At 35.5% G+C, this 72,089-nt stretch overlaps 1 protein-coding gene across 1 annotated transcript; it reads right to left on the bottom strand.

Annotated features, from left to right (window-relative positions):
• Window positions 1-7,500: 7,500 nt before the first annotated feature.
• Window positions 7,501-46,263, bottom strand: PPP1R3A (protein phosphatase 1 regulatory subunit 3A). Its single transcript, XM_028104834.1, has 4 exons — window positions 45,476-46,263; window positions 12,046-12,104; window positions 11,809-11,933; window positions 7,501-9,897 (listed from the first exon to the last, which is right to left on the bottom strand). Exons 1-4 carry the CDS (start codon window positions 46,261-46,263, stop codon window positions 7,501-7,503), a joined length of 3,369 nt encoding a protein of 1,122 aa, XP_027960635.1.
• Between the last annotated feature and the right edge of the window lie 25,826 nt (window positions 46,264-72,089).

A 72,089-nucleotide genomic window follows, 5' to 3' on the forward strand; every position in this document is an offset into this window, starting at 1 on the left:
TGACTTCTTTCCAATGGTTTTTGACCAGTACATTCTTTAAATAAGTCCCTGCTTTTGTTTTTTAATCACTGCCCTCAGCATCACTGAATTGACAAAAAATGTTTCAGTTCTTTACCTAGGCTAACCAGGTGCTAGTATATCTGAATTATATTCGACAACCCTAAGGACAAGAATTTTGTCTGTAGGTTATAGAGGTATTCATATTGGAAGCTTTCCCTTTTATTCATGTGACACAGAGTGATTTATACCTACTGGCTAGGATATTTTATTGGATTTTTAGGCAGACTTTGTCATTTTTCAGTCAAATCATGTAACTTTTGAAATTGAAAAGAGTACTATTAATAATTAGAGTGAGACATCAGGCAAAAATAAGCACTATACCATTCACATCAAGATGTATCTTCATTGTAGTTATTAAGATTGTAACACTTAATTGTAATGAGGTATTTGGAAGGTCTTATTGTGGTTTCCTTGATGCCTAAAATTATAGTGTTAAAAAGATGGCACATCTCTGAAATTGAAGAAATGAAGTATTTACAGGAACAAACAGTCCTTCCTTTATACCACTTGTTTTCCTAAATCTTACCTCTATTATTAAACTGGTCACAAGATTGCAGTTGTTGGTTTATGTCTCCATCTCCTTTGCTACACTCAGGCTAGGTGAGACATGGGACTGGTGCGTTTCTTGGGGCCTGGAAGGGAATCATTGTATACTTTTTTTTTAATTGAGGTCATCCGAATAAATTGAAAAGAACAGAATAGTTTTAGGAACTTTCTGTTTTTTAGGAGCATTAATAAAGATAGGATTATCTGTGAAAAAGATCATGTGTTACATGTAATGTTTTTATATACAATTTGATACCATGTAGCATGCCAGTATATATCTGTGATTCATATGATAACTTGGTATATCTGGACTGAAGGAGCAACACAATACAATGGTTAAGAGAGAAAATCTACTGGAGTCTGAATCTAGACTTTGCCACTTACTAGCTGTGTGACCTTGGAAAAACTAGATTCTCAGTGCATCCATTTCTATCTGTAAAATGGGAAGGTATGTACTTCTCTCATGGAGTTGTGAACGTAAATGAGTTTTTGCACATAAAGTGCTTAAAACAGTGTCCAATTATTGTAAATGCTTAAGAGTTGGCTATTGCTTTGTTGTAATAACTCTTATTATAATAACTATAACAAGTGTTATTATTATTACTATTATTATTAAAGAATGAACCTCACATGCACAGATCAATAAAGATACAGATGTAGATATTATACTCAAATATCCAGACTAACTGGGTCCTGAGCAAGAATGATTTTTCATTCATGTAATGAAAAATCAACATGTTGCACTTAAATTAAATACTGATTTAAGGATGGGAATAAGACCAAGTAAGCTAAATAACTCACATGGGAGAAGATAATGCATTAAAACTGAAATCTATAGGATTTACCCCAAATATTGAAGACTGTGAAATGAGGGACATTTGTATGAAGGGCATTTATAATCTCTTACCTTTAATTCCTATTTCCCTTTTCAACTTTCAAAGAATAGAAACATATTTAAAATATTTCCACTTATATATGTGAAGGTGGGAAATAAATGATCTTTTCTTTAACCTTTATTCCTTCCTTAGGTAAGAGTCAGAACTTTCTCACTTGAACATGGGGATTTTACATGCGTAATTAAAATGAAAATTGAATTTCCCAAAAATTCATGGATTAATTGGGAAGGGTCATTTGATGTATAAAAAACATGAGATTAATATCATTTTAGAATGTATGTATAAACATGATTTAAATGTGTGATGTTTTCATAAATGCTCCTTGCTAAAAATCTTTTATAAATTGAACATTAAAAGCCTCCTACATAAAACTATTAAAAGTAGATTATGGTTTATTTAAGTGTTTACAAGGAGAATGTCTAACTTCTTAGAGTGATTTTTAAGTACCACCTCCCTGCTGTTTGATATTATGTTTTATAGAGTTTGTCTTTAGGAAATTTTAAATCTGTTTCCACTCAGAACCAAATAAATACATAACATTGATGAATTCTACAATGCAGTAGATGTGTATCTTACTTTAAGTCTTAAGAGACTGATTGCTGATGGTCTCAAGCTATTATGTGACATGATACTACATTTCTAGGCCATATACTGCTTTCCTTTAGACTCTGCTGCAAAAATAGGCATACTTTTATGTTACTGTTTTAATTTCATATCTAATATATAAGATGAGTGTCTTCAAGGAAAGGATAAATCTTTTACATGTTATATCATCTGCATCACTACACATTGTATTAGTAGACTATCTTCACTGCCATTAGTGTTATTTGTCAGATGTTGGAATACCCACGTATGTGTGTGTGCATGTGCCTGTGTGCTTGTGTGAGTGTATTTGTGAATATATATATATATTCATTCATATATTCATGTGAATATATATATACATACTCTTTTATATGTTAATAAGGCAAATGTTTTCTTTTAAAACAAAATCCAGTGACTATTTTTGCTGGTTGTGTTATTTGCTTAACCCAAAAAGTTGACATGCAGAACAGGTGTGAAATTGAGAGATCAGCCATTTTCAAAGGGCATGGCAGCAGTTGAGAAGATTGAGTTTCTTACACTTTATACCTTGTGATGTTTGTTGGTTTTTAAGCTACTGCACTACTTTATCTGAAAGCAGGTCTTGTTCTATCAGTTTTCACATTAGTGAATTAAGGTATACATTATTATTCTTTTAGTATACAATTTTTATATTATTTCCCATGAAATAGAATGAAGGGAATGTTTCCTGTGCTAAGAAGAATTCCTAAATATAGAGAATCAATTTAATTATTAAGAGAAACAGAGAAAAAGGATTGTTTCTCTCTTTCCCACATCCTAAAACCACTGTATTACTCTGTCTTGTTATTCTCTTTGCCCCTTTCGATGTGGTCTTTGGTAGTTTACTAAACCATCCTAACTTTGTTTTGATTAAGTTTACTCATTTTAAAATCAGACCTCAGAGTATCCTGTCTACATTTTAGAAATAGGATAGGAAGGAGACATCACTGCAATTCAATTCCATCCATGAGTACTGAGGATTCCTACAGACTAGACCTTGTGAGGTGATGGGAGGGAAGAAGAAACCATTGTCCCTGTCCTGAACAAGCAGGCAGTCCAGTTAGGACAATTACTCAAAGGCCCCCTGCATGCAGGAAGATGAGTGTCAAAAGAGATCTGAAAACAAAGAGATCCCACAACCTGAACTAGGAGGAGACTTCAAAAGAATAAGGGCTTAAGGTGTATATAGAAAAAATGTGCAGAGTTGGATAAGAAGAGTAAAGATGCCTGAAAGTACCCTAGACAGAGGGGTGTACATGAGCAGCCACAGAGGAACAGGGACAATATGTCTTGCTTGACTGACAGAGGACTTACGGCAGAGAGCAGTGGGAAATAAGGCCTCGTGGTTCAGGTGGGGTGATAAGGATGATGCACTAAACCAAGACCAGTAACTTGATTAGGCATTGAAAGAAATGTGCTGCAATATCAGATTGTGATGGCATCTCAGCCAAATAAAAATGAGTTCTCTGTAATCCACTATTGATTTGCCCATACCACTCTTTATTATCATGAGTATAGAGAATTGGATATATTAGGGGAAAAACTTAGGGAATTTTCCTTAAACTTTCACACAATGTATTGTTTCACGTTGAAAAATGAAAGTGTGGCGCCTGGGTGGCTTAATCAGTTGAGTATCCAACTCTTGATTTCAGCTCAGGTCTTGATCTCCAGGTCATGATTTCAAGCCCCCATGTTGGGCTCCATGCTGGGCGTGGAGCCTACTTAAGTTTAAAAAAAAAATGAAGGTAATATATATGCATTGAACAAATATAGAAATGACACAAAACAAAAATGCTGAACTTTTTAAAGCGTTGTTTGTTTAATAAGTTTTTAGCATACTACAATGATGACATTTCATGAAAACATATGATTGTTCAAAGCTAGGCTAGTGAAAATTTCATTTGCTGTTTAAAGAGGTTCGGATAAAGTTATGGAAATGTATTAGATTAATGACCAAATCTATTTTTAAAAGATGAAAAGTAGATTATGTTGCTATGATTTTTATTATTATCTATTTCTGAAAATAGAAAAGAATAGGCAACTTAATTAAATAAATAGAAGTAACTTTCTTAGCTGTTCTTTTCATACATGTGTACAACTGTGAAGACACAGGAAGAGCATGACCTCCCATATTTCTTTCATACCTTGTTGTAGAATCCAGTTTAACCCTATTCTTCAGTTCCACAAGAACTGGCTGAGACAGGATTCAAAGAATAAAAGACAGTGCTTATTGCATAGTTTGATTTCTGTATTCACTCGGTCAAAAATTTGAAAGAAAGGGCAGAGATCCTGATAACAGGAATCAGTGGATGAACTGGCCCTGGGGATGACAGTCCTCCTGCCTGTGTCTTTACTAGTTCTGCTAGTTTGTTTTTTTGCTTTGTGTGCTTTTTTGATTCATTTATATGCAAAAGTCAGTCTAATACAAAAGGCAACAGGCCTGGTGATACCAAATAACACTCATGACTGAAAAAAATTATCAAGAAAGTGCCATGAATGCTGCTTGAGAAAAATAAGATAGTTCATGTTCCCAAATTTGGTCTGCATATTTTTAAGTTTCCGTTTACACAGCTGACTAGTTTAAGATAACAAGTAAAAGATGATCCTGTTTCTCTCACAAATGGTGACAATCACTATTTCATTATCAAAATATTAGAAATCAGCAGGGAAGCATAACTGCATTAACCCAACGTTCTTGAATATTGGGAGGTGAGTCATTTCACTGATTCATTTCCTTTTATGTGGAAAATCCACTGGGATATTGATGACTTATGCAGATGTGATTTTTTTTAAGATAGTTGATTTTACTACCTTTACTTGCCAATTAATTTTCAGAATTTTGTTTCTAATAGTCAGAAGCCCAGCAAAATAAAAGGTGATAGTTATACCACATTTCTTAGCCAGTATAGGAGGCAGATGTGCAATGTAGTACTCTTTGCTTATTTTCATGCCACCTCTCTCTTTTGTCCCTTAACCCATATTTGGGGGGACACAGTGAAGGCAGCTATACTTATAAAGGTTACCTTGTCATGATAATTCAGTCAAATCTTTATTACAGGGGCTCCCAGTTCTTTCTGAGATCCATTTCTCTTGCTCATCATAATGCTGTGATGAAAATGGGTTGCAAAAATCTACCTCTCCACCTAGCAATAGTTTCCTAAGTTTTTAAGACTTTATCTCAAATTCTTCATAAGAAATGTTTGGAAAGTCAGTTAAATCACCAATTATTTCTTCACTGCATGCAGAGAAATACACAATTAAATATTTTAAATTCTTTGAAACTTCTATTGTCATATTACAAATATGCAATGAGAAGGTTTAGTAAGTTAATGTTACCAAAGTCAAGTAAAAGAGATTAAAAAAATTACATTCTTTTATGTATAAGGGAATAATTATAGTTCAGACACCTGTGTTAATAAGTAATGTAGTTTCTTTACATTAATAAGATATGGCATATTGACCGAAACTCTTAAAGGTAGAATGCAAAAACCAAGCCATTAAGATCTGAAGAAATACTAACCTTAACTCCGCTGTAATTTAGACCTGTCAACAAAATTATCAGGATAGCAATTTTAGAGATAATATTCTAGGTATGGCCTACAGTATTCTACTTGTATTTAATGAAAATGTGCTTTTTCAAGCAATCAAGTATTTGCCCTAACTTCTACTTCAGGATGTTTGTATTTGTTCAACTAAAAAGTTAAAGTCAAGCATTCAATTTCAATGGGACTTGAGACAAGCATACAATTAGGGATTTGGAAATAGTTGTGTACCTAATGAAAATTAGGGAAATCATTTACTACTACATGAAAGTCAGTTTAAATGCTTTGTTCTCATTTTTTATTCCCATAAATGCATGCTTCTTAGAAGTATGGGATGATATATGCAAGTTTTACTCATTGAATTTACCTTTACAGGTAAATAGATGCTCTTTTCTCTCTGAAGATCATGTTACATACTCTATGAAGGAAGTTCCTATGAAAAAGAAATCACCCAAATGGACTCCCACGGTGTTACTCTCTTCCATATTCCTGACCAAATCAAAAGTATCAAACTACATACCTATGCCTCCTCCCTGGAAAGTAGCCATTCAGGGTATCAAAGGAAGTACTGTGCCATAGACCAGAGCACAGGATTTTTGTATCTAGCAATCATTTAATAAATGGTTGTTGAAATCTTATATAAAAATCTTTGCATTCCCAGTATGTGACCAAAATGATTAGTTCCATTATTTCACATACTTAGCCATAGAAAATAACAGTAGCTAAAGTCACTGCTACACTGGATATTCATTTTTCCCTGAGTAGATTGCCAGATCTACTTATTTGCCCACTAAAAACTTGAGTTATCATCTAACAACCTAATGATTATGTAACAACCACCAATGATTATTTCATCTCTATATGCACCTTGGAAAATAATTCATTGTCTTATAACAAAAAATAAAAATTTGTTTGAAGACAAAAAAGTACTACCAAGTAAAATAGTTCATTTGGAAATTTTTTTAATTATTATTATCATTCAATACTTGATGCTTTATAGGTACAAATTCATTCTGAAGCAATGCTTGTGGAACTTTTAATTTTAAAACTTCAACTGAATAATTGACATTAAAATTGTTCAGCTGTGTTATACTTTCTCTTCTTATAAGAGAAAAACATTGCTTATAGATAGGCCCCCCAGAAAATTTTGTAGATTGAGAGATCATCTCCCAATTGTTTCAGTCTTTGTCAGATTTGGCTTATGAGTGCTCTAACTTTGTAGATATAAGGGAGGTAAAAGGTATCTGTGTATAAAGTATTATTCAAGCAAACAAGGTCTTTCTTTAAGTTTATGCATTTCAATATACATGGGTGTTGTTCTTAAAAATATGAAATCAAAGTTGAAAGATTTGATCTATCAAAATATGCTGATAAATGATACAGGGATAAATGCAAATTTCATGGTCAGTACCAAAAGACAAAAAAAAAGTCCTCTGCCATTGTTCATGTTTTATCTAGTTTTTAAAAAACCTCAGAAGGAAAAATACTCTAGGGAAAAAAAAATGAAGCTTTACTGCAAAAGAAATGAATGCAAGAAATGGCACTTTAAGTAGTGAAGAGACATGAAGCATTGCAACTTCATAGCCTGCTAAGGAGCAACAGCTGTACCTAATTTCAACTTGACGTGCTTCAGATCTCATATTCATATAGGTATTTAATGATCCAAACATAATGGTCCTATATAGAATAATTACTTATATGAAGGAGCAAACTTCATACGCATTCCTTTTTAAATGATCCTTCAAGAGAAAAACTGCACTGGCTCTTTGAACAATGAATAGTCTCTTTCACCAATCCAAACGTTTGGGGCTAAAAAGCTTATCTTTTATGAGAAAATAATAATAGTGGTGAGGTTATTTCTTTTTGACAGACTCTTTTTGTCTCCCCCCTTCCCAAGATAGCCAGTACAATGAAAAAAGGTAGAATGCCAGGCCAATCATTAAGTCATATTGGTAGATGGTTACAAGAAATATCACAAACAAAAGGACATACGGTACTTTAGAGTTGGTGTATTTCGAAAGCAGAGATTCGCTGCTCTCAGTTTCACCTTCCTGGGCAGGGAGACTAGCAGAAGCAGAGCTCTCGGATTCCTTGTCACCTGAAGAGCCCAGTGATTGTCCAGAGGCTAATCCTTCATTTTCATGCCTTGCCTCTTCCACGGTCTCAATAGCTTCACTGACGAAAATCATTGGCTGTAGAGATTTTTCCACACCGCGTTCTCCTTGTTGAAAAATCTGGCTTTTAAATCTTTCTCTGCTACTACCTGAGGTCTCTGTTCCTGAACTTTTGGAAACTTCTTCAGGTATAGACCCAAGATGAGGGTGCTTCTCAATACCCTGGATTTCACTTGTTGGATTACAATTATATTCTGATTTAGTAGAAATAGATTGGAGAGTCATGGTAGTAATTATATTCTCTACAGCAATTGCCTGTTCATGAGATGGCACTGAGGTTTTAGCATGGTGATTGGAAACGTGAGAGCCATTCTGAGAAGCTCTGTTAGTGTCTGAGTTTAAAGCAGAATGAATAATAGCATCTCTGTCTATTTTCTTTGATAATTCTTGGACCTGTTTATGATCTCTATTTTCTGGAAATATTTTTTTGTCTTTTTGTATCATTCCCAAATGTAAATCCAGTTCTGAGGCTGCTTTTTGATTGCCTGTAATGACCTGGAAGGATTCATCTACAGATGTGATATTTCCAATGCCACGTTTCTTCCTGTCATGTGTCTTCCCGGGATTGTACATAGATATGGTTTCTTCTTTCTCCATTTCATCTACATGTACATTACAAATACCTAAATGTGATTCCTTTTCAAAATCATTATCATAGATTACACCTCCTGTATCTCGTTGACAAAGGGTATAATGTGAATCATCATTTCCCCCTTCATGTGGATCAAACGCTGTTTCCTGTACCTCGATGGGCTTGTCACTTCGTGCTGTCTCTTGAGGTAGCTTAGCAATTATTGCTTTTTCTCTAGCAGACATGCTTTCTAGAGCACTTTCTGATGTTGTCTTAATTATATAAGCTGTACCTGCTTCTGCTTTCTCAGTAACACCATGATCAGCTAGAGAAGACAGTTCACAGCTCACTGTTTTTTGGCAGGTAAACAATTCTTCCATAGGAGTAGCTTTCAAATTCCTTGTATTATCTCTTTTTCCCCACATGTCTTCACAAGCAGATTGTTCCTTGGTCTGTTCTGTTCTATTTGTCTTACTCTCTCTTGCTTTTCTTTGTCTTTCTAGAACACTCCAACTTTGTTTCTGTTGTGCATTCTTATTCTGATCTTCAGGATTAATCCAATCTGATTTTTCTTCTTCAATTTGGAAAAGACAATCATTCCTCAAAACATTTCCACTTCTTGGTGAACAAACTTGACCGGGCATCCCTTGTAAAGTAGTGCCTTCACTAGTCAAGAGATCACGCTCTGGAGTTGTTAACACAACGTTTTCCCAACTTAGACTTATCCTTGGTGAATGAAACAAATCTGCTGTGATTGCCTGGTTGGGAATTGTGATATCTTTACTCAGCAGAACAGTTAGGTCTCTGTTGCTAGCTTCTGTTCCTTCCATACTGATTTCAGACTGGCCCATCTGCCTTTCTTGGTCGTGTAAGACTGAATGAAAATTTTTGCTTTGTTTTACATTAACACCTAAATGTATTCTTTGCTCCTCCTCCTCAGTCTTACCATTGCCATAATCTTTCTTAGAAGATCCTTTTTCCATTGATTCTTCTGAACGGAAATCCAAATGAAAATCTCTTCTTAAACATTCCCAATCTTTTATTTCAATTTTCTCAGCTCTTCCTTCATGTTTTTTATTAAGGTTGTCTTCGACTAGTTGATCTGAGGAAGGACAGGATATTTGCACTCTGCCTCTCCCTTCTGCTGGATTAGCATTATCATCCAGTACTTCTTTGCTGCCAATATGTAATTGCACTAATTCATCACTACGAGTATCTCCCGATGGTGGCTTGATTTCTTCTATATCTGAAGTAATTTCCTCTGAAGGTTGATGTCTACACTTATTTTCTGCGGAATATTTTTCTTTGCAGTAAAAATCTCCCTTTAAGGAGCTTTCTGCTGATGAACTTGAAGACAAAGGCCTTTTAAATGAGTCAGGGTGTACTTCACCATGGATTTGCTTCTTCTCTAACCCCTCAGCTTTATTTGGAAAATTGACTGGATCTATTGCAAATGTATTCTTTTCATCTCTGGAAGCAGTACTTCTTATTAAGCATTGGTTTATCTTAAGGGATAGAAAACAAAACAAAACAGGTAATGATCAAATGATTTTAAATATACAAAGTGAATTAGATTTCATTAGTGAGGCTAGCAATTAACTGGTAGATTTCCTTGATTCATTTCATTTTTGGATTTTGTATAAATTCTGAAAGCCAGATGTTTTGGGGGGATCCTTTTAGGCTATGACTTGGGAATGAGATTAATAAGAAAACGGACCAAAATTAATCACTCTCCTTCCCAGCTTCCAAATATCACATTGTATTATTCAACTATTCTTGCTTGTCATTGCACTTTCTCCTCACTTAGGTTATACACATTGATAGCTCCATGCTAATCAATTAGAGAGCAGCTTCCTGGGTGCCCCTTGCTGCATTTACACTTGCTGTAGGTGCCCCTATTACAGTTTCTCTTATTAATATGTTTTCTGCAAAGCCTCTGCAAACTATTAATAGCAAAACGTCACTCAAAGAAAAGTGAGGGAGTTAATGTCTCTGCAAATTCTGTTTTAATGACCCTCTGCCAACTGGTACTCAAATGTATTTGAGCTCTTCAGTGATGCCAACTGTCAGGATTTAACAGTGAGATGCCTGTTTTTTTTTTCTCCTTATAACTGACATTTGCATGATCTCAATAATTATATGCAAATCTTACGTTTTCCCCTTCTTCTCACATAAGGCTCATGTTACTTGTCAACTGCACAGCTGTCTTGTAAGCCAATGCCTGTGGGTTCCACAGATTTGGTTGTATTTCCATCTATTATAGAGCTTCATTGTTTTATGCATTAACGTCAGCATGGAGCAAATTAGCATCTAAATTACAGCTCCCTGTTCATTTATTGGATGTACAATCTCAGTAACTTCTAAACAAACTTTTATATTTGAGCCTGCTCATTGTAATGAGGTGTATTGGTGAAGCATGTGATTTTTCAGGGCCCTTTCATTATATTCTGTGGTTTGAAAAAAAATGGTGATGTTAACTTTCAGCTGGTGAGAATTCTCACAATGGGTGACAACTTTGTAGTTTCTTAAAGTTGGAGCAAAAGTAAATTGCATACTTTAGTGATGCAGCTTCCATATCACTATAGAAAAGGTGGAAAATGTGGGGAAAGAGATGAGCTCTATTTCTTTTCTGTTTCAGCACTGACACTTGAAGAGGAAATGCCATTTTAATCTTCAGTGATTATGAATCCATGTATCCTAATGATATGAGCTCCGACCAAACACAGTAAAGGATAAATTGCATTATGTGACTCATTTACTCCCATTTCTTCCTTTGTGATAAAAATGCTATCTAAACCATCCCCCCAAAAATTCCAAATAGATTGAATGTTCACCAAGTGTGAAATTTATGATAACAAATTTAATACTAAATTGTACAGTACTGACTTTGTTTCCTGTTTAAAAAATATAGCACAGGCTATTTTCTCCTCATTTGGTAATTTAATACTTTCCAATGATATAGAACTGTAAGATTCTCACAAAGATGGAAGTAAGTTTTAAAAAAAATGCTGCTAAATGCAAGAATCAGACTTGAAAAGCTGGACAGACTCTAACAACCATCTAGTCCAGCCCTCTCATTTTACAGACGAGTTTATGCTAAGTGTACACTTGTCACAAAGATTAGAAATGCACATCAGGATAGTGCTACCTCTTCTATAATTCCTACAAACTATTACTCAGAGCCGCTGGTGAAGAGATAAAAAATGAATGTCATTAATTTACCACTGCAGAGACCAGAAGCAACATACTGAAATCAAAGTGCCTTGTTGATCAAGCTAGAGATGCAAGGACAGAATAGGCGTGCTTTCACATTTGCAAATTATATTAGTTGAAACTATTGAAAGGCAGGCATTGCAGCATCTTTGAAGCATAAATGGATTCATCGTCTGTAATACCGTGGCAACCAGAACACTTACCATCAACTCTAATTCTTTTTCATTATGATCATCATGTTCCCTGTTTACATCTTTTACAGTTTGATTACTGGTTTCCAAGGCTTCCTTGTCCTCATGAGAACAAACAATTGTTGGGATATAGGTATCTGCAAAGTTAATACAATTGTGTCTGTGTAAGATTGTTATCATTGTAGGCTTTAACAAAAGACACAGATTTTGTTTAAACATTAAATTGAAAAAATCAAATAAAAATATTACCTGTAATCTTTGAATTCTCAAAGTTATTCTCGTCTGATGTTACTAATGATTCTTCTTTACTGTCAAATTGAAAACAAAATGTTATAAATGTTTTCTGAGACTACCTCTTCTAACTATTTTTGTACAGGGGAAAATTCAAACAAATAACAAGCCAAATAAATATTATATAACCTTTCATATTTTCTTGCATTACTTGGTATGCTTTTTAAATAAAATTGATCTCTTAGAATAATTCAATAGTAAATTACTAGTAGTAGAAAAATTTTTAAATAATTTCCGCAATGCCATATTTCTAAATAAGATTGCGTTGCCTATATTTAAAACTTATATAACCAAAGTAAAAATATATGTAAATGTTGATTATTCCATCATTCATGAAGTTAGTCTTTGCAAGTGAGAACATTTTTCTGTTGGTTTAAATGATAAAGTTTTATGAACTGACAGTCCATTTGTGGTTGTGGAAATTGCTTTTTAACGTTCCAATTATTAATTTTTTTTGTGTTCCATTTTATTCAAAATTGTTTCAGTTGGGTGGATATAACATTAACTCTCTCTCTCCAAGAAAGGAGAAAAAAACAAACTTACTAAAAACTGAAAGGCAGCCAAATTTATACTCAGTTCAAAGACTTTATGTGTGTATTGCCACGGGCTAATTTTACAACGAAGACTTCAGATTGCTCATATGAAAGCATGTGTTTTCTTTCTTTAAAATGATTTGGGTTATACTTCCTTTATGATAATTTTCCGCAGAGTGATTAAGGAAGATAAATATATTTTTCTTTCAAAGGTACTCTACTTGTAGGTTTATGTGTGGCATCGTTAGAATTTAGATTTGTCCATGACACTCAGCAAGAAAAATGTTAGTGAAAAATCTCACTTTGTGTATAGTTATATCACAAGTCAATCTATCAGAAATGATTGGCCCAGTTTCCACATTTTCTTGTATTGTCTCAGCTGAATTTTCTTATAATGACTTTTCTCAATGACTTTTTTCTCCAATAAAATGCATCTAGAGAGTTGGCAATTGCTGATAAAGTTGTGTAATGGAGTCTACTCTTCATTGCATGGATAATGTTGATCCAAATCCCAGGAAAGCCAATCTTTTTTCAACAAATCATGAGAAAACTGCAAATTCTTCCATCTGGACTACACAAGAAAGTAATTCAGTTTTGTTTATATTTATATGTTTAATTTAACTTTACCAAAAATATTTGGTATTTTCCAGTGGGTCCATGAGAGAAAATAATGTTTCTACATAAATATAATACCATTGGAAAAATATAGTATTTACATAATTGATACTGAATCTATAAATCTGTATTGTTTAATGAGGCCAATAACTATGCAAAGATTTATTTTTATGGAATCTAACTGCAAGTTGATGCATTTTTCCTTCTCCAAATACATGATATATAGGAGCTTAAAAATATATAAACCATTAAATATCATTTAGTTGTTCCTGCTTCCTCTTTATCTCCATAACAGTGTTGAAAATCTCATTTGTAGAAGGAAAATCATAGCCATTTAAGCTTTCTGTTTCTGACTAACCAAAATGCTATCAATCATTTTGCTAACTTAATTCTCTAAGGTACATCAATTTTTAAAAAATTATTGCATCAAAAAGAAATTAATCTGGCTTTTAACTAAATTGGGGGACAAAAAATTAGGTACTAAACTGTGTATTATTATATTGGTGTCTTATAAAACATGTAAATACATAAATATAGGAGAGAAATCTTAGATTCAGGGATAAATACAAGAAAGAGAAGCTGAAATACATGAAACTTAAATATTATACCAAATATCTATGAAGAAAAACAATAGAAGATGTGTAAGAGTCCTACAAGGAAAAGAATAAAGTTGTATCAGGAAATACTAAAAACCTAGAAAAATTGAGATACATACCATGTTCATTGATAGGAAGAAGATATATTAAAGTATTAATTCTCTCCCAAATTGGTCTAAGATTCAATCCAATTCTAATCAAAGTCCCACAACAGTTTTTGGGGCTCCTGGGTGGCTCAGTCAGTTAAGCATCTGCCTTTGGCTCAAGTCATGATCTTGGGGTCCTAGGATCAAGCCCCACATTAGGAGCCTGCTTCTCCCTCTCCCTCTGCCTCTCCTCCTGCTTGGGCTCTCTTGCTTGCTCTCTTTCTCTCTCTCTCTCTCTCAAATAAATAAATAAATCTTTTAAAAATTCCACAACAGTTTTTTTTTTTTTACAAAATTTGAAAACAGGATCTTAAAGAGAAGACGAAAGACTGAAGGTAGGTAAAATATTTTTGAGAAGTAACTGTGAGGAGAAACCTGCTCTACCTGATTTCAAGAGATCTTATGAAGTTTTAGTTTTTTAAGACAGTTATGGTGGTATGGAGACAGACAGACAAGGATCAAGAGCATAGTGACAGATTTGCACATATCTAGAACTTGGGTATATGGCAAACATGGTATATCATATAGCAGGTAATAAGGGATTGTTCAAAAATGAAGATAGGGAAAATGGCTGCTTCTATGAGAAAAGATGAAGTCAGCACAGCATATATTCAGAAATCAGCTCCAGATGGATTAACATCTGAAATGTCAAAAATCTTGAAATTCTTTTTTTAAAAAGATTTATTTATTATTTTATTTTATTTTATTTTATTTTATTTTATTTTATTTTTCAAATATATACATGCATTTTTATTTTAACATTTGTGGCCAATACTGTGTAAGACCAATGTTTATGACCTTACATTAACTTCTCCAGCAGGACCCATACACAGCAGAAGTGTTTGTACTGCTTTTATTTCTGCTTGTTAGACTAATAGTATCCTAAAATAATGTAGCCATCTGGAATCATACTTATGCAAAATATAAAAAGAATCTAGATGATTTAATTGTATTCTGTATTTCTGTAATTATACAATAAAAAACAGTAAGTGAACTCATGATGTAATTTTCCCAAAACACAGCTTTTATTATAGCATACTCTAAACTAGATATACCTCTCTCTGTAAACATTGTGCATGCTCGTGAAAAGTCTGGTTTCGTAAATAGGTATAATGAACAAATATAAGTAAAACTGTTCAAGAAATTTACCCTTGAAACTTAAATTTACTATTACCACATTTGAAAAATAACACAGAAATGTTCCACTAAGGAATGCTGAAATATAAACAATTTTGAATTTTAAAGTCATTTATTCTTTTAAAATGTATTCCTGTTTTAAACAACAACAAAAAAACTAAGATTTAAATTTGTCTCTATGAATAGCTTAAGCAATCTACTAAATCATACTTAGAACCAACAAAAACATTGGCAGTAATGCAACTAATGTCTAATGAACCCAGAAGTTCGGATAAAATTGGAAATCTGTGTATCCTCTATAACAAAATATTTCCTTAATTCAGAAAAAAAATCTAGCATCTGATTTAAGTATATAAAGCCAAAATATTCTTTTTTGCCAGTGTTCTGTTGAAATGTGAAATTTATACAACCAGTTTGATTAAATTGACCAGTAGAGGTTTATTTTTACTCCTGTATACTTCTGGTATCTGTTTAACAGGTTTTACTTTGATGGAATGACATTTTGAACCATGGAATTGTCATTAAGTTGCAGTTGTCACTGACCTAGTTATCAGAAATACGGTTAGTATCAATTCTTTATTTATTTTAGAGAGAAAGAGAGCACAAGCGGGAGGAGGGGCAGAGGAAAAGGGAGAGAAATCAACAGGCAGACTCCACACTGAGCATAGAGCCCAACGGGGGGGCTCAGTCTCACTACCCTAAGGTCTTGACCTGAGCCAAAACTGAGAGTCGGACACTCAACCGACTGTGCCACCCAGGCACCTCAAAACCTTGAAATTCTTAATAGAAAATACATGTGAATATCTTACAGACTTCAGAGTTGGAAATGTTTTCTTAAATAAGAAAAAAAGTGGCTATAAAAAAAGATTGTCAGTTTAACTATATTGAAATTTAAAACTTGTTCATTAAAAGACAGATTTATAAGAGAAAAATATAAATTACAAACTAGGATAGAATGCATGTGTTACATAAAATCAACACAAAAAAAGCATCAATAATATATAAGAAACTCCTACAAATCAATAAGAAAGGAGGAACATTTTCATAGAATCAGGGGAGAGGGACAGACATTTCACTGAAGAGAAACTTCATATAGCCAGTAAGCACATAAAGGGATAGGCAGTATTGTTAGAGAACAGAGAAATGTCAATCGAGACCACAAGGAGATACTATTTTAATATCCATTTAATTGATAAAAATTGCTATCAAGTACACAAACTTGAAACAATCCAAATACCCACCAACAGAAGAGAGACACAGAACTATGGCATATCATAAAAAGAAATATTACATAGCACTCAAAATTAATAAACCACAAGGACATGCAACAATATGGATAAATCTTAGTAACAACACATTAAATGAATAGTTCCAAAACATTACATCAGAGGATGTTCTTTTTTTATAAGCTAAAAACTGCTAAAATAATTTGAATATATATATATATATATCAATGAAAACAGAATATACTAAAAAGTTATATAAACAAGAAAGCTTGATTTTCAAGATTATGGTTATGTCGGGTGGGGCAAGCTGGGGTAATGGATGAGGAAAGGAAGCTATTAGAATTTGTTGTTTTGAGTGGTAGTTTTGCAGGTGCTTATTACATTATTCAAAATATCTAGTTAAATTCTAATTTCAGATAATTTATTAAGACAAATGAATTGCTCTCTGGCTTAGATTAGAGAATGTCTTTAGATAAAATCCCACTCTGAAATTCAAAGTGCCAGTCATATGACCAGTTACATCTAAAGAGTATAATTAAAACAACTTTAGAAGAATTGAGGATAAAAACAAAGCACCTGATGGTTGATGATAGGGCGTAGAACTATACACAATTGTCATAGAAATGAAAAGCATTATTGAATATTTCGGACCTCCCTTTTGTTACCTGAGCTCTTTTAAGCAAGGAAGTTTCTTATTTCTTTGTATTCCCAGGGGCTAAAACAGTGCCTGACCCATACTAGTGGCATAATAAATGCTGTTGAATAAATGCACAACATCCTTTCTACTCTTCCCTTCTCTTTACCTCTTTGTCTTATAATGCTTAAAGCTTCACCCCTTCCAAAGCTCAGGACAATGTTTTTAATTGTGACTTCAAATAATTAAACAACATTTTAAAATCTTATAAACTTAGAAATTAAAAAGTCAAAAAGATATGTATTTTGTGGAGAAAGTTTATTTCCAGTGCATCTTAAATCATATAATATAGCCTTTTGTATTATTTAATCATAAGAAGGGTCATTCATTCTTCTAGAAGATATTTTGATCATCCACTCTCATAACTTAATAATAAACACTGGGATATCATAACATCTTACTTTTAAGAAGATAAATGTAAGGATGGAAATAGACACATCAACAGGCAATTATTATAATCATTATAATAAGTGATAAGTATTATAAAAATTATGGAATATGAAACATATTCTCTAAGAAAAAAAGGGAGGACAGAAACAAGGAGGTACTCTGTGGGGAAATCATGGAATTTTTTACAAAGGAAGTAACATTTTGAGTCACTGAGTTATTGAGGAAAGTAAGAGTTTGGCAATTAGAGAAGAATGGTATGGTCATTCCAGACAGAGGCAATAACAAGTGGTAAAAGATTTTAGGGTAAGAAAGCACAAAAGACAGAGACACATTCAGAAACAATGAGATGTTCAGATGGTTCAAATTGTACTGGGGGGAAAGAATGCCAAGGAACAGAACTAGAGTTAGTTTGAATAGGTTTTGTTTTGTTTTGTTTTGTTTTGTTTTAGTAAGTTTTTATTTAAATTCCAGTCAGTTAACATACAGTGTAATATTAATTTCAGGTGTACAATTTAGTGATTCAACACTTACAATATCCGGTGCTCATCACAAGTGCCCTCCTTAATCCCCATCACCTATTTAACCCATCCCTCAGCCCACCTCCCCTCTGGTAACCATCAGTTTGTTTTATTTTTATTTATTTTTTATTTTTATTGTTATGTTAATCACCATATATTACATCATTTGTTTTTGATGTAGTGTTCCATGATTCATTGTTTGTTCATAACACCCAGTGCTCCATGCAGAATGTGCCCTCTTTAATACCCATCACCAGGCTAACCCATCCCCCCACCCTCCTCCCCTCTAGAACCCCCAGTTTGTTTTTGAGTAGGTTTTAAAGGGCTTAGCATGCCAAGCAGAGTGGGGCTGAATTCTTTATGCATTTTTTAACCACTGCAGGGGGTGGTGGGGAAAGGGAGTTCAATGGGAGAGAGACATGATCAGATGTCCATTTTAGAACCAATCTCTGGAGGTACATTTAGGGACTTCTCTAAGGAGAACCTGAATGAGCCACAGTGGGGCAGATAGACTAGCCACGAGAGGACTACAATATTTCAGGCACAAATATGACAAGGGTTAAAGGTGATGGCAATGAGGAAAGAGGAGAGGAATCAAATTTGAGTTACAACTTTTGATGTGGCAAAAATATGATTTGTTGATCAATTCCCTGTAGATAGATTTTAAAAATGACTCTCTCTGCCTGACCTTGGTTGCATTCGTGAGATTTAGAAATCTATTTTCCCTCCTAAGACCTAAAGAAGGAAGAGTTAAATCTGGCAGTTAACTGGGGCCCCTGCACTACAAGTCAGGAAGGTGTTGAATTAATCTGCAGTGTGGTTTCTGATCTCTTATGGGCTGGGTGATCTGCTTCTCAGGTACCCATGAGAAGCACCTTCCTCCCAAATCTCACATGCTTGGACAGGGGACCCACAAGTTATGCTTAGGTTTCTGGCTTTTATTCTAGTCCTCCACTGGGGAAAAATAAAATGCCTTCCCATCCACACTGTTCACCTGGGCCATAACATTCTAAGTGGTTATTAGCCACCCTGTAAGTAGTGCCTACTGGTTTTGCTAGACTTGGACATTCTATCTAGATGAATTTCTAAGGAACTAGAGATCAAGCTCATAAAGGAACTTGCATCTCTGTTGTTCAGGAGCCCTGCTACCTGTCCTTCCCTTCTCCCATGGATACTATAGCTCTTGATATAACAACAGTTCCCCAAATCACCTTTTCATATCAGAAGCACCAGATCCGATCTCTGTAAGTTTTAAATTAATAGACCTGCACATGGAGGTGGGGAGGGAATGGAGAATGATAGAGCTGAGAAACTCCCAAGATGATTGTGATGTGAGGCCAGATTTGTAAACCCCGATAAAGATAAAGATGTGATGTGTCTCAGTGCACTGAGTCCATTGGGTCTAGCTATGCAGACTGCCCCTTCCCTCGATGATAGGCAGTGGGGAGAGTCATTTCTCTGCTTTAGTTGGCCCCAAACCTGGTTCCTCTACTCCTTGTTAGTTTGCTATGACTTTGTAGCATGCTTTCCTACTATTTAGAAAACCCTTAAGAGTGGAGAGAAATAAAGGCTAATGCAGAGGTTTCTCGTTTGAGAATTTAAAAGGATGGAGCTAGCATCACCTGAGATAGAGAATTCAGGAGGAGAAACAAGGGTGAAGGAAAGCAATGAGTTTCATTGAGGAAATGTGTTAGGCTTAGAAGACCTTTGGGCTTTTGACCAAATGGGAAGTGAAAATTAGTGTTTATTGAATGAAAAATGCCCAGATTTTATTTTTTTTCTCTCTTATAATATCATTGCACAAAGGCTTGCATCATCTTTACAATTTAAATTTCCCCCCACTTCAAAGAAATGGGACATAACATTGAAATTTTATGTGATGGCCTCAAGTAGATAATAAATATGTTTTGAATATATAAAGAAATTAACGGTTTCCAGTCAATAATGATCAGTAATGATCCATATGAAATATAATAGCCACGTGACCTCGGACATGATACTCAACATCTCTATGCCACAATTTTCTCCAAAATATTGCCTCCTCCTTATACAGGGCAATTATTTAGCACAGTTCTCAATACATGGAAGTGTTTAATAAATTTATCATTATTATCACTATTGTTACTATTATTGTTATTAGTGATGTGTAGTGATGTGTGGTAAACACATTCTACACTACATGGTACCCAAGTGCCATGCTTTTCCTTTCACTTGGAGTTATCTGTAGTTTTTAACGTTTACCCTATATTCTCTCATACTTTTAATTCACAAGCTACTTTCAAGAGTAAAATTTGTAACCCATGATAGCATACTTGCTTAGTTGTTTTTACAATGCCCTTCTCAGAGGACCATCCTCCAAAGAAAAATCACTAGATCTTCAGTAAAAGTAACCTTTTATTGAAAAGTGTCCTCTCCAAATACAGTGTGCAAGGGAATGTTAATCCACACTTTCTTTTATTTATTCAGTGTCAAGTTTTAGGCACCATGTTAATATTACCACACTACTGCAGTTTCTGGGTATGTGGCACTTCTGCTTTTGGAGTTAATTTTAACACTTGAAATGTAGTTGTTTTTGTATAAGTAATGATATGATTTTCCTAAGGTCCTATCATGCCATTGTTCTAAAAAGCTCATATGTCTCTTAAAATATGAGTGAAACCTCTCAGAGACCTGTTCCACACGATCCTCGTCTGATGTGATGGAATTACCCAACCAGTCCGGGTAAATGTTAGGTTTGGGTTGCAGGCAGCAAAAGTGTAACTCTGTTCCAAGAGGAATAAAAAAGTTGGCATAAAAAAGGATCATTTCCAAAGTGGTCATGACTTGTATTTGTGTCTTCCTAACACTGCTGTAAGGTGCTCGGCATTGCTCAGAGAGCACCAAACTTGGAATTCTTGGGCACCACCTTTCACTCTGAGAGAAACAGCTAAAAGGTGCATAAATGTTGAACTCCTCAAGCCGTTCAGCCTGTCTGTCCTCTTTGGTCTCATTTTGTTTCCTCTATCCTCCTTACTTAAAGAAAGAAAGGAAAATAAATGGAGAACTTTTACACTAGAAAAAATAGGCACCTCTTTGAGATTTTTTTTTAAGACACTTAAAAAGAGTACATTAACATTGACATTGGCACTGACAAATGGCTACTTCTAGAAATACTGAAAAGGCTTTCCTGGGATAATACTTACATATTGTATACTATTTATTTTCATAATTTTATGGTGATATTTTCCTAAAAATTCACTTTCTAGTATTCTGACTTTTTTTTTTTTTAGCCACTTCTGAGTTAATGGATGAGGGAACGCAAAAGCTTGTACTTAACGAGAGGTAATGTTGAAAATACATTAACTAGTAAAGCTTAATATCTATCCCTTTGGTGTTACAATACCAGTAGTCTCCTCTTGATCCGGAGTAAAACCAAAAACAGCAGTGAAATATTTGATCAAAAGACAGAATTAAAGAGATAAATTTCTAATTGTGAGCAGAAGTATCTACGGAAAAAAGATTTAAAGACATGATGCAGAAGGAATTTAGATTGAAAAGACAAATTATAGTCAGTTCCTTGATGATAAAGAAAGGACAATAAAATAAACACAGCTCTGCATTATTAACAGGGATTGAAAGAAGCAAGAAATAATCTCAAAGAAAAAAACATCAACATTTTTAAATGGCTTTATATTCCCTTCAATGCTGAATCTGGAGACTAATAACTAATATGGTAAGAAACACAGTTTTTGTGGGCATCACATTCCTTATCTTTGAAGTGAAGGCTCTGGATCAGATTAGGGATATCAAATACAATACCCTCGTGCTGGCCTCTCTCTCTAGCACCCATGGCAAGCACTGATAACAGATCAAGGGATTTCCTTGCTGAGACCAGATTCAAATCCATGAACCTTCTCCACACAGCCAGGCAGCCACTACCCATCAACCCTTTTATTGCTCAAACCGGAATGAACTTGCTCTTCTCAGTTTTGCTATTAAATAATATACCTTCCAGTTTTAGAGTTCTATATTTATATAACTAATAGGAGTATTTATGAATATAATTTTGAAATGTTTTATTTGGAAGTTTCTTAAACTATTTAAAAAAAGTAAAAATGCTAGCAGAATCAGTAGAAATAGATGCTAACTCAAAATTTCAACACAGTCAAAAATAAACTCTTGGTAAAATCTTATGGTCAGCATTATCAGTTCAAATTGATAGAAATCCTACCTGCACAGTTTGTGAGCTAATCTTATATTATTTGTAGTAAAGATTACAGAATCATTTACTTCCATATCATTTTACTTATGTCCATGTAAAACTTTTCAAATAACAGAGCATTACATATATCACAACTGGCTGGATAAACAAATGCGTTGGATAATACCTATCATATAGGCTCATTTATTACTTATAAAATATAATCATAAACCATGGCAAACCACAAGCCCCTTGAGTAAACTCTAGTGAACAGCTCAAGCATTCAAGAAACTAAGCACATGCCACGACATTAGGGACCAGATGGTTTTATTGAGTCATTTTCCTGTTTTCCATAAAGCTGATTTACTACATTCCTAAAAATCTTTTCTATTTCTATTTCTCAATTAGAGCATTGCCCATTGCCTCGGTGCTTGATCTTGAAAGCGTACGGAAAACAATTGTACTATGCCTTCTCAATACAGGAAATTTTAATAACTGAAAAACATACCTTTGTTGAAGAATCCTTTGGTAAGTTTCTTTTCCAAAGTTTCTTCATTTCATAACTTGGTTGCCTACTAAGGATTGCCCATTCAAATCTGCCTTGCCATGTCAAAGTGCTGGGTGCTATTTTTTCTGCTCACCTCACCTCACGGGAATCAGGACAAAAAAAAAAGACTAATGTAGTTCTGTGATTGAATCTGGGCAACATGTGCATTTTGTGGCAACGTGTATTTTCTAAAGAGGTACTACACTGTGAGCATCTAGTGAAGAATGAAGTAGCCTCTTGGAGGTCCATGTGTGAACCAAAAATTGTAGTTGCTTTGGGAGGAGATATAATTATAAGCAGCATCCATGAATTGTAAGTAAAGAAGACTTATAGGTAAACCTGGCTCAAGGGATGACTCTGGCACAACCTGCCAGTTATATTCCATTGAGAGAGAAATGTGAATGTTTTTAAGCAATGACTACTGGAAAAACTAAAGAATACACATCAGAGGGATATCAGAAAAAGTTCTTAAACTTATTGGCCCAAAGGCCTTATTTTACTTGAGTTCTTAAAGGAAGTAGTTGTCACCCATGGAGTAGGTGGGTGACAAGAAACTAGTGATTGTTCAGCTGAGTCCTGCTACTTGCAAAGTCTGACATCCTTCTTCTCCAGAGTCCCCCGCAAAGCGACTGCTAAGAGTTTCATACCATCTCTATCTTCCAAAAATTATCAGAGTATTGTCATGTGTATTTTTCCCTAAGGATACTAAGTTGCAGGCATTCTTTTTTTCATAATGATGTTGATTTATCTGTGGTTGTGTAAAAAGTCACTATCGCAGAGTCATGACTACTGAGCCAGCTACCTGAAATTACAGAAACTCTGATTAAACACGCTTTCTTTGTGGAATCTACATGTAAGTATTGCTAAGCTATTTGGTTTGTTAAATACTGAGCTTTGACATACAAGCTCTTTAGCATTTGTGTGACATATTGTTTTGAAACTGTTTTAAGAAAAAGTAATTTAAAATGTATATTGATATATCCAAATATATGTTTGGAAGAGTTAGGAGGCGGAGTCAACACAAAGGAGCATGAGACTTCCAGACTTTGAAATCAAATCATTCAAGAAGTGACACCTCTCAGAAGGAATTGCCAAATGGAGGGTGACAGGTATGAGGTCAGAGTACCAACCTGTAGCTGCTCACCTGAGCATCTTTGCCCTCAATTTTCTCAAAATAGCAATGTTTACAAGTGGTTGTTTGTTTGTTTGTTTGTTTGTGGGGAACAAAGTGCTAAGAAACTTCTCCAACTTTTCCCCCCAACTTCTACCCATTCCTGTCTCTTGACAAAGGATTTCAAGCATGTGTCAATGCTCTTTCCTTCATCTGAAAAGTAAATCAGGCGAGATGGTGCATAATTCAGTAGAAATACTGGAAGAACAGTTCTTCAGTATTTTTTATAGGAGATCATAGATTTTATGTTTGTAAAAAAGCACCAGATATTTTAAATAGAGTAATTGGGACCAACTTGCCAAAGCAAGTTAGAAAAGTTAAAATTGTGCCTTCCTGAGACTACCTTGAATTATTAAATTTAAAAGTTATAAAGTCATTTTTTAGCTCATTTCTTCATTGCTATGAAATTAATATATGTCTGCTATTTCCTCTTTATTTTTAATATTTTTAATTTTTTATACTATCAGCTACTGCTTTAGTTTTAATGAGTGTTTATGATATGAAATCTGTTCTAATTCATTTCCATGTTCAAGCAATTCAGTTTCACAAACATATTTCCAAACTAGCTATTCTACTTATGCTAATCACAGCATAAATTGATATATCAGGGAAAAGAGAAATATGGTAAATTGGGCTGGATAGTTTATGTTAAAATCCAAATAAGAACCTATTATCCAACTGGATTTGTGTTTAACTGCATTTGAGAAGTTTTCTAGGCAGAGGAGTAAGACTTAAAGCATTATTTCTGAATTTAATGCTTTTGTGAACTTACGTCACACATTAAAATCATCTTAATGCACCTTTTTGTCAATTCTTCACAATAGTGTTACAAAAGGAAGGCAGGAGAGGATACATTTAAAAAGCAAATGAAAAAGAACTCAATGGGAGCCTATTAGGCTACCTGTTGATGAGCATGTAAGAGAGTCATTAATATGTGGCTCATTGACATGATAGGCCATAATGACTCCTCCAGGGACAGTTCAGTCTATTGTGTCAGAGACTAGTTAGGGATTCATTAACACGAAGACTCATGACTTCTTAATATGTAAATTATTAATGCATGCATTGAGGCATCCCTCACAAATGTCCACATTTTGCATTACATGTCTTCTTTGCCACCCTTCACCCACACCTTTTGTGAACTGTTTTCTTTTTTCCATCCTCTGTTGCAGATCTCTTCACAAAAGATTCCGTACTCCTGTAGAATCTACCACTTCACATTCAAAGACCTCCTCCCCTTCAGCCCACCTTTCTGGGATTTAATGCAGGTTCACATATACAAACCCCTTGAACATTTTGAATAAATCAGTAAAAATTTAGCATAAAATCTGATTTGATATATTTCTCCAATGTCAAATTAGTTTTTGGCTGAAGTCAGGGCAATGTGAACAAAGTGGTTGTTTTTAAGAAATGAGACTCTGAAACATTAATAGTATCATTTATACTGAAAGTGGGAGGGGAAAGAGAAAAATAGAGCTGAGAAAAGCCCAAGAAAGAAGACACAAGAAAAAAAAGTTTAATTAAACCAAGTAGGAAGAGTAAGTATTCATACCAATGTAATACATTAAATGAAGAAATGGATTTAAACCACTCAATGGCATACAGCAAGCAATCAATAAGTATTAGCTGTTATTATTATGTTGGCATTTTGCACTCTGCACAAAGATGAAGTTAATATCCACATTTCCTATTGAAACAGCAAGAAAAATGTTATTGAGTGAAAGTTGTTCCATCTATAAATTAACATATCATAACGAGGGAATCAAACATATTCTTTATTCCTACAGCAGAATTAGCTACAGCATTCATGGAGAGGTACTCAGGTATCCTTAGAAGCTTATCCACATTTCATGTATAGAAACTATATTTTAATATACCCTTTCATGTGGGACTTTATGTACTACATATACTCATTTTCTTGCCACTCTATTATTCTAACCTTGTCTAAAACACAATACCTTCTCTGCTAAACTTCAGGAGAAACAGACTCTATTTCTAATTTCCATTAGCCCTCAACTCTGCAGTAGATCTACAGAAGTCTATTTATCATAAAATTCATATCTCCATACAAAATCAGTAACATTTTTTAAAGCTAACAGCTTTATCGAATTATAATATATATGCCATAAAATTCACCCATTTTAAGTGTACAATAATTTTTAGCATATTTAGTGTATTTTCAGAATCGTGCAGCCATCAACAAAAGCTAATCTTAAAACATTTCCAGTACCCCAAAAAGAAACCTCATGTCCCTTAGAATCACTCTTCATTTCTCAACCCCAGCCTTAGAGACACTAATCTTCCTGTCTCTATATATTTGCCCAATTTGGACATTTTATACAAGTGGAATTATGTGTCCTTTCATGTCTGGCTTCTTTCACAGGGCATAATGTTTTGAGGCTCAACAATGTTGTAGATGTATCAGTACTTTCTTTTTATTGCTTAATAGTATTCCATTATATAGATATAACACACTTTGTTTATTCATTCACCAGTTGTTGGGCATTTGGATTTTTCCACCTTTTGGTACTTGTGGATAGTACTTCTATAAACATTTACATTTGTGTGGGCATATGTTTTTGTTTCCCTTGGGTAGAAACCTAGATGTGAAATTGCTGGGCTATGGTAATTCCATATTTCACATATTAAGGAACTGTCATACTATTTTCCTATAAAGTGGCTACACCATTTTATGATCCCACCATTAGTGCATCAAGGTTTTAATTTCTTCAAGTCCTCATCAACATTTATTACCTCTTATTGATCATAATAATTCTAGTGGGTGTGAAGTGATACCTTATTGTGGTTTTGATTTGCATTCCTAATGATGTTGAGTATTGTTTTATGTGCTTATAGAACATTAAAATAGCTTCTTTAGAGAATATCTATTTAGATGCTTAGCTTATTTTAAAATTGAATTTTCTTTTTATTATTGAGTTGTAAGAATTCTTCTAGATATAAGTCACTTACCAGATATATGATTTGTAAATATCTTCTCCACTATGTGGGTTGTCTTTTTTTTTAAGACTTCATTTGTTTATTTGCGAGAAAGAGCGAACACAATGGGGGAGGGGCTGAGGGAGAAGGACAAGCGGACTCCCTGCTGAGCGGGGAGCCCGATGCGGGGCTTGATCCCAGGACCCCGAGATCATGACCTGCACTGAAGTCAGATGCTTAACAGACTGAGCCACCCAGGTGCCCCCTACACAAACTTTGTTTGATTGAATCTCTTTAAATAGGAGACAGTATTTTTAACATAAATAATCTTTATTAATATAATTATCACAAGCAGCTAATTATACTTCACATTCTTCTAATGTTAATTTCAATACTAAATGCTAGAAAACATTCAACAGTTATCGGTCCTACCCAGGTTCTAGACTGAAGTAGATGTAAGCAGATTCAGAAATGCTGCAAATGAATATGTAGATTCAAGGAAAGAAGTCCAACTGATTTAGGAAGCTCACAGTACAAACATTATGCTATTTTCTCTGGAGCCTACAGCTAGAAGAGATAGAATAAGCAGGGAGGAGCTCATCAGTGCCAAGATGACTCTCCCAGTTGAAGGCCTTTAGATCCCTGATTAAATAGAGCAAGGTTTACCAGGAAATCCTAAGTAGATGAAATGAGAAGGGCTTAGTAAGATAAAACTATGGTTGGAGATCAGTACAAGACCAATATGGTACTTGGGAAGGACTAGTTGAGAGCCAGATATGAACCAAAAGGCAAGGAGCCTTTTGACTGAAGATGTTGGGCCACAGACGGGGTTGCAGAAGGAGTCTGGTATAGGAGCCAAATTCTGCTGACAGCTACATTGCCAAAGATGAAGATCTCTGCCACACTCTTAACAAGGCAACAGCAGATTCTGCAGTCAACACTCTGAAGAATACTTCTATCAGGTGGGCTTAAAGGACTCAGTCCTGCTATTGGACATAATGCTAATTCAGAATAATGTTAGACAAAACTCAGGGTGTATTCATTCAACAAATATTTAATATTTGCTAGCCATTATACTAGAAGTTAAACCACGAGCACAAGCCAAGATTAAACAAACTCTGCCTTCATAAAGTTTATAGTCTAAAGAAAGATAAATACAAGCCAGCAGTTTAAAAATCACAATTGTACCATTCACGATTGGGGAAGCATGGGGTTCTACAGAAAAAAATATTAAGAACACTATCCCAAACTCAGTGAAGGCAGTAGCATCTGGCACATATGTGGGCTTGTAAAGAGACGTTAGACTGGAAGGAGGTCAGATCCTGCAATCTGATTGCAAGATCATATTTAAAATCGTGATTTTCTAAATCCTAAAATATACATTTTTTTCAAGAAGGAAAACTGTTTTAAAAGAAAACTCTTAAAAGTTGACTTCATCCTAAATGGCAATTAACTTTATCCTCAATGTTCCTACTCTTGCTTAACCCTCTCACCATACCTACAAAAGCATTATTTCATTTAGATTTACTAATTTTCTTTTTGTTTAAATAGCATTACTCTTTTGGTACGTACTGAGACTAAATGATTTGCAATTTTTTAAGTAATTATAATTCAGAACACCTGTGTTTGGGTCTTTTGTTTACACCAGTTATTCCCAATCCTGGGGCACATCAGGATTACCTGGGGAGATTTTTAAACAATACCTATGCCTGAGCCCTGCCCCAGACCAATTCAGTTAGTCTTTGTCGTGGGGCCTGTGTATGGGTGCCTTATTTTTCCCTTTCCTTTGTGCAGCCAAGCTTGAAAAACACCAGTTTACGCTACTATTCTACACTGGCTTTTACTCTATGAAGGTATGGTTAGTGTGAAATTAAGTTCTTCAGTAAAAATACTCTGCTATTAAGAGTTTCCGTGGGGTGGGGAGAGAAGAGGGTGTACATAATCAAATAGGGTAGCATTAATGTAAATTTTATACAAATTGTACTTTGGCTACTGTTAAGCCTATAAAACAATTAATTTTTATTTATCATGGAGATTACCCACCCATACTTCAGTGCATTTAAATTTACTTTTTTTTTTTTTAACTGAAAAGAAACCTACGTGCTGTTTAGGGTAAAAGACATTCATCATTTCTACTTTAACAGCTATATTGCTCATTATAAAGCTGATAGTGTTTGTAAGAATTTAGACCTGAACTAGTAAAACATTTTCCAGTTGTACTATGTGGCAAATTGTCCAAATAATTATTGCAAATGCAAACACCATAAAGTGTATTGCCAAGGACACTAGTAGGTTAGATCCTATAAAAGAAACAATTAGAATCTTGAGGTAAAAATAATAGAAATGAGATGACAGTTATTGAAAAAGGCAGAACTTGCAATATAATAGTTTAAACATAAGTTTGTGGATAATGCTGATATTTTAATGTGTTTGGAGTTTATCATGTATAAGAGAATGTTTCATGTAAAAATACCACAACCACATATATTCTGGTCTTCTTTTTTCCTGATTTGGCATGTAAGTGAGGGCACTTGCAAGATTGCACTTCCTATCTTTGAGGATCAGCATTTTACAACAGTTTGCTTCATTAATATGTATATAGTGTTGATTTTATGAAAAAAATTTCTTTTTACACATCTCAATTTACATAAGCTTATTCCGTATGTATAATACTATGGTCAGGATATCTATATAAAGTTCCTACTCTTGCTTATTCTGCAGATTGCAGATTGCAGAAATCTATAGTCAGGATAATCAAAATAATGGAAAATAAAAATAATGATAGATACAATTATTTAGTACTTTTTAACTCCAATAACTCAAATGTTGAATTCCTTCTTTGATTAACTGTAGCTCAACTCCATCTTCACTGAAACAAAGATACAACATGGTGCACCAGTGCAAAGGATGGACTTAGAAAGATAGGAATGAGACTCTGGGAAGCCAGAGAGGAGCCTGAGAAAGGAGAAAGGCATCCTAAAGAGGTTTGGTGTCAAAGAGAAACTGTTTCTGTGCCTTTCCTGCATAAGACCCTGTGGCTAGGTAGTGACTGGTATGCCCAAGAATCTACAGGAGGCATATGGAGCATGAGAACCTAATGCAAACATAGGGGAAAGGCCCATCACTTGAAATTGCTTCAAGTATTGCCCTGTGGCTTTGTTCAGCATGGAACCCTGTTCCCCCAGATTTCTTCATGACTGACTCTCTTCACGTCTCTGATCAACTTGTCATTTTCTCAGTGATGTGCAATCTTTACTCCTTCTTCTGTGGTATTGCATTTTATACTCTCAATTGCATTTACCATTTTCTAACATAACTTATTTATTCTTTATGTTAATTACTTATTAATTTTCCCTTCCATTAGACTGTCAGCTAACCAAGGAAAGTAATTGTCATTTTTTCATTAATGTATCTCCAGTGTTTAGAACAGTACCTGGCACATAGTATGTGCTCAATAACAGTTGTTGAATGCATGAAGACCCTTTATTCTTTTCTCCAGTCACTGATGGTTTTTGTTTGTTTATTCTCTATCAGTGCACAAGCTAAAGGACACAGTAAGAACTTTGCTACTGATATCCTGATGATTTTTTTCTTTCAAGTCAACCAAGACACATACTCTCTCAGTCTTGAGGGCACTGGTATTAGAAGGAACCATACTAGTGTAATTTCCATATACCCATCCACAAGGATAAACATTGAGATGCCTGGACTAATCTTTCTCACTAAGTTAAAACATAAATCTTAGATTTTAAAGGAAGAATTTGGATCAACTAATTACAAAAAGAAATTTCCCTGAGCAGGACCAGAGCAGTAAGATGAGTCACCCATGAAATAGGTATAGGAATACCTAAAAATGCATGCCATCATACATATCTGCTTTTTATATTAAAGACCTCTAGCAAAATTAAATAACTAATATTGATAATGAGAAAAGGGTAAAACCTGTATTTAAGGGTGGGAGGGATGGGGTGGCTGGGTGATAGACATTGGGGAGGGTATGTGCTATGGTGAGCACTGTGAATTGTACAAGACTGTTGAATTACAGATCTGTACTTCTGAAACAAATAATGCAACATATGTTAAGAAAAAAAAAGAAGAAGATAGCAGGAGGGGAAGAATGAAGGGGAGTAAGTCAGAGGGGGAGACGAACCATGAGAGATGATGGACTCTGAAAAACAAACAGGGTTCTAGAGGGGAGGGGGATGGGGGGATGGGTTAGCCTGGTGATGGGTATTAAAGAGGGCACATTCTGCATGGAGCACTGGGTGTTATGCACAAACAATGAATCATGGAACACTACATCAAAAACTAATGATGTAATATATGGTGATTAACATAACAATAAATTTTTTTTAAAAAAAAACTGTATTTAACCATCCCAAATACAGAAAGAGACAGTAAGTAAAAAATGGTTAAAAACATAGAAAAGGTTTTTAAACATGAGACTCCCAAAACACAAGCAGAAGTATGATGGTGTTCATAAGTGCCATAAGCAGTTTTTCAAGGCAATAAAGAATCTTTCATAAAACATGATTAGTGGAAAGCATGTTAGGAGAGAAACATTGCAGAAATTATGCTCAACGTTTACAATGACATCAATCTCGTTTCTTATAGTTAGCAACCTAGTTCATACTTTTCATTAAGTTACTCTGAATACTTTCTGAATTAATATAACTAAAATACTATTCTATCCTTGAACAGGGAGACTAAAGTTCAAATTTTCAGCCTAGCAAGAGTGTACAATTCTTTTCCAACTTTTTTTATTGTTTTATTTATTTTTTTATTATGTTAGTCACCATCCAGTACATCATTAGTTTTTGATGCAGTGTTCCATGATTCATTATTTCCGTATAACACCAAGTGCTCCATGCAATACGTGTCCTCCTTAATACCCGTCACCAACTTTGTTTTTCAAGTTTGACTTTCACAATTCCATCCATTCTAGGCAATCTAATTGACTAACAAAATCCCCAAGTTGTCCTTTGCACTGCCATTTCCACACATATTTTCTACTCTCTGTAATACTCCCTGCTTCTTCTCCACCTACCCAAGTTTTACCATTTGAAGGTCAAGTTCATTTCCTCTCTGATGCTCTTCCTAATGAGGGCAGCCTGCATAATAGTCCTTTCTTGAATGCCTATTGCTCTGTATCTCCTATGATTTTCTCTGAGTATGTGTTATTCCATTTGGCACACATTACGTTTTCATGTATATAAATATTATTCCTTAACCAAATTCATGCTTGAAGATAGAAGCTACCTAAGAGTGTTCTACATAAAATAAGAACTCTATTATTTCTTTATGAATAAAGTGCCTTACGGAGGCATTATGATTCAGAGCCATAGGAGATTAAAGAATTTAAATCACAAACCCAGCTTCTCCTATTAAATATTTTCTGGATTTGATCAAATAAATCCCTTTGCCTAAATTTCTTCTTATGTCAAATGGGGCTGGTGTTGCTTACTACAATGTACAAAGGTGATCTAATGGGAAATAACTTCGTATCACTTAAGAAATGATAGATTTAAAACACGTATTCCTTGAGCTTATATAATTAGAAATTTCTAAATAAAAAAACAAGGTAACTTATTAAAGTAGTAAATATCATAGAACTAAAGTTGTCAATAAGGTATAGTCCATACATGACATGAAAGTTCGGCCTAGTTTTGTAGCCAGGTTCTAATTAACGTTACAGATCTTTAGATACAAAATTAGACAAATGAAAGGAATTTCATACCATAAGTGGTCAAGGAATTCCCTAAGAATTGGAGTAATACACACACACACACACAATTGACCTTTATAATCATGCCAACATAATTTTGAAAAGGATTTCTAAAAATTTAATTTCCTTAGAGGTTACAATTCATCACAGACAAGTATATTTTATTGTACTAAAAAATATAACCCCCCACAATTTCTCAACAGCTAAGCCTTACCCAGAAAATGTTTAATTCAGTCTCACAAATAACATTTCAGTGGAACCCATCTCCACTTGTATATTGTAAGTTAACTGGAAAACAACAAACTTTAATTTACAGCCAACTTCATTTAAAAACTTCTTAGAAAGTAAAAAAAAATAAACTATTTACAAATGCTATGCATTACCTACCTCAATAATACATTTTTACTTTGGGTTGTGACCTTAGCTTTTACATAATAAAGTTCTATAGGATATTAGGAAAATTATAGTAAAACTCTTAATGAAAACTATGAAATGTTAGTTGAGGGTGGTAATGTAAGTATTAATTGCTCTATCAGTATAGGGAAGCGTATTATATTTGCCAATAATAAAAATATAATCATTTATGCTAATTTCCTAAAATATGTTTGTTTCCCAACTCTTACTACTATAAAAAAATAATATAATTTTTAAAGTTTAAAATTTTTTTTTAAATTGACACATTATAATGTCTGATGACGGTACTACTTCAGATTGAGTTTAACATTTTCACAAGATACTTTAAATGCATTTTATATTCTGCAAAATCAGTAATTAGCTGTGAACTAGAAAGTTACCATTGCTTAAAGTTTTCAAAAGTTAAAGCTCTTGCCTATAAGAATCAATGCAACTGGACCCCTCTGTTATATAGTTTTAAAACATATGTATACGAGAATATGTGAAGTCTTAATATTCTTCCTGCAACTCTTCTTTAAATCTAAAATTATATCCAAAAAAAAATTGTACATACTATTCAATAGAGTGTAGCAGATCCATCACACTTCCTTTTTGTTAAGTTTTAAGATTAAACATGTAGACACATTGCATTACTCCTCTTAAATACTTTTGTTTTTTGGTTTCCTGTAGGGGAAGACCAGGCATGCAATCCCAAGACAGAGGTGACAGTACTGTATGACTTAATAAAGTTTAGGTTTAGGTACACAGGAGGAATCTGGTAGAGGCAAAAGGCCCAGTCAAGGGAAGACATTAAGGTAAAGAAAAGCAGATAGGACAGAAGGCAGGCCCAGAATCCACAGGTGTCAGAGTCAGGGAGCACCATATGAGCACTACTGCGAATATTGGCCATGATCCTGGCCCTGGAAAGAAGGAAGAATGAACGACTCTGTTCTGATCAGTAGACACACAATATTTGCCTCTCGTCTTTCATTATTTAGCCTATTAGATTTTTCTGGTTCTGGTCCCACTGGTCTGGACTGTGGTATGAAGAAAGCCAAAGGCAACCCATGAGTATTTATTTTATTTGAGATGTTAAGATTATTTGACATTACTTCAAAGTAATATTATGGTGACTCCATGAATCAGCTCTTTAGAAGACTTAGGATAGAGGGAAAGACAATAATGAGAGTATCCCATAGTAGGCATGTTAATTTATTTCTCAATTTGATCTGTTGTTGATACCTTGATAACTGAAAGTAACCATCTAAACTTAGATTGTCTATAAGACTGTATAATGGTTAATGTGTTCATTTCTATATTTAATTTTGAGTTGATTTAGGTAACAAATATGTGGTTATTGCAGGGACAAATTTCCTTTTTTTCTGTTGTTTTTATGATCTAAATATAGTCTTCCTATATTTTATCCTATTTTTAATTTTAGAGTAATTTTTATTTTTGATCCAATGAACAATCATTACCTCATGGCCATAGAATATAATATGGGTATAGAATTAATAAGAACCAGCAAAAGAGAAATCAGTTATTATTTTGAAGTTTTTTTTTACATCGCAGGGATGATGACTATGATTTTAAACAAAACATAGAATAAAGGAAGAAGAGTTAGGATTTGAGGAAATATATAACTTTGGTGTGAGACATTAAGGGAATTAATTTGCCACCTGGATATCCAGATGGAGATGTTCAGAAGGCATCTGATTTTTAAAGACTGTGAAAACAATGCAAGTACTCATCATTAAAACTGTAGCAAGTAAAATTCATTCTTCAATTATTCAGAAGGTGCTTTTGGATTTTACTAGGTCTCAGGGTTATCAATGAGAAAACCAGTTGCCTTTAATATTAATTTTAAGGGCTTTTTATATGCAAATCCTTTTATTAGTTACAGTGGGGAATAATGTTTAGACAAATACATCATTCCTGGCCTCAAGGAACTTGCAGTCCAGTTAGGAAGATGACACACACACAGGTTTTTTAAAGTGCAGGGAAAGGCCTTCATTATAAATGGCACCTTTGTAAACATTTTGACTGAACAGATACAGAGGGCCATATGATGAAAGTCCGCTTCCTTCCAGACATACAAATATATGATAAACAGGAAGTCTTTTGTTAAATGTTAATTTCTTTGCCTATAGATAAATTACATCCGGTGCAAACACGGTAAACAGCCACCCTTTCATTTAAGGAAAGCTGTTTTATTTTGTACCCTCGAAATAACTACTCCATGAAAAAATATTGCCAGAATTATTTTAATTTAAAGGAAGAATAACAAAGCAATATAAGGGCAGAAGCAATCCCAGAATATGGATAAATCAGGAATAGGACTAGGAGTCCTGTTGAACTACATGAGTTTAATGAGATTTGTAAACAAATGCCTTGAATGTCCCTATAACTAGCATTGTCTAAAAACTTAACTTGGTTTGCCAAAGTTAGCTTTAAATAAGCTATTACTAAGACAGACAATAGGAAATATTAGAAAACATATGAACTATCTGAAGAATGCCTTTATTATATGTATAACACACATACACACAAGATAAGGTTTAACTAAAAAGCTCATATATACGGATGTGTGTGTGTAGTTTTTCCACACAAAAAGGCAATGCATTTAGAATAATTCAAATATAGATAGGCAGTATTACTTAACTGCTCCCTCTGTTCAGTTTACTAAATAAATTATGAACTGAATTGGCTGTCTCAGTTCTCTGCACACATTCCTTGATTAGAACAAATAGCTTTTAGTTAAAACTGTACACACACACACACACACACATTCAAGAAATTTAACATCTATTCAGGTGAATTCTGCTTGTCGTTATTGTATTAACCTTTCTACAAAATGATACACTTAGAACCAATTTAAGTTTCAGTTGGTGTATATTACATTTGATTTTTGCAAACCTATTTGAAATTTTTCAGTGTCTCGTACAGTTACATTCTTGAGTGAAATTTTATTTAAAAATTAGATATCTAGAAAATAGAGTACATAGCTATTCTAAATTATTCATTATTTGTCTAAGAGGGTTTCAAAAATTCTAGCAGCTATCATTTTAGGTAGAATTGAGAAATAAACTGAGTAATCTTCTGAAATATTTTGAATTTTGTAACTTCTGTTCCCTGGCACCCATAGGAAGTACAGTAATAACAACCATCCCTCCAGTACTCAGAACTCCAGGCTAATGATGGCAGGACTGGGAGAGCTCTTTACCTAGCTTGCTATTATTCCCTGCAGCTCCTCGAATGTTAGTGCCCGTAGTGCACAGTCCTTGTAAGTGTCATGTCATTCCCCCCGTCAGAGAATCTAGTTGGCAGTGAGTTTTTTTCTTCTCTGACTTTTGCATTAAAATACTACAAACTAGTTTATTAGTTTACTAGTTAGGACCTCAGGGCAAAAATCTAAAGTTATTAGGTTAGTTGACCTGAAAAATAGGAAACAATCACAGAAACAATATGATTCTGCTTAACTTTGTAAGGGTAGGGGCGCCAACATTTGATTCAACTGAGAATCAGAGTAAACAAATGACAAGATAAAAGACATAGAATAATATGAATGGCTATATAAAAGACCTAGAATTCCTGACAGAATACATTACTGAAGAATGCAATCTTTCCAGAAGATGATTCAGAAGAGAATATATAACCATTTGGCTTGGGTAGTTTTTAGAATAATTCTGCCTCAAAGCAAAAAATAGAATTAAATGGTCTTTTCTACAACATATGATTTATTGAAAATGATTCAGAAATCAAGTGTTGTATTAACACTGGAAACAATGATTGAACTTTATTTACACGGAACTCAATAGTCTTTTTTTTTTTTAAGATTTTATTTATTTATTTGACAGAGAGAGACACAGCCAGAGAGGGAACACAAGCAAGGGGAGTGGGGGAGGGAGAAGCAGGCTTCCCGCTGAGCAGGGAGCCCGATGCGGGGCTGGATCCCAGGATCCTGGGATCATGACCTGACCCGAAGGCAGACGCTTAATGACTGAGCCACCCAGGCGCCCCCAAAATCAATAGTCTTATACACCTATTAGAATATGTGTGAAAATTACATTTTTTTTTACTGCATCTGAATGTGATTTTTAAAAACTGTGTAATTTTTTCTATTGGCAAATACCCAGAAGATTTAAGTTATAACAATACATTATAAAATTATCTGTAAGTATTTATCCTCAAAAGGAGATACTAGTAAAGTGTATTTTTCCCAACTTCCTTTCATTATATGGCTTATGAAGCTGACGTTTACCTGCACAATTCTATGTGATTTGTAATTCCACAGTAATTTTTAAGAATGAGAATAAGCTTGGGGTTTTTCTTACAGAGTTAAAGTCTACTTGATTTGTATCATGGCTTAAATCTGTAAAACAAATCAGAATACCATCAGTGTTAAATGGGCTATAAAATCTGTTTCACATAATTAAGAAAAGAATCTACTATTTGGCATGCTTTACAAATATAAATTTGGGCGATATTTTGTCTTTTGGTAATTAAAGGGGTGCGTAAAATTCAAATCCAGAGCCACACATAGGATAGTCATTGTCTTACGATGTTAGCATTTCATGTCTCTTTGTGATTTGAATAGCGCTTAAGTGCAGCACAGACAGACCATTTTCAGACCCCCTCACTTGAGGGGGAAGGAGTAGTAAAATTACCTAAGACATCTTTGTTTAATGTACAACTGATCTCTATCACCAAACAATGCCGTATAACAGTCCAATTTAGGAATTTCTATTTTGTCATAAAAATCTTTAAATAGCAGGATGATATAATTAAGCCTTCAAAATCAGTTATTACTTATATAATAGATAATAACAACTACCATGCCATTTACCCAAGTAAAACTATTAGAGAAACAGAATAAAAACCTGAAAAGATTCGAGACATATGTCTTGAGGAGCTTTTTCTTTTTTATATAGTGGTGGGGTACAGAGAATGCTTTAAAACAAAGGAATGGGGGTGCCTGGGTGACTCAGTCATTAAGCGTCTGTCTTCAGCTCAGGTCATGGTCCCAGGGTCCTGGGATCAAGCCCCACATCGGGCTCCCTGCTCAGCGGGAAGCCTGCTTCTCCCTCTCTCACTCCCCCTGCTTGTGTTCCCTCTCTCGCTGTGTCTCTGTCAAATAAATAAAATCTTTTTTAAAAAATTTTAAAAATAAAACAAAGGAATGACCAAAATGCAATGGTGTATAATATATTTTCTTAGAGGAAAGAGTTATGTAAAATTCAATTTCACCTTCTAGGTATAAAGTGATGATAAGGTGAATTTGTGTGCAGCTATCTTATTTATTTAGTCCAAAAGAACTATTTTAAGAACTATTTAAAGAAGAAACATGTTGTAGTTTTTTTTTTAAAGTAGTGTTCAACTTATGAACAGGCAATGTTCCAAATTTTTTTGTAACCCAGAAATTGCTGGAATTTGGGAATCATTTTCCCTAGCAGCAATAGTATAAATACTAGTTTCTCTGGTTAGTGCCCCAAAGCTTATTGAATCTATAATACAACTAATTTTGAAACTTTTGTATTAGCCTGGGTCCTGGCAGCATAAATGATAATGAGGAAATAAAGCATTCCTCCCTTAATCTTGAGCATAGGACTAGCCATATAGAAGATTTTTAAAAGCAATATTTATCACCAATGTCATTTTGAGTATCTATGGAGGGTCATCAACTGGGACAGATCCTTATATATGTTAGCTAATGTAGTTCTCACAGCACCTCTGCCAAGTAGAAATTATTAACCCTATTTTGGCCTTTTTAAAAAGGATACAAAATATAATTTATCCAAGTGTACACAGTTAGTAATTAGTTAGACTGAAAGCCCAAATCTACCCCTCTTTAAAGGGTATGCTGTTTCCATTATGCCTCATTGTTTATGGAATCCACCTTTTCCGCTGAACACACATGCACACACACACACATGCACACATGCACACACATATATAAAAATTTCAGGCATGGTTTCAAAGTGAAGTGTCAGAGCTTAGAAGATCTTTTAAGTCTATCAGGTCACTAAGCAATCAGACCCACCTCAGCGGTCTGCTCCTGAAGTCATTTCTCATTATTCCTGTTGGGGTTTGGGGCTAAAAACTTAGAACAGGGACAAGAGTCACAATCAGCAAAATTGGAAAAAGTTGAAAAACTAAGTGTCCCAATTCATAATCTTTTTTTTTTTCCTTGCCTAGAGTTTTACTGGCTCAGAGTGCTTGGGCCCTATAAGAATTTTTATAGGCTTGGGGCGCCTGGGTGGCTCAGTCATCAAGCGTCCACCTTTGGCTCAGGTTGTGGTCCCAGGGTCCTAGGATCGAGCCCTGCGTCGGGCTCCCTGCTCAGCGGAAGCCTGCTTCTCCCCCTCCCTCTGCTGCTCCCCTTGCTTGTACTCTGTCTTTGTCCAATAAATAAATAAAATCTAAAAACAATAATAATAATTTTTACAGCCTTGCAGATGGACTTCGGGTGGGAAATTCAAGTTTGTGGAGATCCAGAGGATCCATGTAAGAAATGGCATCCATGCAACCCCTCTGGAAAACAGTATGGAGGTTCCTCAAACAGTTGAAAATAGAGCTACCATACAATCCAGCAATTGCACTACTGGGTATTTAACCACAAAGATACAAATGTAGGGATCCGAAGGGGTATGTGCACCCCAATGTTTATAGCAGCAATGTCCACAATAGCCAAACTGTGGAAAGAACCAAGATGTCCATCGACAGATGAATGGATAAAGAAGATGTGGTATATATACACAATGGAATATTACACAGCCATCAAAAGGAATGAGATCTTGCCATTTGCAACGATGTGGTTGAAATTGGAGGGTGTTATGCTGAGTGAAATAAGTCAATCAGAGAAAGACATGCATCATATGACCTCGCTGATATGAGGAATTCTTAACCTCAGGAAACAAACTGAGGGTTGCTGGAGTGGTGTGGGGTGGGAGGGATGGGGTGGCTGGGTGATAGACATTGGGGAGGGTATGTGCTATGGTGAGCGCTATGAATTGTGCAAGACTGTTGAATCACAGATCTGTACTTCTGAAACAAATAATGCAACATATGTTAAGAAAAAAAGAAGAAGATAGCAGGAGGGGAAGAATGAAGGGGAGTAAGTCAGAGGGGGAGACGAACCATGAGAGACGATGGACTCTGAAAAACAAACTGAGGGTTCTAGAGGGGAGGGGCGCAGGGGGATGGGTTAGCCTGATGATGGGTATTAAAGAGGGCACATTCTGCATGGAGCACTGGGTGTTATGCACAAACAATGAATCATAGAACACTACATCAAAAACTAATGATGTAATATATGGTGATTAACATAACAATAAAAAATTAAAAAAAAAAGAAATGGCATCCATAGTGATTCCCTTCAGCTAGAGCTTGAGAATGATGAGACCCTCTTGTTTCCCTTCTCTTAGAAAAGGTGACAAAACTACGCCAGGGAGTCTAGGCTTCTAGGGGTATGGATTTACAGAAAACCAGGAAGCCAAAAAGCCCTGGTAGATCTCCAAGGAAACTAAGCTACTTGGCTCCTTGCTTTCAACCAGATGGCAGCTTCCAAACGGTCCTCTTGACGGGTCCTGTGCAGCTGCGTTTTATGTTTCCATATGGCCTTGCCAGAGCTCCCCCCTTAAGCAGACCTGGCTTCCACAATTAGTACGGACTCACAACAAGTTAGTTATGGAATACATTAAGTCCTAAAGGCCTCATGGGGCTATTTACACCTCTTTGGACTATTTCCAGGATCCCAGATTATACTGTAAGTGTAAATTAAGGAAGTCTCACGATCCAATGCCTCTGACTGGAACATGCAACATTACCATATCTTCTGCTCCATTTTCCAGTGCTTTTCTTGGCCTCATTTTAACAATTTTATACCACCCTGAAAGGTAAACTCTGTAATCTTAAAATCATGCTTTAGAAAGTATTTCTTTCTTTTCCCTTCTTGAATGTGCCTGATTCTATTTTTCAGGTACAAAAATTGAAGACTGATCAATTTTCTCCTTTGGCATTAAAGTCTTTCAGGAATTTATTTGCATTCACCTGGCCAAGTTATAAATACCATCCAACACCTATATCATGCCATTTCTTTACTTAAAATAATAAATTGGTTTCACTTAATAAAATACAAAACCAGATGAAGTCAGTCTGTGTACCCAACAGTTGGGAACATACATTTAGCAGCTGGTGAGGGAAAAAAAGTTCACTCCCTTAGCCCATGCACAAGATCAGTTATAGATCACATATTCTAGAAGACCTGAGACATAATGTAAATGGTTCTTATTTTATTTCTTATCCATGGCTTCCATTATGTAACCCAAAGAATTAGAGTTGATGTTCTTTGTCCCTTTCTCTGTTCTCAGTCCCTGTGAGGACTTTTTCTTTGGGACCTCTCCTCATCTTCACAGGGTCATGTTTCCAGCCATGTTTCTCATGGATACTGGTGCCTAACAACACACAGGTCCTTAATAAACAGTTGTTGAATGAGTTTTGGAACCTGAACAATGTAGACTATGATATCTGGAGAAATAATGCAAGTCCAAGAATCAGAAATTAATTAGCTGAACAAGGTTTGATAATGATGATGGCAAATATAGTTGGCTTTTGATGGCTACTTTATATGTGCCCAGCACTGCACTTAAAGCTTTAAGAATATCTAATTTTATGTTAATTGAATTATCACAATAGCAGGCATCATTACCCCTATTTTACAGATGAATAAACTGAGGTGCTGAGAAGTAAAGTAGTATGTCCACAGTCACATAGCTGTAAGTATATATTTTACTGGGAATAATGTACAAGTCTGTTCAATGCCAAACTTCATGCCTTTTTTATCCCTTCCCATCTGGTCCTGCATTTTATCATCTAGTAAATGTGGACTATTTAATAGTCATTAAGATAACCAGTTTTAAGATGTTTCAGATATAAGCTGACACACATCTCAGGAAAAGTTAGAATTTAATTAGTGTTGCTTATTGATTGAAGTCCTGTAAGAGACCAGGAAGTGGCTCTCCAAAGTTGAAAACTTAGGAACCTTGGAAGGAAAGAGGAAAGAGATTTTTGGGCAGGTTGAGCCTTTCTAGGGTTTTCGAGATCCATCTAAAGCTAAAGTTAGCCTTGTGTTTTTACACTGGTTAACATTTACTGATAATTTATTATGTTCCAGATACTGTGCCAAAAGTTTATATGTATTATTTCACAGAAATCTCAGCCAACCCTATGAGATAGTACTATTGTTATTCCCAAAACAGATGAGGAAACCAAGCTTCACTTGCCCAAAGTCATCTGCTAGCATGGTGGAGCTTGGACTCAAAGCCAGATATGTTTAACTCTGAAGCCCATAATTTTAATGCTTCTGAATGCTATTTTTAGCTTATTTATCCATGTACATTTAAGGTAATTTATATCAATGTCATTTATTTATTTTGGTCATTTATTTTGAAATAAAGTCCATGGGATGAGGATCAGCAATCTGCTTAGTTTGTTTGCTAGCACACACACCTGTGCCATGTATGTAGTGACACTTACCAAGTATCTCATGATGCGTGCATTTTGGTGCAATTAAATACCTCTGGGTCACTCTCAGTCACATGTCTACAAGGAACAAACTGCTTTCCTCTCACTCTAGATATTTCTTTCTGCCGAAGTGGGTGGATTAACAAACATCAAAGAAAATAAACAACTACATCAATGTAGAGATTTACAAACTCTGACCCAAAAAAATCTCTATAGAAAAAGCGTAGGGTCTAGGGTGATTGACATAACAGAAATCCTACCTCACTAAGTGTAATCTCACAGTTGGTTCTGTACTTATTAGAAGTGATTATTGATGCTTTCAGAAGATATAATCTCCAGGACCCTGATAGCAAATTAACTTTGGTATTAAGAGGAATTCAAGTTAGATGTTACTGTCTACGTTAGGACAGCTTATTTTCACTTTAACTCTGAGTTATATAACGCACTATTGTTAATTACTTGCATGTATGAAGCAAAAATCCACATAAATTTCTCTTCTGTATTTATCTGTTGGGAGAAGTGACCTCCAAATTAAACTATGGAGGAAGTGTGGAAACATTCGTAAAAGACCCATTTAAATTATGTAACTCTTTGGAGAGAGAAGGATGTTTTAGAAGCTATCATTTTTTGATCAAATCAGTATTAGTTCACTTTTATTTTAGCCAAATACACGTCTTGTAAAATAACACTAATAAGGTATGCTATTTTCCCTAACTAAATTCTTCACAATGAAATCCAACTGCAATATTCATTTAGAAATTTGATAATGCTCTCTTGTGTGAGTTTTAGGAATATTTGAAACCCCATTGCATATAAATTATATCATGGAAAAGCTGTATAAATATTCTATTACGGCGCATGCTGTTCTAAGGATCTGTCAGGATTTCCTTTATACACTCCATTTTGAGTGGTATATAAATCAGATATAAAAATTCACGTTGGACTGAAACTCCGCACAAAAGGCCTCCTCCAGAGGCAAATGCTTTTTTCAAAATGTGGTTTGAATTATGTTGGTCATTTTTAAGTTATAGAAGTGCAGAAAATGTATTTGTGGTTTTGAAGGAGAGAGATTTTTTCCATTTTTATAACTCATTAGGAAACTTTACAGGCCTTTAGACCATTTTGTGGTTTAGTTCCTCTCAGGTTTTCCCCCAAAGCCATATTAAAACTTGAACAGTGTCCGCTCTGAATCCAATGATTACTGCTCTGAATACAAATGTGTGTATGGATACATATAGTTATACATATCTTAAAGTAGGAGAAGTTCCAATAATGTCATGAGTGGGGTAGAAGATTAGGCCTATCGGTGCCCATTTCTGTTCTTGGAATCAAGTCAAATTTGGCCTATCAAAGGAATCCCCTATTTTTACCATAGTTCAGTATGTATCGCTTGTAATTTTAAAGCTGCATCTTTAACTTCAGAAAAATCCTCTGAGTTAAACACTACTTCTTCTATTAGCTCTTTGACAGTAAAGCTATGACTTTTCTAAATTTTGCTTTTCTCTAACAAAGAGAACAAGTTGCAGCACGTTTAATAGATATTCACTGATGATGATCTCTTTTGTAAAGTATTTAATGTGTATGTTTGTGTATATGAATCAGTTTGTTAAATAGTATTGAGTTTATTTTGTCTATATAGCTAACATGTTCCTGAGTAATTTCATAAACATCTAAGTTACTATTTTAGCACATGTAGAGATTATGTTTATATTATTCTCTTAATAGCATCAGTTAAAATCTGAGAAAGTTTTATTTGGACTAAGAAAGTTGGCAAAATTCACAAAGTTGAGTAAGCCAATCTTTCAAATGACTTTAAAGGATAATGAAAATAGAAATATTTTATATGATTGAATTGCTTCCACCTATGTTATATTTAGTTCATTAATGCATGAGACTAACACACTTAGTAGTTAATATTTACTGTCATATAACAGATCAAGGCATTAAAGCATAAAGAGGCTAAAATTTTTCCAATTGTCGTTCCTTATGTTTTTATTAAATTCCACTTAGAATCTTGGTGTCTTGATTCCTAATACAGTTCCCTCTTCATCATATTACAGTATTTCTGGTACAGTTGCTAGAATCTTTAGGTCTAGTAACAGTTAGGATGGACCACCCAGAGGACAATCCAACATTTGCCTGTGACTTGGGGAGCAATGTGGACTTTTTCCACTGAGACACCTTGAGAAGCAGAAGTGATCTATCTCCTCCTGGATGTTTTATCTGCTAACCCAGTGTCATGGAAATTAGCCAACTCTACAATAGAGAGAGCTGAATGCAGTTTTCTTTATTTTTTTTTTATATTAACAGGAGAGCAGGGTTACTAATGAGGAATCATATCCCAAATCTCTAATCTGTGAAGCTGAACGTACTTATTTCTATTTGGGTCATTTTTTTAAATTCTCCATTTGCTTTTACTAACTTATACTACTTTGTGTTCTATAATATTATATTTGGTTGTAATTATAAAATTTTGTGTGTAATTTATACATTACTCATATACTTTTGTCTTTCTCTTGGTTTGTCACTAAAGTCATAGCTCTTATGATTTACCTTAACATGTACTCCAAACAGCCCTATATGACTCAATCATTAAGAAATTTAGGGGGAAGCCTATGAATAACTGAGTACTAAGAGCATTTGAAACACAGTTTTATGTTAATCAGAAATGTTTTGAAGTATAGCATAGACATTTAAAACCCACTGAAAATAAATATACTATAAATGTCAAAATGAAGTGTTGCATGTTAAGAATCCAGATTCCATGGTTTGAACTTAACAATTCCTAAGTCATTAGGCAAGCAAGATGCACATTGTGCTCCCCTCCTCCCCCATCTACTAAATTATACCCATACTTTTCCTTGCATTTAGAGGAGCGATAATATGGTGCTATTATTTGAATAGCACTGACCTTGTTAAAGCCTAGCACCATTGTTTTATATATGATGAACAGTATAGTTTTAAACAGAATGGCTATTTCATACAACACATGAAATAAAGAATGACATAAAAAGACTTTAAGATTATGAAGAGTAAAGAATGTAAGATAGATCCTCACCTTGATTTTACCTTTAAACAGCCTTTTATTTGTCTATTAGGAACTTCTTCCCGTGGTTTTACAGGCTCCGGCTCTTGTTCTTTCTTTTGACAAATCAATATATAATTTGTGCCATTATTATTTGACCAAAATGTACCAACAGAAGTTTCATAACGTATACAAAACTCAACTTTACTGCCATCTTTTTGATAAGGGGGAACCAATAAAATCTTAAAGGAGAACTGGTCAGTTTCACCATCACATGAATTTGGGACATATTCTGCTAAAATGTCATAATGTGTCTGCCAGTCATCCAAGGACATTCTCACATATACTAACTTCTCAAAAGAAATATTCAAAACTCGAATAACGCCCTTCATACTTGTAGACCCAGGAGGATACTCAGTTGACTCCAGTATTGCTTTCTGTACTTGAAGTTGCTGCATAAGATCTTCTTTTGAAGAAGGCAAATCAAATAGTGGAGATAAAACATATTCTTCTGTGTGAAAAATGTCCTTCCTTAAGTCAAAACCGGTTGAAACACTTGGTAAATCCCAGCAATCAAATTCTTTGACAGACACAAGATTGAATCCAAAGGTGTCAGCGAATGAAACTCTTCTTACCCCTGAAGATGGAGTGTCCAGGTATATATCTTCAGAAGAATCAGAACCTCGTCTACTAGGCTGAGGCGAGAAGCCAGGTTTGAAAGTAGGTTTAACTTCCTCATCTTCAGAAAGAGAATCAGATAAATTAGGAACTTCTAAAAATTTATCTTTGCTAATCTGCCTAGGTTCTTCAGAAGGCTCCATTGGGCTCTCTGATATCAAATAAGGGAGGACTGTACAACTAGTAGAGGCTGATATTTGAGATACTGAGGCTTAAAATAAGTATTATATTACAGTTGACATTGCAGAAAGGAGTCAGCTCTATAAATAGGTCCAATGGCGTGTAAACTATGCTAGCTTGCCTCCAAAGGCCTTTAATATGATAGCATCCATGTTACTCTCACCAGTATGTTTCAGATTTAACTGTTTTTAAATTTGCATGTGTTTATGAGCTGAGTTCCAAAAAGACATTTTAAATCGTTTTTTGCTGTGTTGAAAAATATGAAACTCTTTAGAATTTAAAAAATTGTTTTAACCAGTTGATCTTAAAAATAAAAACATAGACCCCTTATTTTAAAGAAAATAAAAGTAGTGAGGTGCCTGGGTGGCTCAGTCGTTAAGCGTCTGCCTTCGGCTCAGGTCGTGATCCCAGGGTCCTGCCGTCAAGCCCCACATCGGGCTCCCTGTTCGGCGGGAAGCCTGCTTCTCCCTCTCCCGCTCCCCCTGCTTGTGTTCCCTCTCTCGGTGTGTCTCTCTCTGTCAAATAAATAAATAAAATCTTTAAAAAATAATAATAAAATAAAAAATAAAAGTAGTATCCAATACTAACATGTAGTTTTGAGCTAAATCAATCCACTGAAGCAGACAAGGGTGGACAGGAGAAAAGAAGAACATTTATAGAGTGGGGAAGAATCCAGTGCCTAATAATAATGATAGCTACTATTTAACAGGGACTTAAAATCTAAAATGTGAACTATAAAAGGGTTAAATAGAGGCACTGGGAGTCCTGAGGAAACATGATTTAGATGAAGAAGGTATCATTTGAAATATACCATGAAGGGTAGGTAGGATATAGACATGCAGGGCTGGAGTGAGTGGATTTTCCAGGTGGAAGAAATGGCCTGATCCAAGGCCTAGAACAAATAATTAGTCAAATCCGTTATTTTAAACATTAGTTAAGTTTCTTTTAATTAAGCTATGGAAAAATATACACAAGTAATAGGTTATTGACTTGAAAATATAAATGGGCAATGGTAGGCCTGGCCCAGGAGTGAAATATTTATGTAGAATAAAGTGTTCATCTTTGGCAAACTGCCATTTTTATGCCCACAAAACAAGTTAATACCATGACATCTTGGAGTTTGATGTGAGTTTTAAAGTGTGAGCAGCCTGTTTAGACCACCATATTTTTTTGTGTTAATGTAAAATCCACTCTGGAGATGACAATCAGGTAAAAACCTATAAAAAAATTTTAAACATACATATGCTTTGACCCTGAAAGTTTCCAGCTAGAAATTTACCCTATCACTGTATATACAAAGATAAATATAGATATATGTTCATAACAATTGATTATTTTAAAAACTCTAGAAATTATCCAAATATCCGCCCACAGGAAACTGGATAAAAAATGTGACACCCATACAATAAAATGTTTTATAGTCATTAAAAAGGCTAAAGTAGCACTTTATATGTTGATACAGAAAGATAACCAAGATGAATTGGTAAGTGAGAAAAGAAAGTGTGCACAGTTATGTGCCTAGAAAATTCCTGGAAAGACAAAAGAAATTGTTAGCAGTGGTTATCTCTGATCACAGAGGTTGAAGGTCATAGGGAGATTCCTATTCTTCAGTCAATTAATTAAATTAAATTGTGGAAAGGAGATTAATTTAAAAAGAGAGAGAGCTGCCCAGCAGGATTTCTTTAAAATTACAGCTTTGTAAATACATTATAACTATTGGACAATATGAATTGCATAAGTAGTGGCTCATGAAATTATTTTTTAAAATTAAAAACGAGCGGTGTCTAGAATAAGGAAATGAAATTATTTGGGCCTTACCTCATCCATATAGCAAGAATGAGTGGTGACCTCATGTATTGTTCAAGAATGGAAAATGGCTATCCCTTGCAAAGTTAATGACCATGAGCTTTGAGTAGCAATATTCTGAGGTACCTAAAATATATCAGTAGGTATTCAAGGAAATTAGTAACAAAATAATTTATAGAATTAGTCAATAATCCATACAGTCATGTAAATAATAGAAGAATGAAAATTCACAGATACAATGATGTACCAAAGTAATCTAACTATTTGAGGGTTACAAGCAGAGGCATAGAGCTAAAGACCCCTGGAGTTGTATTCTGTCTCTGCCACTTATTCGCTGGGTGATGTTCAGACTTTTGCTCAAACTTTTTAACCCTCATTTTCTTTCATTGTTAAAATGCAATGTTAACAAATGAGCTGCATGTTAAATGTCTAGCACAAAACCTACAGTAACAGTGTCAGGCATTATTTTCATTTCTAAATATGCTTGTGAAAGGCTGATTTCTAAGACACATTAATAGATAATAGACTATAAAGAGTCCACATATATAATATTAAATAATAATCTGTAATTTGATTTTTGTGTTTTTCAAAGACTCTAGTATGTAACACTTAACTTTAAAAGACATAAAATAGCTCTACTTTAGAAAATGGTCCTATTATTTGAACTAAACTTTTCTCTTCTTTCTTTATGCCTTTATCCAGAGCACTGCTCCCTTGATCTGTGGTAATCACTGCCTCTCTTTTGCAGTTTATAAACTTTGCATAATTGTAGACAGTTGAATGTTCCCCCTTAGTCACCACTTAGCTAAAGCCCAGTGATTTTTAATCTCTTCTCACATGTCAATCCTCCAGGGCTTTCTATCATTTTGTTACTCCTCTATGAACTCCTTCCAGCTTACCTATATTATTCTGTTAATGAACTGCCCCCAGATGAATGCAGTATCACAGATCCGGTGTCTCTGGAGCATGTAAAGAAACAATACTGGTTTCAGCCTTGTGACTTGGTGTTTGTATTCAGTTAAAATTCACATCACTTTGCTTCTTTTCCATATCATAGATCAAATCAACATCCCATTTTCTCATATTCACCACTACAATTTTAACATGACTTGTACCATACTCTTCTTCAACTGCTTAGGCATACTTCTTTTTTTTTTTTTTTTTTAACAGAACTAGGGCTTTTTTTTTTCTTAACAAACTACAGCTCAAGTTTTCACATATTCCACTTCTTTGTATTAATCAAAGATTCTCAAAGGTAACTTTAATGTAAAGGACTGTATCAGTCAGGATCCCACGAAGTGGGAAATCAACATCATGCTCAAAATAAGATAATTCCTTCCAGAAGGGCTTATTTACAAGGGTCTATTTAGAAAGTATAAATGCAGAAAAGCCCTAAGGACTAGTGCAGTAAACTGGGGGCCGGTCGCATCAGCATTGTTACTGTCCTTCAAGGGATGAGGAAAGGGACAATCATCTGAACCCAAAAGCAAAGAGTGCCCTGAGCTCCCTACGGGCTGAAGAGGATCAGTGATCTTTGGTCAAGGGACACTGCCAACCAAATATGAGAGATCCAGGAACAAAAATATACTGAACTTACTCTTCTCCTTTCCTGTGATGTCCTACCAGGGCTACACATTGGCCAGGGGCTACAGGGACTATAACAATTCATTCAGGTCAGCCTCCTGGTATAGAGAGCAAGATGGAGAAGGGTGAAAAAAAGTAGCAAGTGGATTTGGAGGAGCAAAGATATCAGAAATTAAAAGTTTATTATTCAGTTATCATTACATGCTTATACATTATGTTTAAACATATATAATTTAAAATATGCATATATGTTCCTCTTGCTTAATACATATTCTATCTCAGTGCTAACTGAGTTCCTATTACCTGATATTTTATTGTCACAGCAAGAAAAGTTGAAATATCTAGCATTCATAAACTGATCCAGTGGAAGTCATAAATAAGAAATATTGAGTTTATCCACAGATGGCTAAGAAAGAAGTAATCTTTTTTGAGATTAGTTATAATGTCACATTTGTTTCCCTGTTGGCATAAGTCTTTGCAACCTGAACTCAAGAAATATTTTGTCAAAAGAGAACCCAGAAGAGTGATTTTTAACCAAGGATACATTTCAAAATCACTGAGAGGTGTTCAAACCACACAGGCTCAGGTGCATCATCAGATCTACTGAATAGAGCACTGAATAGAACTTCCAGGTTGGTGATAATGCACAAGTGATTCTGTTAAAGATTGGTGAAGATGCACGATCTGCAAGTCTTTTGGAACCTATAGGGTCAAGGAGTCAGGGACTTATGTTCTAGTTAGAAAGAATCATAGCTATCATCCCTCAAGTATTATGTGGTTTGTTTTAGGGGGTTTTTTTTTGGTTTTGTTTTTTATTTGTTTGTTTTTTGTTTTTTGGGTTTTGTTTTGTTTTTTGAGAGACACAGAGAGAACATGCGCACAAGTCGGGTGGGGAGAGGCAGAGGGAGAGAGAGAATCTTAAGCAGGCTCCACACTGAGCCAATGTGGGGCTGTAGCTCACTACCCTGAGATCATGACCTGAGCCAAAATCAAGAGTCAGACGCTTAACTAACTGAGCCACCAAGGCACCCCTGTGCTTTTTTTTTTTTTGTATAGAGTCTATAAAATAACTTTTATAAAAAATGACATAAAAATTTAGTAGAGTTATAAAGTAGCAGAACTTTAAGTCACTTAGCGATCATTTAGGCTGGTCCCCTGACTTTCACATAAGAAAACTGAGATCTGAAACAGTGATGACCCCATCATTTAGTAACTGAGCTGGGACTTGATCTCAGCTCTCTCTTGCTTTAAGTCCAGTGTTCTCCATATTATCCCATACATTCACCAACTTTTAGCTCTAGAATTCAAAATTAACAAAGTAATCATTTTTTTGAAAAATAGTCATTAAAATTCATTTGTTCTAATCCAGTTTATTTTTTAAAATCAATTAACTTTTGTGAACTTTCTTTTTTCCATTTGATGAAAGATCTCCAGAGTGTCCAGATAATTTTTCTTTATGACAGAGTCACTCAACCTTTTTTAACCTTTGCTGCCTTTGGTAAATATAACATCTTACACTGTCCTCTCTCTCCCTCAGAGAATCTGCTGTACTCCTGTTTGGGAATTACTGATCTAAGTTATAAAAATGAATTATATGATCTTTTGATAACTAATATTGATACTTAGTATTTTAAAGGATTATTAGTTAAAGACACAGGTTGGCTCATCAGATGCCAATTACTGGAAAAAATCCTCTGTAAAGGTGCACATCTACCAATAGAGGATGCACAGATAAATCAGCAGAAAGTGGAAATTTTGCCAGGTGAAGATAAATTTTTAAAGGTATGTGTCATTTATCCCATGGAGAGATGAATGATTCAGTGTAGGTAATTGATCATGTTATAGCAGAAGAGTTTGTCACCAAAAGCAGCATCCTCATTCTTTAGCTTATTTTACAAAAGAAAAACTAGTATAATATTCAAGTACCAAGTGCTTATTTTATATGGATTAAATAATGCACTTTAAACTCCTTTGATTGAAATAAAAATGTATAAATACAGAGTTAAAGAACCCTAGAGTTCGAAGTTTGCTAAGCAAGCAAGCATCAAGGCTAAACCCTTCATTTTACATATAAGAACATTGAAATCTAAGTGGTCAGCTGGAATCTTACCTTGGGGTATGGAGGAATCCAGCATTAGCCCTAGAAGGAAAATATATTAAAAGCTTCTCAAAGATAGGCATAACCTAGTAATATCTTAATAAATTTTTAATTGATATTTATGGGTCATTGGGTTACTTAATATAGGCAAAAATTTAGCATTTACTATGGATTTCTCCCAAAGTTCCAAAGATATGTATTTGCTTTATGCAATGCTTGGCACAGTTTTGGGTAAAGATGAATACTTAATACCTCAGTAACAACTTAAAGAATCTTAAGCTGAATTTGCCATGCAGGTTATGGTGCCTAATAGTGTTTATTATAACAAAGCCAGCAACACTGTCAGCATTGCTTAGCTGTAGTTGTCTCAACTGTACATATTAGTTTACCAGGCTGGGAGCTCGGAACCTGTGGTATATAGACCTTGCAGGGTAAGTAGATGGAAAATAAAGGATCTGAAAATTCTCTAAAATTATATGTTAAATTTGTGCGTGTCTACATTTAACTGTGTTGACTATACAAAATTTACTGCCTGGGTCTCTAAGCCAAAGTTTTAAGAATGACTGATATCTGCAAATGATGATTTGACAGTCAGGAGGAGGCGGTCCTGTGAATTACAAGTAGAATATGTGCCAGTCTGTCCCTTTCATGCACCTCAAGTTCAGCCCAAACTGAATCAGTACCCATTATAAAAATCTCTTTGCTATGCAATATGAAAAATACATGACGATGTTTATATGAACACATACACACATTATGCATATCTAATCTGACTATTTAGGTGAGAAATAAATAGAACTTGCTTAATTTTTCATAAGGCACTCCCGGTACAGTGAATAAATATATTAGCATCATTTTAAATTTTCTTATGGCAAATCCTCTTTTATCAATAGAGTAGTCAACTGTTTTGGATTTTTTTAGATTTTTCTTAAGAATAAAAAAGAAATCTAGACATAATCTCTTGCTTAACCCAGTAGCTTAGTCATCTCTATTTTTAAATCCTATAACAAAGAGTTGTGAAATATGTAAGGAAGTGAGAAATATATGTTCTTCCAGGTGGAATCAGCTTGAAAGTTTGAATGATTTGCTCACTGATGATCAGTGTTTGGAAAGTTATTTGGTAGAACACATTTGGGAGCTTGTGTTTATTCATTATAAGGTTAAAATTGTATCTCCTAGAGTAGGAAAGCTCCCTGGAAATCATTCTGTCTACCTCCATCCACCCTTTAAAGACTCCCTTTTAAGATTTATTAATGGGAATGTTTCTATCTTTATCTTAGATGAATTTAGTGACAGCAAACTTCTTCATAAGGCAACATATTTCACTTTTGAAAAAAACTAATATAGAGTTCTTTGTCATTTTGTGCCACAATCTAATTTACATTAGGTTTTGCTTTTTTATTTTGATTTTGGAAGCAGCATTTGATATTCTTATAAAAACTTACTATGCTAATCAAAATCTTCATAAAAGTTATGTCAACTGAAGCAAAACTTTTGAAGTATTATATTCATGCAGAAAAGCTCACAAATTATTAGCGTACAGCTCATTGAATTTTTCCCAAGCTGAACTTAGCCATTTAACCACCAACTAGTATGAAAAAAATAGATTACCAGTGCTCCAGCCAGAAATCCGTCTCCTAGTCATTCCCAATAACTGCTTCGCAAAAGTAACCACTATGGTGACTTCTCACACCACTGATTAGTTTTCTGGTTTTTGAGCTTAAGTTAAATGGAACCAAATTCATTCATCACAGCTAATTAGTAAAGGATAGAATTAGTCCCAAAGCTAGTACCCTTCATCTACTCACCACTTTACAATAAATTCAATTCAATAAAATCCACAGGGGAGAGAGCAGCACATTATGAAAAGAACACTTGAGTCAAGACAATTCTATTTAAAATATGGTTCATGGGGATGCCTGGGTGGCTCAGTCAGTTAAGTGTCTGCCTTCAGCTCAGGTCATGATTCCAGGGTCCTGGAATCGAGCCCCGCATCAGGCTCTTTGCTCACTGGGGAGCCTGCTTCTCCCTCTGCCTGTCATTCCCCCTGCTTGTGTGTACATGCTCTCTCTCTCTCTCTCTCTTTCCCTCTCTCTCTCTGTGACAAATACAAATCTTTTAAAAAATAAAATATGGTTCATACATTGTTAGTCATGTGACCTTGGACAAATATTTGACTTTTCTAAAGGAGCCTCATTTTCTTTATATAGGTGTAAAGCACAAATAAGAACAGTAATGTTATGAATATTAAATGAGATATCTTTTTTAAAGGCCAAGCAGAGTGCCTAGCAAACAGCAGGTGTTCAGTTCACAGTAGCATACACTGAAATGAAAAATAAGGTATTGCTTTAAACTTGTGTAAAATATTATATTTTTCAAAGCACGAATTCATTAGATATTATTGCTTTTGTAATAAATGCTTTCTTCTCTTTTTGCTTGTGTAACTTCCTTTTAAAGACAGTACCTTACAGTGTTCACTTTGCACTTGAATAACCACAGAAGAGAAAGAAGAGTTGTAAATGTATCTTTTTCCATTGGAGTTGACAACTCCCAATCTTTCTGTCTCCCACCCCCAAATCCCATAAGCCCATCTGAAAAACACTCACACAAACCATACCAAAATAAACCAAAAGAACATAAGAAGTTCCTAGAGGCCTAAAGGGTAAACAGACAGGGATAGGAAGAATCTGATACTATCCTTTCTACACTTTTGGAATTTAAACTTATTTTAATTTGGTAATTCCCTCAGAAAGGTTAGACATAAATTCTTTCACATCCCTAGCTCCCACAGAATAAGAATGTGATTTCTAGTCATGTTCTCTCATTAAAATAAAATTTCAATATCATAAAACAATTAGATGATCCCCAAGGTCCCCTTTAATTTTCTAAATCTGACTCTTATGACCCATGAAGTTTATTGCAATGTACTTAAACTTGTGTGTTGAATTGTGCCTGTTTGTTCATTGTGTGAGTAAATGTGTGTGTTGGGACGGGCACTATCAATTGACTCCCCAAACTTCCATTTTGTAAGGCTCACTTCAGTAAATATTAATACTCTTACCCTCTGCCAGGGTGGATAAGAAAGTGCCCTTGCCTTTTTATAACAGGACGTGTAACTTAACTTCTCCATTATGAATTAGACAGTTTTTTTTAGGATACAACAATTAGTGTTCATCCTTTTACTTCCTTAAAAGTGTATCAGTCTGTGACTTTAATTTTAAAAATTTTAGTTGATAGCTTTCCACACATTATTTAGGTAATTTGTGTACATCACATATACATGTGGCTGAACCACACTAGATTGCTAGAGTGAATGGCATTTCACTCTTTACAGGCAATCTGCATGCCCAAGAAACAAACCATGAAGATATAGTACTGTAGTTATCATCAAATTCAGATCAGACAGCATTATTGGGTTCTTACTTGCATACTATTGCAAGATTGACTCAAAATTTCAGCTTAATTTTCTGTACTATTTTCATAGCATGAAGTAAAGGAGGGCTAGCTGTTGAAGAGCTGGAAAAGAATTTATATGGTATCATGTCTCCCACAGCTCCAAGAGCACAGCCTTACCAGAAGATGTTTGTATATTACAATATATAAGCTGGAAGGGATTCTAGAAAGTCTGTAGACCCTCTGCTACATTTTATTGTAACAGAAGCATGTCTACAAGGAAGAAGGGAAAATTTTTCCCCTCCTCTTATTAGAACACTAGCAGCATAGGCAAAGCTAGCATTTGGTCAGCTGGCTCACAATTCAATGGTCTTCCTCCTCAAACCCTTTAAGTAAATCTTGTTTAGTATTTAAAAGAAGTGCTTAAAATGTGTCCCTCTGCCACTCCTGAAGGTGTCCTGATAAGCAGCTGAACTCTTCTTTTCTAAATATTTTTATTGCATCCATATGTAAGACTGGGATGGTATTTCAAATCTAACTCTGAGGATCAGTCCAGTCCCCTAAAAGGGAGCAGTATCTATTCTCTTTATCCAAGCAATCACACTGGGATCTTTATCATACTCCGTGAGGATGAAGAAGTCTACAGATGATTCCTCAATTGATAAAGGAGTCCTATATCACTGATATATCATCATTTCTCTGCTTATCCTCACTTGGAGGTGATTTCTCCACTGCCTATCTGGAGTCTAAGGAAGAGTGCTTTGTGTATTTCTGAAAACCTCTTTAAACGAACAACTGAACAGGTTTAATGTATTAACAGTCGCCACAGAAGGTCTCGTATGTATGAAGTTGCTTATCATACTCATTTATATAAGAAGGCCTATAGGATAAATTTCCATCATGCATTATATAGACTTAGTTGAAAAAACCTTAAAGAATAATAGAGCACAAAAGAAAAGAGACTAATGAATCCATGAACAAGTAGACTAACATTAGATCATTTTCAAGTATAGTTTCACATAAAATATAAAGATGTGAGGGAAATGATCCATTAAAAACCAATATCAGGGAATTAGAACCATTAGAGGAGATGTGATAAATATATACTGTCACTACTTCTCCCTGGTTGCAAAAATTTTAAATTTAGGAATGGCCTATTTCCTTTCCCCAGGAGAGTAATCGGAATTTAAATTGGGGGCGAGGAGGTGCCTCATAAGATTTCCTATCTAGAACTTTCCCAGACATGGAGAGAGGGGTCAAAAATATGTGCTAGCCTGCTTGGAAGGTGATATTTTCTTTCACCCTTTAAACACTGAAACTTATGGCCACTGTAGGAAAGAATTAGGATTAACCATCTTATATAATTATAGGTTAAGTCTTCTGAACATAGGTGAAGTGAAAATAGAATATGAATAAAGTTCATCTGCCCAGTCTAAAATTCAGGAGTGGCATAGCAATCTCTGTTTCCAAGGCTCAAATTACTACAATTATCATAGCATACATGGTCTGTGGCCTGACACTGCAAATTTCAAAAAGGAAACCAGAATATACAGTGTAATTTTCTTCTCCATGTGTCCAGGTGTCACTCATTCACCCTCTACTGAAAGTTGGATTTTGGAGGCCAGGTAGGTGAATTTACTTTCCACACCATCCCTATGAGCTTTTGTCTAAATTATCTGGCTATACAAAAGATCAGCTTGAAACTTATTGCTCACCTCTTATCTATTCAATGGTTTGATGGAACAGCAAGGAATATCGTTAAAGACAATGAGGCATCAACTCCTTTAATTATTCTCTTAAGAATCTGCCATTTCAGACCATCTATTTCAGATTTGGAATCGTGACATTTTAACCTCTTCTTGATTAAAGGTTTCTATCTCCATCTCAAAGAATGCTTACTTATATGTAGTTTCTCACAAATGGCTTAACCTTTCTGCAGCTCAGTTTCATCCCTTATAAAATAGAGATAATTACAGGGAGTTCTATTTGCCCAGCATGTGGCAGGCATGCTCCATGCATGGACTCCCCGTAAGGTCTTCATATGGAGTTTGAAATATGTCGTAAAAACAAAGACAGAACCGAAAATAGAATTGGGACTAAAAGCAAGACCAGGGTATCAGGCATAAGGGAGTTGAATGTTGGTGTTCGAGAGTCCTTTGGTCCTTTGGGATCTTTCTGTCTTTTACACGTTTCATTCACCTACCTAAACAATTATAAAAACATCATGCATAATAAGCAAATAGAATTTTACAACTAGCATAAATTAAAACTCTCAAAATGTCTTGTTAGGCTTAGAAGTAATGTAGTACTTTCCTTTTTCTTAACAGTTACAGAAACAAAGTTGGGAACTTTGGATGAGATTTTAGTTTTCAGTTATTTTTCTAAGGGAGATAAAAGATGTGGCATACTGATACTTTAATGAAGAAGTGAATTATTATCCCATGATTTCTCCATTAAGAATAAAAACAGCCTGCACTTGGAGAAGGGTTTGTATAAATTTTTTAGAAATTTTAGTTTTGAATGGCATTTATGCTTCCATTTTTTAATTATACAATTTTTGTTTTGTCATTGGTAAGTGCAAAGTTGTAGGCAATTTTCTCCATCAATCATTAGTGATTATTGGTTTTAATCTATATTGGTAATATTTTAGAAATGTTTCTCACACAATATAGATAATAAATAGTAAATCCCCATAATTATGAACACATCCTTGAAGTATTTTCTTGGTATTAGAACTATGTAGATCTGTTACTAGTAACATACTATCAAAATGTGATCCATAATCAGATATTAATTCAATACTATTGATAAACACTGCAGAAAATTTGTATGACTTCAGGTTTTTTGACCACACTATTCACTATTAGCAAAATGTTGGCAGCCATAAAGTGTCCCTTTTATGACTTACCTCTAGTTGAATTGTAAGAAAGCCTTACAATTAATTTTTTAAAATACATATGCTTAAACCAAAATATTTTCACATGGTAATATCTCCTTGTCTTAGTTAAAAAAGCAGGACCCAGGCAAAACAAGAGACATTGATTCTATGTCAATAAATTATGACTTTCTCTTTCAATAAGTGGTTAAATGGAATGTTTTTATTCATTTTATGTGAAGGAGGTTGAAGTGGAAAGAAGTTCACTAAATTATTATTGACTTACCTATTATTTTTAATAGGCTTAGAAAATCAGATCCTGATAGAATTTTGACAGGAAGAAACTATTTGCCAATAAATAAATCCTAGTGTGAAGTTAATTTACTCTTTAGTTTGGTTGCTGAAACGAAATTCTAAATCTTTAAATTTCCTTCTACATATAGTACTTCTTTGTGATATTAAACGTGTAGTTAATATAGTTCCATTTTGTATTATATCTTCTAAGAAAAATGGATAAAAGCTTCTATGTATGTTGCAGCTCTTTGAAGTTATACTACTACTTTCAGATTTGATTGTGAGCATTTATTTATTCCAGTTTCATTATTCTTTCTTGACCAGGTAGTCTTTTGTCTTTATTTCTTTCTTGTATCAAAGCTACTAGCAAATGCAGTAATAGCATTAGAGACCATATGTATAAAGGCATCACATAATGGGGAAAGTAGCTGATCATTTCTCCAGCTTTCTCCACTTAACCCCAAACAGGCTCTCACTGACTAGAAGAATTTTAGTAAGAGTAGTCTTCTTAACTCTGATCAACAGAGAGCACAAGGTCTAGTCAGGAAGGGCTGCCTCCCCTGTATCTCCTTGAGTGTGGCCAAGTGTTCATAACTCCCCTTGACATGCACATGTGATCCCAATTTTTTCCCTGAGGTGGAGATAAGAGAAATAGATTCCCATGTACATAAAAGTAAATAGCAAGATAAATATTGTCCAAAATTTTTAAAAGAGTGAAAGCATTTATTTTGAAGCAAAGGTCTATAACTACTCTTAGAAACTTTATAGTAGTGTCAAATGCTTTTAAAATAATTTATCTTTTATCTTTTCTAAAGATGTATTTATTTGTGAGAGAGAGCACAAAAGGGGAGGGGCACAGGGAGAGGAAGGGTGGGAGAATCTCAAGCAGACTCCATTCTGCGCGTGGAGCCTGACATGGGGCTTGATCTCATGGCCCTGAGATCATGACCTAAGGTGAAACCAAGAGTTGGAGGCTTAGCCACCTGTGCCACCCAGGTGCTGCCTTTTAAAATAATTTAAACTAAATAAAGATTAAAGGAAAACTCCATAATCTTTAAAACAGTGGTCAATAAACTAACTTCTCCAGTGGGAATGGTAGGGCAACATGGAGTTATTTCACACTGAACTGAATAAAAACCATCAAAAACAAGGGCTATTCTTATGTTTAATTATCAAAACAATTGATTTGACCTAAATATAACTCAGAATACTTGACAGCAATTATTTCACACTTACACTCTTATTTAGTCACAACTGTTGATAGGAGCTGGTCATCTTTCCCACAATAAAATCATGTTCCTGACCTATTATCAATACACATAGAATATAGGAGTGGGCGCCTGGGTGGCTCAGTTGGTTAAGCAACTGCCTTCGGCTCAGGTCATGATCCTGGAGTCACGGGATTGAGTCCCACATTGGGCTCCCTGCTCAGCAGGGAGTCTGCTTCTCCCTCTGACCCTCTTCCCTCTCGTGCTCTCTATCTCTCATTCTCTCTCTCTCAAATAAATAAATAAAATCTTTAAAAAAAAAGAATATAGGAGTTATTTTTTAGCTACCAATGATAGCTTTGACCTCATTTTAAAACACCTCACTTCATTTATCCTTAACAAGGGTCTAGATGAATGACTATAATTCAAGGCAAAATCTCTGGCTAGAAACTCAAGAGCCAGAATAGCAAAGATGTTTGGTTCTTATACCAAGAATAACTGGCAGATAGTAGCTCCCAGGAGCACTGTGTTGAGAAAAATTGTAGGTCCAAATTCAACTCAGTAGGAAAAATGTTATGGTAAAATCTTGAATGAGAGCAAGAAGCAGGGAGTAAGCTCTGAATAGGTGCTGGTTACTATGGATTTCATTAATATTTATTCAGCACCTACTATGTGTAGGACTCTGAACATCACTGCAAGAGATACAGAGATAAATCAGTTACCACCCTTGACTTCAGGAAGGCAGCAGGGTGAGGGAGGAAGAAGAGGTAAACCAAACCAAATGCACTGAATGATAAATGTTACATATGAGGAGCACAGACAAAGTTCTAATCAGTGTAGGGGTTTAGGGGAGAGAATTTTAATTCAAAGGATTACTTTAAGATTCATGGAGGAAATGGTAAAAGATTTCACAAATATTGTTTTGAGGTAAAGAATGAGTAGTATACCATTTCCTGAACACATGAAAAGCCTGCAAGTTTACCAAATTAATCCAAGGATTAAAATTGAAATTTGGTAAGTAATTATAGTTCAGTGTAATGGAAACTTGCCCAAACTTCTATTTAACTATTCTATGATAGTCTAGATTTGATTTTTCATTTTTGGTTTTTGATTCCACAACCAGACTGTATAGTATGTTTCTTTACTTCCCCCTCTAAACTGCCAGAATTGCAGCAGATGACCAAGGGTTAAGGATTTAATTGATATTTTGTATCTGTCAAGAACCTCTCATTTGGACTCTTGAGCCTCTTGGTCCTATCTTGAGAGTAACCTGCCCCATATAAGCCATATTACAGTTTGTAAATTGTCCAACTTAGCTGTTCAGCTGCCATAGTCTAAAGTTTAAAAATATGTAAGTGGGTCAGTTCTAAAATTAATTCAGCCTAACTTTGCCTGAAAACACTAAGAATATTACCCATCACGAGGGCCAAAATATCACCCCCAAGCAGACAGAAACAATCCCTAGAGAACAAGGGCCCAGAATGATGGCTCCGTGACATGCTCACTCTACTGCCATGTCTGCAGCCCTTGATGATAACCCAGGGTGCTCTGATCCTGCTGGTCAGACAGGAGAGGTGTTGGTTTTAGCTGATACACAAACGAAAGTAGGTTAATCACATAAAATGTTTAAATGTTAACAGTCATAACTAACATTTATTGAGCATGTGTAATTTACTAGACATGCATTTAATCTTCTAATAATTAAAAAAGAGAGGCGTTATTATTATGCCTACTTTACAGATTTAGAAACTGGGTCTGGATAAGAGGTGTAGCCAGAAAATGAACACAAGTCTCAAAAGTCTGTGACTTTTCTCACCACCTTATACTACACTGTGCATGTATTACTTTCCTTTGTATCTACTCATCATTTATTAAGCACTACTATCTGTCAGTCACCATGGTAGGGATTCAGAATATAATGACAAGGTCCCTGTTTTCAGATAACTGATATAGTGATGGAGACGGCTGTGGACAGAATTATGTCCCCTCCAAATTTATATGTTGAACACCTAACCCTCAATGCGACTGTATTTGGAGATAAGGTCTTTAAGAAGGCAATTCAGATTAAATGAGGTCATCAGAGTGGCCCTAATCCAGTAGGATTGGTGTCCTTATGAGAAGAGCAAGGGGCGCTTAGGAGTGTGCAAGCACAGAAAAAAGGTCATGTGAAAAGATAGTGAGAAACAGCCATCTAAAAACCGACAAAAGCGGTCTCAGTAGAAACCAACCCTGCTGATACCTTGATCTTGGCCTTCCAGCCTCCAAAACTGTGCAAAAATAAATTTCTATTGTTTAAGTCACCCAGTCTATACTATTCTTTTAGGGCAGCCCTAGCAGGCTAATACAGAGACAGATACATATGTCACTTTCTATAAAAGAATATGAAAAGAACTAGCAGATGCACAAATATATGGGAAGAATAAATTTTAACTTACTTTAATAAAAATATGAAGATGGGTTACAAAATTTAATTCCTAGAGAATATACAGTTTCTTTATTTTTGTTGTAACTAATCTGGGCTTCAAGAGTCCCCATCTGTTGTTTGTTGGGAGAAGCATTAACTAACTGTCCAACCCATTTTAAAACTTAAACCAATATGACAGTAGAAATAATATGTTTGGATAATATTCAGCAACTCTGGGAAATGTTTAGTCTCTCAGATTCCTTACTCTTTGTACCACCTCCCAGGTTCTTCTCCAATATGACATCTGGGTGTGGGGGAAGGGTGGCAGGGGTCGGGTATCCCTTGGATGGGGTTGTCTGGCTCCTCCAGCTCCCGGTGATGCCCCTTAATTGCCTGGCTTCTGGGTGCTCTGTGGTCCTCCCATGCTGAAATCTGAGCAAGTAAATGGTGAACAATTCTTTCGGCTTCTCCAATGTGCAGATTGCTCCCCTAGCAGGTTCAGCCTCACTTTTACTCATATTGCTGCTATAAACACTGAGCTGAGTGTCCCATTCAGTACCAGCCTAGGTGGTCCACTCACAGAAATACATCACACTGCCAAGTCTTGGCAAGTCACCAATCAGACTCTTAGCTCCCCAGGGGGCCTATAATACACAGGAAAGGGTAAGAGTGAATTGGAAAAAAATAAAATTTCAGGCTGTGCCTTCAAAATTACTCTGTTATAGCTGAGCCCCAGCCAGAATGGTATAAGAAAGAGTATGAGAGCCACTCCACCCAGAGTCTCAGTCGGGCAAGGCCTTACTCTTGGCAGTGATATCTTTACTCATAGAAGGGCTATATCTGTTCAGCATATTCTCCCATTCTCTCTTTTCTTGTCACATTTCTCTAGGATTAGAAAGGGACAGGTTTTTTCCTCCATCCTCTTCCCGTCTAGAAAACTTACATAAAAATCTATGGACTAGGTCCCTAAGTCTGTGTTAATGATAGATATGATGGAATTTGGAAATTCCAATTCTCAATCACTGAAATCCAGACTATTGCCTTGCCATACAGTCTACTCTTGAATACTAATTACTACTTCTGTCTTTTTCTTTTCATTCCTTTTCCTTTTCATTCCTTACTACACTCTCCTCAATACAAAATAATATGATATTCAACCTGCATCAAAGCAGAAAGATCTCTTCAATGGATTAGAGCTCACAAAAGCAAAGGAGTAAGCCACAGGAATAATATTCAATATAGAGATCCCATTAAACATTTGCCATGTAGCTAAAGGTGAATGATTGATTCTGACTTAAAAATTATGCTTCCCAGAAGAGAGAACCTTTGAGCTGAATCTAAAAGGAAAAAAGGAATGTTTGTTAAAATATTTTTAGGAGTGGCTCAGTTTAAAAATGCATAGGCAGTGGTTCTTTTCTAAAGTAGGCATATTTTTGTAATACCAGAGAATTCACAGCAACAACAAGATAACTTGAGAATCATACCCCATAAATATGAAAAAACCCAAAACTCTTCCATTAGTTCACACATACTATAAAGCACCTATTACATGCTAGGAATTGTACCAGGTGTTACCAAAAATGAAAAGATGCACTCCCTACTATCAAGCAACACATGAGCATATTATTAAAAATGTTTAGCTTGCGGTAGGGCATACACATCTTAGAAGAAAAGAAGAGTTATAACCACTAAGTAGCATAGAAATAATTTTCCAAATGATGGAAGTCAAACGTTTCACAGTAAAGCCAGGACTGACCCTTATACTAGTGTCCCACCTATCCAGCTGTGCAGAGGGCCCCAGTGGCACCAGAGATGACCCCTTGCTTGCATTCCATAAGAAAGATGCCAAAAGATTAGGACCAAATATGTATTCAGGAAAGCTTATTGAAAGATTATAGGTAGAGGAGGATATTTTGGCACAAATGATTATTATTGAAATTATGCTTTCCATGATCACTAAGACTTAATTGAATCTTCAATAGAAATTTTGAAGTTTATAAGAAAGAAGTCGCATACTAATGATTCTTTAATTTCATAGCACTCTAGGAAAACTTTACAAAATACCATTCTGAAAATATAATGTATAATCATATTCCATTCATAGAGTAAGGAGTCTCCTTTCTTTCTCTTAACCCATGATCTAATTTTTATGTAAAAATCATGTTATTGAATACAAAATAATATAAGTGGAAGTGAGGCAGGTAGTAAAACCACCTTACGTAGCAAGCATGTTATGACTAAATACATATATTGTCTTTGATTAACTAGTCAATAAAGTATTAAAATTATCATCTGTAAGTATTTTTAAACTGATGACATTTTATAAGTTCTGACATTACTGCAAATGGTGGGCGTAAGATTGAGTTTCAGAAACACATAGCACTTTACTTCTGTTCTGTTCTATTGACCCTGTAATTTTAGGGCAAAATTACTTATCATATACACAGTCCAACAGTAAGTAAAAGTAGAACTTCCTCTTAATACATACTGAATTTGTATCCATCAAAGTCTTGAATATCCTTAATGAAAGTGGAATCTAGAAATGTATACATTAGACATACAGTGGTGGCTTCAAAATTCTACATATGTGGGGCTTCAGGGCAGAAATCCAGCTAAGCCAGGGGTCTTGCGTTGAAGCTGCATTTACAGAGCAAATACACTGCTCCCTATTTTATTGACTATACAGAGCAAATCCACTGTTCTGCATTTTATTGATAGTCAATAAAATATCAATTTAAAAATACTAATATTTTATAAAATTTTATTTGTACTTTACATAAATTTAAGAAAGTATACATTTTTCACAGGAAAAAATTCCCATTCTTTTTATTTAAGATTGAATTTAAAATACGGCTGAGAATTAACATGTTTTCCCTCCCCATGCCATTCATTGGCACTACCATTGTAGACACATAAAATCCTATGTGGATAACTCCCCTATCTTTCTAATGCTAACTCTCTTCTAAACTCAAGAGTTGTATATTTACCTTCAGTCTCAAAGGTGTATTAAGCTTCCTGTGTCCAAATCTATGTTATGTTTATAACTTACTACACTCTCCTCAAACATTTTTCTCTCCCAGATTTTCTATTTTAGTTGATGGCACCAGCAGCCAGCCAGGCATCAGACTGGGTTCATTCTTAATTCTTCCCTTGGCCTCATCTTCAATTATTAATTCCTTCCGTATCCATATGAGGCATCAACATCCATTCAATGATACAGGCCAGGAATATGCAGCAGGATTATGTCTAATACCCCATCTATCTAGCTAGAGAGAAAATGATAGTAGCAATGTAGATAGTACTCCCTCACCCCTGATGCAATCAATTGCCAGGGCCAGCAGATGTTACCATCTGTAAAGTGTCTTGAACTTAGGCTTTCAGGTGGTAGAGAGGTAAATCAAGCTGAGCTATGTGTGAACTTGTATACTTGGAAGACTCAAGTTCACACAACTTGAATACTTTAATTTCACAGCAGAACAGCATGCAAAAGGCAGAACTGGAATGCTGTCCATGTAACCAAAATGGAAATATAGAGGGACAAAAAGGTCCTGGGAGTGAATCACAAGGCAAAAGCTCAGTCCCTAAAATTAGGTATAATACCTGAATGAATCAAGAATAGACAACAATAATGTGAGACTCTTTGAGATTAGGATCTTATAAATTTTCCCTGACTAGGGACAAGATTAGTTAAAGGATCAGAGGCAGAACTGAACAAATATTTATGCATATATACATATATATATAAACATAAATGCATTCATATATACATATATAAAACAAATTCACAATATACAATAATACGCAAAATTGCAGAAACAACCAGTTATTAGTCTTCTTCCATGCATAAGTTCCAAAGTCCAAAACTTTAGGTTCTAATTTCCAGGTTCCATTTACCTTAATCACTACCATATGATGTTGGAAGAGTAACCTATGTACTCTGAGCCTCATCTGTAAAATAAAGATTATAATACCATGTACCCCATAAGACTGTTGAGAGGTTTAAATAAATTCAGGGGAGTTAATAAATAACAAATTTTTTATCACCATTATTACTCATCAAAACATCATGCAGTATAATCTTTACCTAGAACTAATTTTCTTTAGGATAACAATCTACTCTATTTTTTCTCTCATCACTATACAGATAGCACCCAAATCTGCATTTCAAATCCAAAGAGCTCGTCGCCTGTGCCTTACTTATCTTTACTATTTATTTGAATGTTTCCACTTGAATGGACTTTCATATATTTTACAAATCTGAAACTTAATACATCATCTTCTCTTAGTTGCTGTACACAGCCATAACCTCGGCAATACCTGAGAACCTGGGCTAAAGAGACTCTGAAGAATTGTAGGGCAGTGGCCTCCTCCTTATGGTAAGTTAACCCTCATCTTCTCAGCTAGATTGTAAACTCCTTAAACACTTAGGATGATTCTTCCGTTTACTCTTGTGAGGCAGGGCACCCCCTGAGGGATGAAATTTGTATGTTTGGGTAGGGGAAAGGGACGATGGTTCTCTCATGGTCTCAACTGAGAGCTTTGTCACAGAATGCCTTTGTTTCCTTGAACAAGTCCTCCTACCTAGACTTTCCCTCAGAAGACAAATCACCATGCAGTCCCTTAGGGTAGTCGCCCTTGGTAAAGCAGGCAAACAACTCACTATCTAGAGAAAAATATTTGAGAGTTTTAGCAGGAAAGATTACCTTGCTCTTAGACGTTTGTACCCAGGTAGGTATCAGATTCTGGAACCAACCTTAACTCAGCATTCCTGAGATCAGCCAGCACACTGGAAATGCCGACAAAGCTGGAAATTGAGTTCCAAACCTCCTGGAAGGGAGAGAGATTGTCTTCCCTTTAAGAAGCCGAGCCCAAGATCTGGAGCAGCTGGTACTGTTGCTTGGCCAGAAGAGGGCCAGGCATGAGGGCAGCACTGTGTGGCCACAAGCAGCAATTCTGGAGTCCTGAACTTGCACCCCCATCCCACACACATACAAGTGTGTGCATTAGTGCTCGGTGAGTGTACTAGGGGAGGTGGGGGAGGACTAGCTGTAGAGAGAAGTAGGAGCTGGTTAGGAAAATATTTACCGTAAGGCAGATGATAGATGAAGACCTCATCTAAGACGAGGGTGATGGGGCTGATCACAAAGCTGGGTGGTAGAGACTGATTCTGCCAGAAGAGTAAGGGATCTGGAAATCAAGGATGTTGGCTGGTGAGAGACTAATAGAGTCACAAGAGTTGACAGAAGAATCAATCTCTGCGATGAAGAAATTGAGTCAAATGGTGAATAGAGGGAGATGAAAGTGTGGGCTGAGAAGAGAAGAGATTTCCAGAAGATTGCCTATGGAGAGCAATACTTTGAAGCATGGAAGGCCCGAGTGACAAAGTGAGTGGGAAGACACTGCAGGGGCTGCCGTCTGCACACTCATTTGAGGGGACAAGACTGACATTAAAACTAAACTATTAAGGGCGCCTGGGTGGCTCAGTTGGTTAAGCGACTGCCTTCGGCTCAGGTCATGATCCTGGAGTCCCGGGATCGAGTCCCACATCGGGCTCCCTGCTTAGCAGGGAGTCTGCTTCTCCCTCTGACCCTACCCCCTCTTGTGCTCTCTCTCTCTCATTCTCTCTCTCAAATAAATAAATAAAATCTTAAAAAAAAAAAAAAACTATTACGGAAGCGATGCCAGTGTTTGATCTTTCGTTTTGGAATGCCTCTTTCCTTTTATCCCCATGAGCTTGTCTAGGGCCTTTGGCTCTTTCCTCTCTTTGAAGGATCTTCTGCCCGGATATCTGATGGCTCATTCCCCAGGTTCCTTCAACCTTCATTGTAAAATAGCCCTCTTATCAAAAATTGCCACCTCCTCCCTGGGAAGTGGAGTCCGCACACTAGAACACACATCTTATCGCCGCTCCCTGCTTTTCTCCTGAGCACCTATCAATATTTAACATACTGCACATTCTTTTCATTTCTCACTGTTTATTGTCTGTGTTTCCCATTAGAATTTAAGGTCCCTGAGGACAGGGATTTTTGTCTGTTTTATTAACTCTCTAGCCCCAGCACCAGGAACAGTGCCTGCTGCATTATTATATGGGCTCAATAAATATTTGTTGAATGAATAATCAATATCTAGATGGGTTTTTTGTTGTCACAATGGCTGGCCTCCTTCACTAGGGATTTGCATGTTCACAGGCCACCGCCAGGGAATTTCTGCCAGTAACCACTGTTTTAAATGATTCTTGAATCACTTCCCCACTCTGTTGGAAATTATCTGTCTCATTTTCCGTTTTCTTGGAATTTTTCCAGGTAATTGGGAATTATTTTTGAGAAAATTAAGTGAATGTAGATGGTTAAAATTAATGTGTGGTGCAATCCATATACTCTTTTCCATTGTGGGGGTCCTCAGTGACTCCTCCCAGAGAGCCAGTAATGTGAAAATTTCAGGAAATGTGACAGTCCTTTGGGAGAACATTTGAGGGCATGAGAGTATTAAACATCCCATGTAGAAAACTGACTTTGCCTTCTATGTGTATGTTCAGCCCTGGGTCTTCCAATGTAATTACCCTGGCTTCAAGCTAATGTGTCATAAAAATGAAACTTAGTAAATTCCATAGCTATTGACTAAAATGGGTAACTCATTTAAGGAATACCTTTTTAGCACAGATATGGGCTTTTTAGCCAAGACATTTTTACCTGACTACAATTTAAACTAATTTCCTTTTGTTTAGTCCACAAGGAAGAGTGAATAGCTAGTTCTTGTTATTTATCTTTCTCACAGTAATATTGTGAAGGTTTAATAAAGGACAATACAATACTTTTGCAGGTATAAACTGCAAGAGAAATCATGATGGCTTTATTCTTAAGTGGTTCCATGTCACCTTGCTATTTCATGCTTGTCATTCACTAATTAAATGTCAGTTCTCAATAGCTACACAGGGAAAAGTGTTATTTGACATAATCTAAAATAGAATCTAAGTACACCCGATTGTGCTTAGATACAGATACTCTTCGTCCTCCCATTCCTCACCTTCAGCCAGTCTCTCTGTTCTCCTTCATCGTTCTTCCCTTCCCTCTACTGCACACCTGCCATTTCCGACCCCATTTCTCACCATCCCATAGAATAAGTGAATGCTCACCCCCTCCATCTGTTATTATTTAATATTAACCACTTCCATATCTACTGTCCTAGTGTTGTACAGAATTCCTGCCGCCTTTGTGTTTTGGCTTTTATTTTGTTTTCATATCAGGGACTGTGTAACTGAGGATGACTCAGCTGGAACTAAGACCCAACGTTAAATAAACTCACTGTGACTAAAGTGTACGGTGAAGAGAATGTGAGAGCTAAAGATTGGCAGAAAGAGGCAGCCACAGTCTGATTTATCCATGGCAGGGTTACACTCCCCCACCATGGAAACAAATGTGTGACTTGTCAATGGAAAGACAGCGTTTTGCAGATAAGATTGTTCTTGGAATGGGGAACTTGGGGCGTTAACCAGCTTCTGTAGTCCCTCATTTTATCTTCAGCAGCATTAAAACCATGAGCAGTATTGTGAGAAAATATAGCTGTCTCTTGAGAAAGAGTCCATCAAATAAAAGAAGGAAATCTATCATAAATGACATTTGTTTGATATTCTCCACAACATCACCGTAAGGCAGGAAACTAAGTTTTAGAGAATTGAAATGGCCAACCTGGCTTCACAGAGAGTGGTAGTCAGAATTCAAATCCAGGTCTTTAGAATCCGTACCCAGGGTTCTTTCTGTTTTGTTATATTACATACAAGTCTGTACATTTTCTGACCTGTATGCCAGTAAAAAAAAAAAAAAAAAATTGTATTGAAGTTCATTCCTTCCCTATTTGAATGAATATTTGCCTGGTATTTTATTATAGTATAAAGTGTACAATACAGGTCATCCATGTTTCAGGTAAATGTCTATTGTGATAAAAACCATCATAAAGATGAATCTTGATTAGGTAAGCTTTTTCCTTAATACATCGAACAGTCACGTTGGTCTGATTATATTCAATTTTGCACAACATTTAAATGCGTTCTCCAGTGCATCTTTTATCAGTTGCCACAGAGAACAAGTATTATGCACACTGTGCATATTGGATATAGGAACAAACGCAGACATGAACTGCAAGTCCTTTCCTTCTACTCTTTGTGCTCGAAAAATCAAGTGTCACCTTGTTGTTGTTGTGTCTCAATAATTCCTCTTCAGACCTGTCAAACACCTCAAGGAAATTCACCCAAATTCCCAAATTTTCACAAAAACATAATCCCACAAAGAATCCTAAGAACTGTGATTAATGAAAAGCGGAGAACTAGTTGTGATATCTCTTCTCCCACACCATTTTCAAAATATGTGTTGCCTTCCAGTTGACGTCAAAGGACCTGTATGCCAGGTCTATTTATCCTCTGAATTCTGCACAATATGCCCTCAAAGGGAACAGAACTTTGTTTTAACTATTTGAATATTCCAAAGCATTTGTTTATGTACAAAGCAAACACATGTATTTTTTAAGAAAAGGTTGAATTCTAAAAATAGTCGTACATATGTGTGAGGATTCTTGTTTGCTCTTTCAAGACATCTTACTAGTTTTGCTTGCCAAGATTGTTTTATGCCTGATTACAGATTTTTTTTTTTTTTGTTTGCTTCCAATAGGGATATTTTAGGGATATTGTGTATGCCCCATATCCACTGCCCCTTCCTAACAACATCGTGATTACTTTTGGAAAATTACATCTTCCTCATTTTCTGTAATCTTGGTGGTCCATGAAATCCTGGGGCCCTACCACTAGGAAGCCTCAGGGGAGGATCCTTTCTTACATTGCCTCCATACAACAAGAAGGAAGGTGTATGACCTAAATTTGGCCGGATTAAAAAGTTGTAATCTTGGATAAGTGAAGAAAAAAAAATAAAAAAGAACAATTGGAATGCCATTCTTCCCAGAGTGGTCTCGACCAGTCTGTTCTTCTTTGAAATTGAGGTAAAATCTTACGAGGTTCACATAAAATTAACCATTAACCATTTGAAAGTGTACAAATCACTGGCACTTAGTACATTCCCAATGTTGTACTATCACCTCTATCTTGTTCCAAGACATATTCATCACACTGACAGCATTAGGCATCCCCATACCCACTTAAGCAGTTACTCCCCACTCTCCCCTCTCCCCAGCCCCTGACAACCACTCGTCTGCTTTCTGCCTCAATGGACTTACATATGATGGATATTTCACGTGAATGAAATCATGCAATATGTGGCCTTTTGTGTGTGACTTCTTGCACTTGGCATAATGTTTTCAAGCTCCATCCCCGTTGTCGCCTTGATCAGTGCTGACCAGCCTGTTCTTGCCCCCAGCCCTCTCGTAGCTTTCTGTTTGTATTCCTCTGCTCCTGCCTGGGTTTCTGCACCTACCATGCCCAGCTGTTCTGTTAGTGCCCTCTTCCCAGTCTTTCACATTTCCTTTTTCCCAGTGGTGAGCTAGTCATTGGTTTGCTTTTCCCTTTCTTTTTTTTCTTTTTTTGAGAGAGAGAGAGAGAGAGCGAGCATATGCAAGAGCTCACAGGCGTGGAGGGAGAGGGAGAGAATCTTAAGCAGGCTCCATGGTCAGTGCAGAAACAGCGCAACTGGGGGCTTGATCTCTTGACCCTGAGATCATGACCCCTATGGTCATCTGTCCCTCCCTTTTGATAACTTAGCAAGAAATTAGCTCAGTGAGAAGATAGGTTGGTATCAGAGGCTGAGATCCAGAGGCTTCTCCTTTCCTGAGGCCAACTCCTCTAGCAGGGAATTTACACTTGAATAGAACACATTCTATCCCTAAAGCCCTTTCAGCTGGGTGCAGGCAGCCAAGCGAGGCCCAATCTAAAACCCACCTCTATTGGGGTTGTGAGAATTTGGAGGATGATAGACACTTTGCTCCATTTTTGCTTGCAAGATTTTTCTCTTAATAAAACTTATTTTATAGCTATACCATGTGATACTAGTGGTATGTGTGTCCATAGTCCATTTGCATAAAAAAGCCAACCCAATAAATATGATGAGAGGCACGAACATAAACAAGACCAAAATCCTTATTCTTAAACAACTCAAGTCTAGTAGAGAAAACACCATGGACACAAACTA

The sequence above is a fragment of the Eumetopias jubatus genome, unplaced genomic scaffold (genome assembly GCF_037043125.1).
Source record: "Eumetopias jubatus isolate StellerSeaLion01/CBP00866 unplaced genomic scaffold, mEumJub1_p1.0 scaffold_14, whole genome shotgun sequence".
Taxonomy (NCBI): domain Eukaryota; kingdom Metazoa; phylum Chordata; class Mammalia; order Carnivora; family Otariidae; genus Eumetopias; species Eumetopias jubatus.

What these genes read in the sequence shown, in the direction of transcription:
- PPP1R3A (XM_028104834.1), bottom strand. Translation starts at nt 46,263, where the DNA reads ATGGAGCCTTCTGAAGAACCTAGGCAGATTAGCAAAGATAAATTTTTA. An exon ending in TGAGAATTCAAAGATTACAG is followed by an intron (nt 11,934 to 12,045) that starts GTAATATTTTTA and finishes TTAACTTTGCAG; the next exon opens with ATACCTATATCCCAACAATT. An exon ending in AAAAAGAATTAGAGTTGATG is followed by an intron (nt 9,898 to 11,808) that starts GTAAGTGTTCTG and finishes CTATCCCTTAAG; the next exon opens with ATAAACCAATGCTTAATAAG.